The sequence below is a fragment of the Lithobates pipiens genome, unplaced genomic scaffold (genome assembly GCF_037356315.1).
Source record: "Lithobates pipiens isolate NorthernLeopardFrog02 unplaced genomic scaffold, aLitPip1_a1.2 Scaffold_27, whole genome shotgun sequence".
NCBI classification, from domain to species: domain Eukaryota; kingdom Metazoa; phylum Chordata; class Amphibia; order Anura; family Ranidae; genus Lithobates; species Lithobates pipiens.
The window spans coordinates 8,774,669-8,846,757 of NW_027507788.1; the positions used below are offsets into that span (position 1 = coordinate 8,774,669).

Here is a 72,089-nt window from a genome sequence, read left to right on the forward strand (position 1 = left end):
TTAAAATTATATATTTTTTTTAAATAAATGGTTTCCATTATTATCTGTAAGCACCGCAACAATCCCCCTTCTTCCTCTTCACTCAATATAATTAACTATTTGGGATGAGGTGCCAATTACTTGGGTGTTCTACCTCTAGCCGGACATACTTAACATAAGCATGCAAATAAGTTCATGCAAAAGTCCATATAATAAAGAAGTCAGAAGATGAAAACCCCCGCACCAACATCAGTGTGATAAACAGATAAACGCGACACCACTGTGATTTAGGCAAATCTAAAAAGTCTACAGTGGTTTCTGTCTACGCTACGGAAATGCACTGTGGATTTCTGCAGTTGAGATGGAAACCTCTGTAGACTTTTTATCGTCTCGGCTTGTGGGTACCTTTTTTGCATCTTCAGTTTCATAGAAGGAAGCTTCCATGTATGCTTTTCCTGCATGAAGGATATTTCTCCAAGCCATATTTGGATACGGTGTCATTGAGCAAGACTCATGGTGCACTGTGCTCTGAGTACATACTTGGACTGGAACCTGTAATCCTCCAGTGATCATTAGTGATGGCCGAACGGTTCGCCCGGCGGTCGTTTCGCGGCGAATTTCGGCTGTTCGCGGTCCGCCCGTTCGGCAGACTATTGGCGCAGTTCGCCCGGCGGACTTCAGTGTTTACTGTGTAAAAGAACTTTGACCTATGATGACACTTCCATCATGGGGTACAGGACAGCCAATTGAGACATTACAGCACATGGACACTTGGACATTCCCCCTAACTTATAAACACACCCGATCCGGCGGCCATTTTACATTCTTTCTTCTGTCACTATAGGGAGAGGTTGCTGTGTGGAGCAGGGAGAGATTACAGTGACCCAAATCGCTAGCTATTTGGTACACAAAAGTTATTTTCAGGACTGGTATAGGTGTTAGGTGTATATAGGTTTGCTGTGCTACTGATTGTTGCAGCAGCCTGAGTGTCTTTTGTCAGTTTAGAGAAAGGGACAGGACGGTGTGTGCTGTAGGGACAGGCAGTTTAGTCATTAGCTGTTACTATCAGGTCCACAAAAGTGCTATTCCAGTTATTGTTCCAGTAGCCTGTGTTTTGTGAGTTTATATAGGGACAGGCAGGAAGCAGTGTGTGAGGCAGTGAGGGTCAGTTTAATCAGTAGCTGTTACTATATTAGGTCCACAAAGGTTCTTTTCAGGACTGGTATCAGTGGTATGGTAATAGGCTTGTACACGTATAATATTCTTTCTTCCAAATATAGAAAGAATATTATACTTGACTGCTGCCCTTCTGCTGCAGTCTGCTAATCAGTCACAACCTACTTGTTCCACAAAGGTCCTTATAAGGACTGGAAAGGTCTAGGGTGCTACAGTAAATAGGGTTGAGTGAGGTACAGTCTGCTACTCTATAAGGACTGGTATAGGTCCACAATACATAGGGTTGAGGTGCACTACTGCTGACCGCTGCCCTATACTGCAGCAGTCCTTCATCGGTATAGGGACTGACGTACAGTCTGCTAATCAGTCACACACAACCTACTTGTTCCACAAAGGTCCTTATAAGGACTGGTAACCTGGTGTAGGGTGCTATAGTACATAGGGTTGAGTGAGGTACAGTCTGCTATTCTATAAGGACTGGTATAGGTCCACAATACATAGGGTTGAGGTGCACTACTGCTGACCGCTGCCCTATACTGCAGCAGTATTTCATCAGTATAGGGACTGAGAGTTTTGTCACAGGGTCATTTAAAAAATGACAGGCAGAGGAAGAGGCAGGCCCTTCCGCAGGGGTGGTAGTGGTAGGGCAGGAGCAACAGGCTTGAGCCAAAGTGGGAAGTTGCAGAAGGTGCGTTCAATTACTTTAAAGGACGCACCAGACTTGGTTGAGTGGCTCACTCAGCCTTACTCTTCTGCACCCTCCTTATCCTCTCGATCTGCACCCTCTTCTTCACTCTCTGCTATGTGCACCCCCAAAGACACTACCACCAACAACACCACCACCACCAACACCACCACATACCTTCCGCTTGAGTCACAGGAATTATTTTCCGATCCATATCAAGACATTTCTGATGCGCAGCCACTCTTGGTATTGGATCAGGAAGAGGAGGTAGCAACAAACGCTACTCAGCAGTCTGACGACAGTACCCAGATCAGCCCAAGGAGGAGGTTGGTCCCCAGTGTTGCTGCCTACTCCGAGATCTCTACTTATAGCGGTGGGGAAGGTGACGTTGATGATGACGTGTCTAGTGATGTCACCTGGGTGCCCACAAGAGAGGAAGAGGAGGGGAGTTCAGAGGGAGATATGGACCAGCAGATAGGGAGGAGAAGCAGGAATAACTTACATTGCACAGGAGGGACAAAGCAGACTGCAAATGTATCAGGAGCGAGTCATCGACCATGTACGGTCACATCTCGCGCTCCCAGGACACCAGCACATGGCTCCGCAGTGTGGTCTTTTTTTAACATGTCCGCTGCTGACAATTGCGTTGCCATCTGCAATCTTTGCAGTCAACGCATTAGTCGCGGTAAGCCCAACACTCACCTAGGGACGACCGCCTTAAGAAGGCACATGAGCAGCCATCACCGAGCCCAGTGGGAGCAACGGAACACACAAAGCCACACTCCAGGCTCTCACCGTCCAGCCTCGTCTTCTCCTTCTCCTCTCTCCTCACAATTGTCCTCCACTCCACCTTCCATCACGCCAAGCTCACGTTTTTCTGCAAAAAGGCAGGCTTCCGTGGGCCTAATGTTCGAGCGTAAAAAAATTATGACGCCGGATAACCCTCTTGCCCAACGGTTGACAGCTGGCTTGTCAGAACTCATAGCCTGCCAACTACTGTCATATAAACTGGTGGACTCTGAGGCCTTTCGCAAATTTGTGGCCATTGGAACACCACAATGGAAGGTCCCAGGAAGGAAGTATTTCTCAGAGAAGGGCATCCCAGAGCTATATGGCCATGTTCAGCGGCAAGTGAATGTATCTCTGGCACACAATGTTGGTGCCAAGATACATCTGACCACAGACACGTGGTCTAGCAAACACGGGCAGGGAAGGTATATCACTTTTACTGCCCACTGGGTGAACCTTCTGACGGCCGTCAAGCATGTAACCCGTGGCACCCGTGTGGATTTGGTTTTACCGCCACGGATTTCATGCAGGCCTGGCCCTTCTTCTCCTCCTCCTCCTCCTACTCCATCCTCCTCCCTCTCCTCCTCGGCTGACTCCTCCTTTTCCGCTGCTAGCGTCTCTTCCGCTGCGCCGCCCAAGCTCCCCAGAACCTATTCGACATGCCAGGTGAGACGTTGCCATGCTGTGCTGTGTCTGTTGTGCCTGGAAGCCAAGAGCCACACTGGCCCGGCACTCCTTTCAGCTTTGCGTTCACAGGCAGATCAGTGGCTAACACCGCTCAATTTGACAGTTGGTAAAGTGGTGTGTGACAACGGTGCCAATCTTCTTAGCGCATTGAAACAGGGCAAAATCACGCACGTGCCATGCATGGCACACGTCTTAAACTTGGTCGTGCAGCGATTCATTGTCAAATACCCTGGGGTCCAGGACATCTTGCGGCAGGCAAGGAAAATCTCGGCCCATTTCAGAAGATCTTACACGGCCATGGCTCGCCTTGCTGACATTCAGCGGCGACACAATCTGCCAGTCAGACGTCTTATTTGCGATTGCCCGACGCAATGGAACTCAACCTTCTATATGCTTGATAGGCTGCTCCAGCAGAAACGTGCAGTTAACGTCTACCTGTATGAACTCTGCGGCAGAACAGGTTCTGGGGAGCTGGGGTTTTTTTCACCGCGCCAGTGGCTGCTCATGCGTGACGCATGCAGACTTCTGCGGCCATTTGAGGAGATCACCAAACTGGTCAGTCGCAGCCATGGTGCCATCAGTGACATGGTACCTTATGCCTTCTTTATGGAGCGTGCATTGCGTTGTGTCATTGATCAAGCTGTGGAGGAGCAGGAGCGGGAAGATGAGGAAGTCGCAATGCTGGATGAATTCCCAGGGGGGGCTACTCTATCTGAGACAACAGGAGTCTGAAGAGGAGTCAGAGGAGGATGGTGCCGGGGCAGATGAGGAGGAGCAAGAAGAGCATGCTTTAAACCTTTCTGGGATCCCTGTTGTGCGTGGATGGGGAGAGGAGAATGAAGAGGACAACATTATCCTGGATGATGAGCAGGAGCCAGGCCACCACACCGCTTCCACTTTAGTGCAAATGGGGGCCTTCATGCTCCAGTGTTTTACGGAGAGAAGGCGTTGCGGGTACCAATCCAACAGCGCCTGCAAGAAGAGGCCGGTTTGAAGATGTGTTGGTGACTTCGGATATGAGGTCATTCTTTCAGCCGACCCATTGACAGGTGTCATCCGGTACCCGCATCAGGGAACGCCTAGACCGTCAGGTGTCCGACTACATCGGGTTAACGGCCGATGTGGACGCTCTGAGAAGTGATGAACCCCTGGACTACTGGGTGGGCAGGCTTGACCTCTGGCCAGAACTTGCCCAATTTGCAATCGAACTGTTGGCTTGCCCCTCGTCCAGTGTCCTGTCCGAAAGGACGTTCAGCACAGCAGGGGGGATCGTGACCGATAAGCGTACTCGCCTAGCTCACGACAGTGTTAACTACCTCACATTTCTAAAAATGAATGAGGCATGGATCTCGGAGGAATTCAACACATGTGACCAGTAGACCATGTATCTGTCGATAAACAATTTTTTTAATCGAGCACACAGACCTTCTTTCTTCATTTGGCTCTCTTCCTTATCCAAAAAAAGCACACCGTACTATATGCCCGTACCCTCCTCTTTGAAGAGGTTGAGCGGTGTCATATTTCTACTGGGGCTACTTTTTATGAGGGGCTCCCACCATCCCTGTGCTGTGCTGACTTCCTCCTGGGGCTGCTTATTATGAGGGGCTCCCACCATCCCTGTGCTGTGCTGACTTCCTCCTGGGGCTGGTTATTATGAGGGGCTCCCACCATCCCTGTGCTATGCTGACTTCCTCCTGGGGCTGTACCTCTGCTGTGCATATTATGAGAGGCTCCCACCATCCCTGTGCTATGCTCATCATGAGGGGCTCCCACCATCCCTGTGCTGTGCTGACTTCCTCCTGGGGATGCTTATTATGAGGGGCTCCCACCATCCCTGTGCTGTGCATATTATGAGGGGCTCCCACCATCCCTATGCTATGCTCATTATGAGGGGCTCCCACCATCCCTGTGCTATGCTCATTATGAGGGGCTCCCACCATCCCTGCGCTATGCTCATTATGAGGGGCTCCCACCATCCCTGTGCTATGCTGACTTCCTCCTGGGGCTGCTTACGGTGCAGGTGTCAGTGCTTTATGTCACGCTGCTGATGTCAGTACTCTCTATCACGGTGCTGCTATCAGTGCTGTATATCACGGTGCTGGTGTTAGTGCTTTATGTCACGCTGCTGATGTCAGTGCTCTCTATCATGGTGCTGTTGTCAGATGACTCTATCACGGTGCAGGTGTCATTGCTGTATGTCACGCTGCTGGTGATCATCTCCTGCACCCTCTTCTTTGCCTACCCTGACCTTCCCTCTCCTCCATTGCCTTCATGCGCTCCACAGTCCTGAATTGTCACAACAATTTCCCATATAAAAAAAGAATGCTTGTAGTTGTCGATCCCAGATTCACCTCATACATGTGTTACGTCATTGGCCATGTGGTGGGACTATGTTTGTACAGCTATTAATTATTTTGTGGCTACAAATTTGACCTGTAGGTTGGCAAAGTTTGCCTCCCATTGAAGTCAATGGGGCCCGCCGCAAACGTTCCGCGTTCCGTCGGAAGTTCGTCCATCACTAATAAGCAGGTTTGTCTCGGTATACTTACCTTTCCCATATAAGCAGGAAGTGAAGGAAAAACTCTGCAATGGCACCAGGTAAAATCAGGGATATTCTCTAACTTTAACACTAGGTTATTATATTTTCTCTGGTGTTTGAAAAGAGAAATACAATTTGGAAACAAATCTGTTTTGTTCTTTTAACATGCGTATGTGTATATATATATATACACACACACACACACACACACACACACACACACACACACACACACACACACACACACACACACACACACACACACACACACACACACACACACACACACACACACACACACACACACACACACACATTATATTGCCAAAAGTTTTGGGACGCCAGCCTTTACACACACATGAACTTTAATGGCATCCCAGTCTTAGTCTATAGGGTTCAATATTGGGTTGGCCCCGCCCTTTGCAGCTATAACAGCTTCAACCCTTCTGGAAAGGCCATCCACAAGGTTTAGGAGGGTACCTATGGGAATGTCTGACCATTCTTCCAGAAGCGCATTTGTGAGGTCAGGCACTGATGTTGGACGAGAAGGCCTGGCTTGCAGTCTCTGCTCTAATTTATCCTAAAGGTGTTCTATTGGGTTGAGGTCAGGACTCTGTGCAGGCCAGTCAAGTTCCTTCCCCTCAAACTTGGTCATCCATGTCTTTATGGACCTTGCTTTGACTGGGATACAAATCCCAAAAGCTTTGATATTTCGATCATAACATGTAAATATTTTCTTTTTTCGGCCTCATAATACTCGTTTAGACTGAATCTTCTTATCTATCTATCTTATTTATCTATTTTATCTATCTTATCTATCTATTTATCTTATCTTATCTTATCTATCTATCTATCTATCTATCTATCTATCTATCTATCTATCTATCTAATCTATCTATCTATTGTATATATCTTATTGTAACTATCTTATCGTATCTATCTTATCTATCTATCGTATTCTATTCTATTCTACTCTTGTGTTACTATCTATCTATCCATCTATCTATCTATCTATCTATCTATCTATCTATCTATCTATCTATCTATCTATCTATCTATCTATCTTATCTTATCTTATCTATCTATCTAATCTATCTATCTATCTAGCTAATCTATCTATCTATTGTATATATCTTATTGTAACTAACTTATTGTATCTATCTTATCTATCTATCTATCTATCTATCTATCTATCTATCTATCTATCTATCGTATTCTATTCTATTCTATTCTATTCTACTCTTGTGTTACTAATGATTTGTTCAGTTTAAGTTGTAGAGAGCATCATCATTTTATAGTTTATAGTATACAGTTTATATATATATGAGGTAGGTGTATTTTTTTTGGTGTCTAACCCACCTTCTCTGGGAGGTGACATCTACTCCCAGCCCGGACTTTCTTCAGAGACACTGGAAACCAGTTCTACGATACTAAGGAGATCCATAATAAGGAAAACTTTTTTGAGCTTAGATGGACGCCCCTAATGGACGAGCTGCCACTGGATGCAATTCATTTATATGAAAACAGATTTGGGTTCTAAACACATAGCTTACTGAGTCTAATGCCAGATCCAGCCCTCCTGCAGATCTCAGACAAGTAAAAAGTGATACAAAGTAACACTGAAATGAAAACAACTGGCAGCTATGAAACAAATAATGAGAACATTGGATTCTGTAGGATGAACTGGAATCAGAGGAGAGAATGCGAGAACCTTTTCATGAACTTATGATTTAATAAAAAGATTGCATCATAAAAAGGCAGATAAAGATAAATCGGTCACAGAGTTTGCCAAGGATCTAAAGAAAAAAACACCCAGCCGCCTCCTGTGATGTTCAGTTTCAGTTGCTGTGAGATGCTGCAAAGAGGAAACTCGTCTCTTCAAGACGGAGAGAAGTGTGGGCAGAGAAGACATAATCAGATTCTCTAGAACACAAGAAAACCCAAATCTGCGCGTGGATTATTTTTTACACATAGGCTTATCCAGGAACATGAAAATCACAGTGTACTTTCTGTGCTCCGTTTCTTTATATTTCCTTTAAGGTGGAAATAAAGATCGAAGATTGAATTTACAGATAGCTTTCAGCAGCTTATTAAAATTTCTCTTTTTTCCACTTTTGTTGGGAATTTTTGGCACTCTAAATTTGGTGTTAGAGATTTCTTGTTATTTTTAGTTTTTATTTCACCATTAAAACGGAAACCCCAGACGATTATCGCATTAAAAAAAAGTGAAAATGTCAGGAACTGTATTATCTGTTCATAGCACTGTGGCACCCAGAACGTTAGGTTGTAGTTCTGGTGTCCACCAGTGGGTGTCTCTCAGCAGCCAGCAGTTCCTAACAATTAGTTATAACCTGATGCTGACTGCTGGGAGGGTATTTAGTCCCTCCTCTGCTACTCCATCTTGCCTTGGTGTTCTGCCTGTGTGCCCTTGATCTGTGTGCCTTGTGACCTGTTACTCTGCTCCTGATCCTTTTCCCACCTGCTTGAACCTGCTCCTGTGTGCTCCTGTGGTGAGAGAGAAAGAGGATGTGAAAGAGAAAGGAGGGTGAGAGAGATAGAGGGTGAGAGAGAAAGGGGGTTGAGAGAGAACGTGGAGGTGAAAGAGAGAGGGGTGAGATAGAGCTGGTACAGTGAGTGAGAGAGAGGGGGGTGACAGAGAGGTGGTGGGGGTGAGAGGGGAGGAATGAGAGAAAGAGAGAGGGGGTGAGATAGAAAGAGGAGGTGAAAGAGAGAGAGGGGTGAGAGAGATGGGGGTAGAGAGAGAGAGAGACTCTCACAAACTGTGATCATTCTCTAAAAATGCATACTGTCCAGTATGGGGAGATCTGCCGCACCCCCAGTCTGGCCAGTCCACCCCTGGTGTAACCCCTTTTGGGGAGTATCACCTAGATGCAGTCTGCACCCCTGCACCCCCATAGTGATGACACAGTGGGAATCTACTGACCTGCATTTCCATCAATCATTAACTGCAGGAAAACCTCAAACATCTACTCGAACCTAAACTGGACTGTGGCTCCCAGACCGTTAGGTTGTAGTTCTGGTGTCCACCAGTGGGTGTCTCTCAGCAGCCAGCCGTTCCTAACAATTAGTTATAACCTGATGCTGACTGCTGGGAGGGTATTTAGTCCCTCCTCTGCTACTCCATCTTGCCTTGGTGTTCTGCCTGTGTGCCCTTGATCTGTGTGCCTTGTGACCTGTTACTCTGCTCCTGATCCTTTTCCCACCTGCTTGAACCTGCTCCTGTGTGCTCCTGTGGTGAGAGAGAAAGAGGATGTGAAAGAGAAAGGGGGGTGAGAGAGATAGAGGGTGAGAGAGAAAGGGGGTTGAGAGAGAAAATGGAGGTGAAAGAGAGAGGGTTGAGATAGAGCTGGTACAGTGGGTGAGAGAGAGGGGGGTGACAGAGAGGTGGTGGGGGTGAGAGAAAAAGGTGAGAGAGAGGGGGCAGAGAGAGAGAGAGACTCACAAACTGTGATCATTCTCTAAAAATGCATACTGTCCAGTATGGGGAGATCTGCACCACCCCCAGCCTGGCCAGTCCACCCCTGGTGTAACCCCTCTGGGGAGTATCACCTGGATGCAGTCTGCACCCCCATAGTGACGACACTGTGGGAATCTACTGACCTGCATTTCCATCAATCATTAGCTGCAGGAAAACCTCAAACATCTACTCGAACCTAAACTGGACTGTGGCTCCCAGACCATGAGGTTGTAGTTCTGGTGTCCACCAGTGGGTGTCTTTTAGCAGCCGGCAGTTCCTAACAATTAGTTATAACCTGATGCTGACTGCTGGGAGGGTATTTAGTCCCTGTTCTGCTACTCCATCTTGCCTTGGTGTTCAGCCTGTGTGTCATTAATCCGTGTGCCTTGTGACCTGTTACTCTGCCCCTGATCCTTTGCCCACCTGCTGGAATCTGCTCCTGTGTACCCTCTCCCTGTCCTCCCTGTACATTTGCTATAGGACGGTCAGGGAGTGGTTAAAGATAGTTCCATATCCATCTGATAAACCAATTAAATGTTTTTATGCTTCTGTTTCACACCCAGTAACACTTGGCTATAAAGTTTAGGATATTGATTTATTGTACAGGACACAACATGGGTAGAGGCAAAATTACTTAGCTTAAAAAAGTTTTGCATAAAATGACATCCATGAATGCATTAAAACAAGACAAGAGAGCAGCTTGCTATTTTCTACACTTTATACAATGGAGGTGCAGATCAAAGACAGCCTCGGTTCTGTTATCCACACTGCATCACTGAAGTGAATAGGAATCCAGTGTTATCACTAAGGTTGGTGTCATCTGGAGGGGGTGAGAGTGAGCTGTTGGGGGGGAAGGGGTGAGAGAGGGCATGAGAGAGAGAGGGGGTGACAGAAAGGTGGTGGGGGGGAGGAAGAATGAGAGAGAGAAAGAGACAGAAAGGGGGTGAGAGAGAAAGGGGGTTGAGAGAGAAAGAGCAGGTGAAAGAGAGAGGGGCGTGAGACAGAGCTGGTACGGGGGGTGACAGAGAGGTGGTGGGGGTGAGAGAGGAGGAATAAGAGAGAGGGGGTGAGAGAGAAAGAAGGGGTGAAAGAGAGAGGTGTGAGAAAGAGCTGGCACAGGGGGTGACAGAGGGGGCAACAGAGAGGGGGTGATAGAGAAATGGTGGGGGGGAGTGAGAGAGGTGGAATGAGAGAGAGAGAGGTGGGTGAGAGAGAAAGAGGAGGTGAAAGAGAGAGGGGGTGAGAGGGAAAGAGGAGGTGAAAGAGAAAGAGCAGATGAACGAAAGAGGGGGTGAGGCAGAGCTGGTACAGGGGGTGAGAGAGAGAGTGAAAGAGAGGGAGTGACAGAGAGGTGGTGGGGGGGTGAGAGAGGAGAAATGAGAGAGAGAGATAGAAATGGGGTGAGACAGAGAAAGGGGTGATAGAGAAAAGGTGGGGGAGTGAGAGAGGTGGCATGAGAGAGAGAGAGAGAGGGGATGAGAGAGAAAGAGGAGGTGAAAGAGAGGGGGTGAGAAAGAGCAGATGAAAGAAAGAGGGGGTGAGGCAGAGCTGGTACAGGGGGTGAGAGAGAGGGGGTGACAGAGAGGTGGTGGTGGGGATGAGAGAGGAGGAATGAGAGAGAGAGAGAGAGAGAGAAAGGGGGTGAGAGAGAAAGAGGAGGCGAAAGAGAGAGGGATGAAAGAGAAAGGTGACAGAGAGGGGGGTGGAGAGAGAGACTCTCACAAACTGTGATCATTCTCTCTAAATGCATACTCTCCAGTATGGGGAGATCTGCAGCATCCCCAGTCTGGTCAGTCCACCCCCGGTGTCACCCCTCTGGCGGGTATCACCTGAGTGCAGTCTACACCCCTGCACCCCCATAGTGACGACACTGTGGGAATCTACTGACCTGCATTTCCATTGATCATTAACTGCAGGAAAACCTCAAACATGTACACAAACCTAAACTATATAATACAAGCAGGATACCTCTATACAACAGATGACCCCCATCCTGCGTTGCAGGATAAATGATTCGTGTGCGTTTTTTTTTTCAATGATTTTGAAGTTATACTGTACTTACCAGCCTTTCAAAACCTTCTTACCGAAAAGTAACCCTTGAAAACCCTGCTAAAACCCATTCATTGGGGATCGGTGGGAAAAATGTCCTATACATTGGTAGTAAGAAGAATGCCCCTCTATACAGGGTTGTTCAGAATGTCTGGATATTTGGATTTGCCAAGTGGTGTTGTCCTTGCAACTATGCAGGCACCGGGACAAAGGGCGGGCAGGAGGGGGCAACTGCCCCTGGCGCAATGGTCTATTGCAGGGGTAGGGAGCTCCCTGATCCTAACCCTAAGGGAAAGGGGGGCGCAGTTTGGCATCTTTGCCCTGGGCGCTGGATCTCCTTTTCCCAGAACTGGGCACCATCAATTCGGTAGTCAATAAGCCACAACTCAAGGAACCACCAGCTACCTATGGAGGAACATTAGGGTTCAATAGGACCCTGGTTGCGGACGGCTGTTTTATGGCAAATGTTGCAACATTAACTTTAATATGTGCTTACTGAAAATAAACTTTCCCCTTAAGACATTCCCAACACTGAGTGACCAGCACCCAACAGTTGGAGTAACTCCATTCTACACGACGAGTTCACGATAAAAATTTAGGCAATCCTTCTTTTCCTAATACTGCCAGGATCCGGGACTCTTGGCCTTTTGGGAAATGGAGAATATCAAACCTGATTAGATCTTCATTATAGAATTCTAAGCCCTTGTACACACGGTCGGAGATTCCGACGGAATGTTTCCTATCGGACCGTTTTGTCGGATATTCCGACCGTGTGTGGTCTCCATCGGAACTGTTTCCGTCGGAATATCCGACGGACCCAATTTTCCAACTTGCCGGTAAAATTTTCCGACAAAATGCTCCTATCGGACATACTCCGATCATGTGTAGCCTACTCCGACGGACAAAGTGCCACGCATGCTCAGATCAAATTCCTAGACCAAAGCTATTGGCTACTAGCCTGAACGTAGTCCAGTCGTAACGAAATAACGTCATCACGTTATGCACAATCGGATTTTACAACAACTTAGTCCGACCGTGTGTATGCAACATCACTTCCGGACCTCTTCCGGAATTAATCCTTCGGAATTACTCCGATGGATTTGGTTGTCGGAATCTCCGACTGTGTGTACAAGGGCTTAGACCAGAAAATGGACATTTAAAGTGATTCTGAAGGCTTGCAGTTTTTTTTTTTCTTTCTAAATAGCAAACATGTTATACTTGCCTGCTCTGTGTAATGGCTTTGCACCATTAAGTGCCAATCCTCTTCCTTTGGGGTCCCCTGCCCTGGGTCCTGGCTCCTCCCCCCTGCCGAGTGCCCCCAATAACAACCCACTTGCTATGGGGGCACTCGAGCAGGCTTGCTCCCCGAGTTGTGCTCCTGTGAATAGACATTGTCCATTCACACACAGAGGGCGGCTCGTCACTCTTCTCATTGGCTCACTAGCTGTGATTGACAGCAACAGGAGCCAATGCCTCCCGCTGCTGTGTGAGACAATGAGGAAAGAGACCCGGGAGAGCCGCTGCTCTCATGTACATTGTTGGACTGAGATGGAGCTCAGGTAAATATTAGGGGTGCTGGGGGGTGGCACCCAGAAGGTTTTATACCTTAACGAATAGCATGCAGTGGTGGCTTGTCCATAAGGGGCGCACGGGTGCTGCCCCCTATATCCATTCTTCTGGCCCCCTGATCTACATACAGCGTGCCGGACGCATGGATTCCAATAGGGGGGGGGGTGCTTTTTTTTCAAGGATGTGCTTAGAGCCAGAGGCTTTAATAAGCTTCAAAAAGGGAGGGCTCTGGGTGCAAAGCACTGCGCTCTGCGCCCACCCAGTTGTGTGACAATAGCGAATCAATATTCGCTATTGTAACACTGATTCTCCTCCCGGCCAAACAGGAAGCGGGTCGTGAGACATGTCACCAGATTGGCCGAAAGGAGATACAATCAGGTTAGCCGCCAGGAGAAGGAGATGCAGCCAGAGAGAATAGCCTGGAGAGAACCTGATGCCACCCACCACCCAGGGCGCTGCCCACAAGATGGCGACTCTGACCTACTGACTGACCAGGCCTTGGGGGGGGTGCCGTACATGACCCCTGTGACCCGGCCGGGCCAACCGACTGACCAGGGTGTGTGGTAGATGCCCTCCATGACCCAACCTGGCTGACCGGGGGGGGGGGGGTTGAATAGTTTGCCAACCCCACAAAAAAAAAACACCAGCCACCACTGATAGAATGTATTAAGTTAGAAAATAAAACTTCTGCTTTTAGAACCACTTTAAAGATGACTTGAGGTGAAACTGAAAAACAAATCTTGTAATTCTGCAAGTACAGAAAAAAAACCTCCAATGATCCTGCTAGAAAATCCATTGTCCTTGTAACTTCGGTACACTGAACTTATATCTCAATGTTGCCCATTTTCCAAGCTATCTTCATGCGAACTACAGGACACCTCTGTACTATGTAGAGCTGCACGATTCTGGCTAAAATGAGAATCACAATTTTTTTTTTGCTTAGAAGATAGATCACGATTCTCTCCCGATTCTCGCGGCGTAACATCATCTTTCACATTAAAACAAAAAAAATTGTGCTAACTTTACTGTTTCATTTTTTTTATTATTATTTATTGAAGTGTATTTTTTTCCCAAAAAAAATTGCATTTGAAAGACCGATGGGCAAATACAGCGTGACATAAAATATTGCAGCAATTGCCATTTTATTCCCTAGGGTCTCTGCTAAAATGATATATATAATGTTTGGGGGTTCCAAGCGGGGGCGGTCTGACAACTCATGGGGCCCCCGGGCAATAGGAGATTATGGCCCCCCTGGGCAATAGGAGAATATGGGGCCCCCAGGCACTAGATTATGGGGCCACACCGTATACACACACATACAGTATACACACAGAGACACACAATATACACACGCAGTATACACACACAGAATACACATACACACAAACTGAAAAGGTACTGGAGAGGCAGGGCAGCTATAATCTTGGGATCTTTAAAAGAACACAGATTTTTACATACTGTCCCTGGTTTTATTGAGGCTGGCAACCCTGATGGGGCCCCTTAGTGGTATGGGGCCCTCTGGCAGTGCCCGAGTGCCGGAATGGTCAGTCCGCCCCTGGTTCCAAGTAATTTTCTAGCAAAAAATATTGATTTTCTGCTGAGAGTAGGCGATTCTTTCACAAAAACAAGTGGAGAGATTATCTGCTCACTCAGCTGTCAAAAGAAAGCATCTGCCAAGTTTAGAACTTGAAACGTTGTAACTAATGCTTACTTCTTAGGGCCGGTTCACACTGCGAGCCGCGGCGAGGCGTCTCCGACTTCCTCGCCGCGACTTGCAGGGGGGGTCAGCGGCGACTTGCAGAGGACTTCTGCATAGAAGTCAATGCAAGTCGCCCCCGAAGTCGCCCCGAAGTAGTACAGGAACCTTTTTTCTGAGTCGGAGCGACTCGAGTCGCTCCTCTCAGAACGGTTCCATTGTACTCAATGGGGACGACTTGCGGGAGCGAGGCGAGGCGAGCCGTGTCGCCTCGCCTCGCGCCGCAGTGTGAACCGGCCCTTAGATCAAAGGGATAGAACTTGTTATGTAAACAAATAATCTGGGCAGTCTGCCAAGCTTTCAACCACTGTGTAAATGCGGGAAGTTTAACCACTTAATTCAACTTAAGTGGTTAAACTTCCCGCATTTACACGTGGTTGAAAGCTTGGCAGACTGCCCAGATTATTTGTTTACACAAGAAGTTCTATCCATTTGATCTAAGAAGTAAGCATTAGTTACAACATTTCAAGTTCTAAACTTGGCAGATTGGGGATGCTTTCTTTTGACAGCTGAGTGAGCAGATAATCTCTCCACTTGTTTATGTGAAAGAATCGCCTACTCTCAGCAAAAGAGATAGGGGGGGGGGGGGGTGAATCGAGATCTCGATTTTTTTTTAACAGTTAATTGTGCAGCTCTAGTACTATGCAATGGAAATGAAGAGAGGGGGAGGCGTGCATAGTCTAAATCCAAAGAGAAGCCCGGAGTGACAATGTTGCTCCTCCATAGATCTTCTACTAGGAGTGAGCGTTGTCACTCTCGATCAGGGAGTGTGCTACTGGCTGGATCTCCAGGTCAATATAAAGGGAAAAAAAAAACATGAAAAAAAGAAAGCCACCATGTCTAAGTAGCAGTAATCTGCACAATATGATCTTTTTGCTTTTGCATTTAGATACATTTTAAGTTAAGTTACAGTTTTAAATTAAATTATAACCTTGTAAGCAATAAATGGACACAAAACATACCCCCCCCCCCCGTAATCATCTTTTTCTTTTTGACTTTTTTGCGTAGAACACGTAAAGGTAGACATGGATTGGTTACAAAGTCTTCAGACACAAAGCATGTTGGGTACCAGAAATAGGCAATATTACATAGCCGTCTGTAACGACCTTCTGAACTTTCTTAGATACTTCATCTCTTTTTTTTCAGGGGCAGATCACGTCCATCGAGATTAAAAGGTGCTTTCAAAGTCTTTCAAAGGAAATTGCAGATAGGAGGCGACTGACGAGGTCTTGGTGACTGAAGAACGATGACAGTTGTGGTTATTTGTGATTTTTTATTGTGTTTATGTCATTATAGACATCCATCTGCTGTCCACGCAAGTGCTGGGAGATGAAACAAAAAAAAATATTATACAGTAGATACACAACAGAAAAATTAGTTTTGTTTTGGATTCGTTTTTTTAACCACTTCAGTTCCGGAACATTCACCCCCCCCCCCCGCCCCCCTTCATGACCAGGCCATTTTTTGCACTATGGCCAGTGGCAGCTGTCCATTAGGGGTACCCCCTCTCTCCATGCCAACCCCCTTCTATACAACAGATAGATTCATGCATAGCATTAATCCATCCACGCCCGCCGCTGCCACCCCCTATTCACGTGTCTGGCCCCTTTCAGGGTAGCAGGTGCATGAATTACGGCGGCGTGGGGTGTTTTGTTTTTTTAAGCGCCTGATTAGAGCCAGATGCTCTAATAGGCTTCAAAATAGGATGGGCTCGGGTCGCAGAGAATGCGCTCCAATCCCACCCAGGTCGCCGTTGACACACTGATCCTCAATCCGGCCATTTAGAAGCGGGTGTGAGACCCGTTTTACAATTGGCCGAAAAAATAAGACTCCCGATTGCCCGACGAGGTGGAGGGAGGAAACGGAAGCCGCCGCCGCCACCGTGACGACCAGTAGAACGGGTGACTGCCCAGGTAAGGGGAGAGGGGACGTTCCCCCCCCTCCCCGCCCCCCTCCGGTGCTTCTACCGACTCACCTCTGTGATCAGTGAGTCGGAGAATGGATCCGCCGGCCCCGGATGTCCACCATAGAGATTTCCGGTGGGCCAGATGGTCACCGGAGTCTCTATAATCGTCGGAGGCCGGGCGCGGTGTTATGACGTCACGCCCGGCCTCTGCATTAAAAAAAAAAAACAGCGCCGCCTCGGCTAGGAAGCCGTGATGATTTTCTAAATATTATTTTAGGCTTTTCAGCCTAGAGGTGAGATGTGGGGTCTTATTGACCTCATATCTCACTGTAAATATGTCTGATAATGCCATATTCCTATTACAAGGCATGTTTACATTCTTTGTAATAGGAATAAATCAAAAAAAAAAAAATGTAAGTGTCAAATTAGAAATTTTTAAGTAAAATTAACAATAAAAAAAATAAATAATTTAAAGCGCCCCTGTCCCCGTGAGCTGGCACGCAGAAGTGAACGCATACGTAAGTCCCGCCTTTATATGAAAATGTTGTTGAAACCACACATGTGAGGTGTCGCCGTGAACGTTAGAGCGAGAGCAATAATTCTAGCACTAGACCTCCTCTGTAACTCAAAACATGTAACCAGTAAAAAAAAATATGCCTATGGGGATATCTCCTATCCCCATAGGCGAATTTGGGGATATTGCCTGTGGGGATAGGTGATATCCCCATAGGCACATTTTTAGGTACCGAAGTTTGGCGCCATTCCACGAGCGTGTGCAGTTTTGAAGCGTGACATCTTAGGTGTCTACTTACTTGGCGCAACTTCATCTTTCACATTATGCAAAAAAATTGGGCCAACTTCCCTGTTTTGTATTTTTTGTAAATGCCATGCGAGATAAAAAGTTGCAATGACCGCCATTGTATTCTCTAGGGTCTCTGCTAAAAAAATATGTAATTTTCTAGCAAAAAAAAATTATGATTTTTACATGTAGGAGAGAAATGTCAGAATTGGCCTGGTGGGCAAGTGGATATTCACACTGTATACCATGAATCTTCCAAGAAATGGAGTACTTACTTCGTAGGTGTGGTCGGTGGGCTCTGTTGCGCTTTTCTCCTGCAGTTTAGCTGAAGAAGAAAGAAGGTATATGAGGAAAAACACATATTCACTCACATCAATTTTTTATTTTTAAGACTGGATTTATATTTCTGAAAAATAAAACTAATGCCGCGTAAACATGGTCGGAATTTTCGGCCAGCAAAAGACCGATGAGAGCTTTCCGTCGGAAAATGTGACCGTGCGTAGGCTCCATCGGAATTTTGCTGGCAGAATTTCCGCCAGCAAAAGATTGAGAGCAGGTTCTCAATTTTTCAGACGGAAAAAAGTTCTATCGGAAAATTCCGATCGTCTGTATGCAAAAACTCACGCATGCTCAGATTCAACTACGAGACGGAAGCTATTGGATACTGGGTATTGAACTTCCTTTTTCTAGTCCCGTCGTGCGCGTTGTATGTCGCCGTGTTCTTGATGGCCGGAATTTTGTGTGACCGTGTGTCGGCAAGACAGCTTGAGAAAAATACCATCTGAGCTTTTTCCAACCAAAATTCCGATCGTGTGTTACGCGGCATAACACTTCTAAACTAAAGCAGCTTTCTCTCTAATCTTTCCCACAATCCCCTGCTATGGTAGACATGCTGTGCTGTCCCTTGACTACCCTACAGAATAAAGGCACCGAACTAATATGGCAGTTGCCTTTGCCTTCTTCCCCATTATCACCTGTTATTGGGAACACTGGAATGTCTGTGGTTTATTCCAGCCACGTGATACAAATCGGTTGAACTCAATGGACTTGTGTCTTTTTTCAACCAGGCTAACAATGTAACTATGTAAATGCCCCCCAGGCCGTCAGGGTAAATTCTATGACTTACCATCATACCTCTTCTTCTGTACCTTGCTGGATACCCAGAAGGCCATGCCAGCGATCAGCACAGTGATGATGACATCACAGGTGACAATGCCGACCACGGCCCGAGAATCAAGATGCAGGCAATTTCCGCAATCTACAGAGACAGCACAGGAATATACAACAGATGAGTTACTATGGGTGAGGTGCTGAAGGCAAGAATAGGGAAGGATAGAGAAGGAGAGAGGGGAAGGGAAGGGCAGGGTAGAGGAGAATGGAATGGAAGAAAAGGGTAGAGAAAGAGAGAGTAGAAGGGAAGGATAGAGAAAGAGGGGGGGAGAAGGAAAGGGAAGGGAAGGAGGAAAGGAAAAGGGAAGGAAAGAATAGAGAAGGAGAGAGGGAAAGGGAAGGGCAGAGGAGAGGAGAAGGGAAGAAAATGATAGAGAAGAAGAGAGGGGAAGGGGAGAGAAGGATAAAGAAGGAGAGAGGGGAAGGGAAGAAAAGGGAAGGAAAAGACAGAGGAGGAGAGAGGGGAAGAGAAGAATAGAGAAGGGGGGGGGGACATAAGGGAAGGAGAAAGGGAAAAGGGAAGGGAAGAATAGCGAAAGAGAGAGGGAAAGGGAAGGGCAGGGTAGAGGAGAATGGAATGGAAGAAAAGGGTAGTGAAGGAGAGAGGGGAAGGGAAGGATAGAGAAAGAGGGGGAGAGAAGGAAAGGGAAGGGAAGGAGGAAGGGAAAAGGGAAGGAAAGAATAGAGAAGGAGAGAGGGAAATGGAAGGGCAAGGGAGAGGAGAAGGGAAGAAAATGATAGAGAAGAAGAGAGGGGAAGGGGAGAGAAGGATAAAGAAGGAGAGAGGGGAAGGGAAGAAAAGGGAAGGAAAAGACAGCGGAGGAGAGAGGGGAAGGGAGGAATAGAGAAAGGGGGGAAAGGAAGGGAAGGAGAAAGGGAAAAGGGAAGGGAAGGATAGAGAAGACTGAAAGGGCAGCAGAGAGGAGAAGGGAAGGGAAGGGAAGAAAAGGATAGAGAAGGAGAGAGGGGAAAGGAAGAGAAGAATAAAGAAGGAGAGAGGAGAAGGAAAGGGCATGAGAGATAAGAAGGGAAGAAAATGACAGGGAAGGAGAGAGGGGAAGGGAAGAGAAGGATAAAGAAGGAGAGAGGGGGAAGGAAGAAAATGGAAGGAAAAGACAGAGAAGGAGAGAGGAAAGGAAGAAAAGAATAGAGAATGAGAGAGGGGAAGGGAAGAAAATGAAAGGAAAAGACAGGGAAGGAGAGAGGGCAAGGGACGAATAGAGGGGGGGGGGGGGCGGGGGAGGAGCAAGGGAAAGGGAAGAATAGAGAAGGAGAGAGAAGAAGAGAAGGGCAGGAGAGAGGAGAAGGGAAGAGAAGAAAATGATAGAGAAGGAGAGAGGGGAAGGGAAGGGCAGGAGAGAGGAGAAGGGAAGGGCAGGATAAAGAAGCAATTTATACCACAATGATGTAGGTATAGACGTGGTCCTCAGCAAGTTATATGTGATTAAATAAAGTTTACCAACAACTAAAATGTAATAAACTGACAAAAAATATGTATGTTATTTAACCGAATAGCCTTTAATAAAATGAAATCAAAGTGTATTAACAAAATTATACCATGTGTGATCAAATAACATTTTCTGTAACCATGAAATAAGTATACAGGATACGGGTAACTGTGTATAGTCTCCTCGTTTTCCAACCTTTCAACAATGAAATCTCTTCAACCCACAAATGAAAATGTATCAATGTTAAAAATTTTCTTTTGACAAACCAGTCATGTTGCAACAATATATCCATTTTATTTTTCTTCAACACTTCCACGAAACAAAAACACTTCAAACTGTGCTTTTCCCACATCTCAATGAACAAACTCATCAGAGGTAATGGACCTTACTAAAATGTTCAGGCTGAATGTGCTTTCCGTGATCTAGTTTTCGCATTCACTTGTTATCCATCCTTTCCATTCCACTGCTGCCTCAAGCAATGCAAAAATAAATAGAGCTCTGCATGGCGTAGTTCTGTTAAAAAACATTACATTTTATTAAAATAAAATAGAGAATGCACTCATATCAGCTGGTGCAATCACCCGCACCAGTCTGTATAAGAATGTGCAGATCACGCTGGACACACACCTGCAGAATTTTGTTCAATCTTTAAATTCGAAATTCTGAAAAATTGCATTTCATTTTGCCATCGCACTAATTTTATTTGAAGGCCCTTCAATTTTTTTCTAGCCCTTCTACTTGAATGGAATCCCAGAAGATGTCCCTGGAGACAAAACACATCGGGAAGGACTCCACTGCTGCCATTTTTTATACAAGCGCTTAACCTTTTAAATATAAATTTTCCTACTTCATTACATTTTTTATATATTTAAACGGAATTATGCTATGTGGCCCTTCTTCGTTCTCCCCCTCATATATATCGCTTCCATGGACATTTGAGTGTTGTCCCCGATGAGCAGGCTTGTAATGGCCATCGGGACTATTGGGAGTTTCCCGGTGGGCCGATGGCTCAGTGGGCCGGTTTCAGTGACAGTCAGTGGCATCGCTAGGGGGGATTTTTGGGGCTATAGCCCCTAATCTGTGGCCCATAGCCCCAAGTCAGTCTGGGAGTCCCCAACCACAGGGTCCTGTCCCACTACCTGCCCTCTTTCTAGTGACCCTGATGTAAGGAGGGGCTTTCTGGGGACCCTAATGTAAGAGGGAGGCTCTCTGGGGAACCTGATGTAAGGGAGAGGCTCTCTGTGGACCCGGATGTAAGGGGGGGCTCTGTGGGGACCCGGATGTAAGGGGGAGGCTCTCTAGGGACCCTGATCTAAGGAGGGGCCCTCTGGATACCCTGATGTAAGGCGGAGGATCTCTGGAGACTCTGATGTAAGAGGGGCTCTCTGGGGACCCTGATTTAAGGGGTAGGCTATATAGGGACCCTGATGTAAGGAGGGGCTCTCTGGAGACCCTGATGTAAGGCGGAGGATCTCTGGGGACCCTGATGTAAGGGAAAGGCTATATGGGGACCCTGTTGTAAGGGGAGGCTTTCTGGGGACCCAGATGTAAGGAGGGGCTCTCTGGGGACCCTGATGCAAGGGGGGCTCTCTAGGGGCAAGTTTATATACTGTCTTTTGCGTGTTTGCAAAATTAAAGTGGGCCGGTCTGGATGAAGTCCAGGGCCAATTTTTTTTCCCAGTCCAGCCCTGTCGATGAGATACATTTATATGAACATTCACCAGTTTAAAGATACCCTGGTGTTCCCGTTTCAACCACCTGGGGATTCCATTATTCATTCCATCGGCGGTTTATACTGCATAAGCCTGTTTGACTCACTTGAACATATGTTCCTATGGGTTCAAACAATCCGGTAAGCCACCCAGCTTTCGGTGGTGGTATCTCTCATTTCAACCATTCACCCTGTTCACCGTTTGGGATACTTGCATGAAGTTTGTGAACAACATTTTCCACTTGGAACTTTTTTATTATCACTTTTGTTTACCATTTTGTTCACTTGGACTTTAGGTTTTATACCATTTGTCACCTTTTTTGCATATATTTTATAGGATGCTGGGACCGTGACATCGTAAGGGGGCGGGGTCATCATGTGACATCAACCGGTTACCCCACCCCTTGTCCCAATATAAGTCGCCGTGCACCGCGTCCCTGGCATTGAGGCCGGAGAGAGCGTTGAGTCAACATCTCCAGAAGAAGAAGGAGAAGAAGAAGAAGAACGGAAGGTGATGGCGGCGGCGACGGCGGTGACAGAAGAACGGGCCACCGCTAGTAAAAGAGCTGGAAGAAGAAGCAGTGGCCCGGCAAGAAGAACCGAAGAGGGGGACAAGACCCCCGAAGTCGGAAGAAGAGGGCGGCGACGAAGAAGAAAGCCAGGCTCCTCCACTAGTAAAAGAGCTAGCAGAAGATAGTGGAGGAGTCCGGCGAGAAGACCCCCGAAGACAGAAGAGCCCCGGAGCTGTGCAATAAACTGTTTTAACCCTGTAATGTGTTTTTTTTTTCTTTTTTTCACAGGCGAAAAAATGTACGCCGTACATTGTACCCCATACTCATTCACATAGGGTGGGGGGCCGGTATCCGGGGGGCCCCCTTATTAAAGGGGGCTCCTGGATTTCGATAAGTCCCCTGCCCGCAGACCCCAACAACCAATGGCCAGGGTTGAAGAGGCCCTTGTCCTCATCAACATGCGGGCAAGGTGCTTTGGGGTGGGGGGGCGCGCGGCCCCCCCCTTCCCCAAGGCATTCCCCATGTTGAGGGCACGCGGCCTGGTACGGCTCAGGGGGGGCGCTCGCTTGTCCCCACCCCCTTTCCTGGCCGGCCGGGTAGCGTGCTCAGATAAGGGTCTGGTATGGATCTGGGGGGACCCCCACGCTGTTTTTTTGGCATAGGGGGTTCCCCTTAGAATCCATACCAGACCTAAGGGCCTGGTATGCTCTCTGATGGGGAACCCACACCAAATTTTTTTCATAAATTTGGCGTGGAGTTCTCCCTTGAGAGCTGATAATTCTGTCAGAGTCGCCTCCGTATAGACGGAGATCCGACTTGGAGGCGACCTCCATTGAAATCAATGGGTACCAGTCACCTACAAGTCGGATTGAAGTAGTACAGGAACCTCTTCTGAAGTCTGAGCGACTTCAGTAGCGTGCATTAAGATGGCTCTCATTCACTTACATTGATTTTTAAATGTTGTCCGACCTGAGGCGACCAGGGGCGACCTGAAGTCGGATCTGAGTCGTCCCTGTGTGAACCGGCTCTAAGGCAGTGGTCATCAACCCTGTCCTCAGGGCCCACTAACAGGCCAGGTTTGCAAGATAACTGAAATACATCACAGGTGATATCATTTGCTACTCAGTGATTGCCGTAGTCTGCATCTCCCCCAAGGTAATACATAAAACCTGGCCTGTTAGTGGGGTTTATGACCACTGCTATAAGGGCTTTCCTGCCTTTTCTCGTTTTTTGCCAGGGGCACTTCAAGCCATCCCTTAGGTCTTCATTTTAGTTTTTCACCCTTACCCCCCCCCCCCCCCCCCCGCCCAGTTCCTTAACCGTTTGCGGACCAGCCGCCACAGGTTTACTGTGTCAGGTTGGCTCTGCTGTGCGAAATCACGTTATTGTACACGAGGCTTGGCTAGAGGACGTGCGTGCGCCGCAAGCTCCGTGAGTCCAACCGCGGGTCCCGCGGACTAGATGTCTGCGGGGATACCTCACGGAGAGGAAGAATGGGGAGATGCTAATGTAAACAAGCATTTCCCCGTTCTGCCTAGTGACACCGTCACTGATCACCGCTCCTTGTAATCGGGATCGCTGATCAGTGTCGTGTCGCACACAGCCCCCCCCCCCCCCTCACAGTTAGAATCACTCTCTAGGACACATTTAACCCCTACAGCGCCACCTAGTGTTAACCCCTTCACTGCCAGTCACATTTACACAGTAATCAATGCATTTTTAATCGCACTGATCGCTGTATAAATGTGAATGGTCCCAAAGAAGCGGCAAAAGTGTCCGATGTGTCCGCCATAATGTCGCAGTCATGATAAAAATCGCTGATCGCCGCCATTACTAGTAAATAAATGCTAAAAATGCCATAAAACCACCCCCTATTTTGAAGACGCTATAACTTTTGCGCAAACCAATCAATAAACGCTTATTGTGATTTTTTTTCACCTAAAATATGTAGAAGAATACGTATCGGCCTAAACTTAGGTAAAAAAAAATGTTTATATATTTATCGGGGATATTTATTATAGCAAAAAGTTAAAAATATTGCGTTTTTTTTTCAAAACTTTACGCTATTTTTTGTTTATAGCACACCGCAGAGGTGATCAAATACCACCAAAAGAAAGCTCTATTTGTGGGGGAAAAAAGGACGTCAATTTTGTTTGGGAGCCACGTCGCACGACCGCGCAGTTGTCAGTTAAAGCGACGCGGTGCCGAATCGCAAAAAGTGATCTGGACTTTGGCCAGCCAAATGGTCCGGGGCTGAAGTGGTTAAAGACCACAAATGGTCAAATCCCAGGTTTCTCTTGTGCCTAGCGTTTGTGCGATATTTATCATTTTGCCAGATGGAAAGCACATCCATGGTTAGAAAGTATTGATTGCTCAGATAGAAAAATGCGAGAAACTTTCCACCCTTCTCCTTCTGATCAAAAACAATCATTGATTTGACTCCACTAACTTTACAGTGGTTCTAAAGCCTAAACATGTTTTTCCTTAATGCATTCCTTTCATTAAGGTAAGCAATGTTTAGGCATCAGAACCCACCCCCCTACCCCTCCCCCCCACCCCTTTTACTTACCTGAGCCCTCATTCGATCAAGTGGCGTGCACATCCGCATCTCCTCTCTCCCTTGCTTTGCTGGGCCCCCCGGGAGCCATTGGCTCCCAGTGCTTTCGATCAAAGCCAGTGAAGGGGTAGTCCCGCCCTCTGTGTCAATGGACGCAGCAGTGGGGCTCAGGCGCGAGCACGCACGGGTGCCCCCATAGGAATCGGCACTGGACAGGGAGGCGGGGCCAGGAGAGCCGTCAAGGGACCTGACAAAAGGAGGTTCGTGGAATGGAATTGCGCAGAGCAGGTACTTAGAGAGATGTTTGTTATTTTCTTTTTTTTAAAATGTACTTTACAATCGCTTTAAGAAATAATAATAAAAAAAAAAAGTTCTGAAAATGGCTTAACCAAGTGGTGTTTGGTCTGGAACGATGCCAGCACCATAAAATGAAACGTCAATCAGCCACAGCTTAACCACTTCAGCCCCGGACCATTTTGCTGGGCAAAGACCAGACCACTTTTTGCAATTGCGTCGCTTTAACTGACAATTGCGCAGTCATGCGACGTGGCTCCCAAACAAAATTGACGTCATTTTTTTCCCCACAAATAGAGCTTTCTTTTGGTGGTATTTGATCACCCCTGCAGTTTTTATTTTTTTGCACTATAAACAAAAATAGAGCGACAATTTTGAAAAAAATTGATTATTTTTTACTTTTTGTTATAATAAATATCCCCCAAAAATATATAAAAAAAATAAAAAATTTCCCTCAGTTTAGGCCGATACGTATTCTTCTATATATTTCTGCTAAAAAAAGCTCACAAAAAGCGATTATTGATTCGTTTGCGCAAAAGTTATAGCGTTTCCAAAATAGGGGATAGTTTTATGGCATTTTTTATTAATATTTTTTTTTACTAGTAATGGCGGCGATCAGCGATTTTTATTGGGGACTGCGACATTGTGGGGGACACATCGGACATTTTTGACACATTTTTGGGACGATTGCCATTTATACAGCAATCAGTGCTATATAAATGCAGTGATTCCTGTGTAAATGACACTGGCAGTGAAGATGTTAACCAGTGGGTGGCAGCGTAGGGGTTAAGTGTTCCTAGGGGCGTGTTGCTAACTGTTGGGGGGCTGGTCTTTCTTTTAGTGAACACTGATCTCTGCTCCAATCACATGGAGCAGAGATCAGCGTCACTTGTTGCTAGGCAGAATGGGGAGATGCTGTTTACAAAAGAATTTCCCAGTTCAGCCGCCCCGCGAGACGATCGCGGGTATGCCCACGGCGATCGAGTCCGCTGAACCCGCGACCGGACTCGCAGGGGTCCCGACCAGCGCGGGAGAGCGCCGCTGGCGGCGCATTCGCTATGGCAGGGCGGCATTTAAGATTGGACGTACCTGTACGCCAATACGCCTGCCCCTGCCATTGTGCCGACGTACATTGGCGTGCGCCGGTCGGGAAGTGGTTAAGGAACCCCTAACAACCTCTGAAGGAACCTTAAAGTTTCATGGAACCGTGGCTGAGAACAGCTAGATTAGAGACTATACAGAGTTATATTTTTATTTCATGGTTGTAATTTCAATCAAAATCATTTTAAAAATTTATTTTTGTAATTTTGCCAATCGTATTTGGTGAGGTGATTAGTAAGTGTGCTTTTTACTGAATTAGATTTTTTATTCTATTTATTTTTATTCTTTTTTATTATTATTCTTTTTTTTTATTATTCTTTTTCTATATTTTTTTATTAGATTTTTTCATAATTTTTTTCTTTTTATTGCATATAGGTTTTACAGATCGGCATTCATGTTACTATCACTGTGGCAAAACATAATAAATAGTGAGGGTTTATGATTATACACAATAAAAGGGACCTTACCATTCTGTCCAACGGCAAAACCTGTAAAAAAAAGAAAACATAAAAGTAAAAATTTGGAAAAATGTATATTTATACAGATGTTTTTTTTTTTTTTTTTTTCTGATGTAATCTTTGATTTGACATATTATAGGGTCAATCCACCAAAAAAGTGATGTTTTAGTTATAATTGGAGCCTGGTGTGCCTCGTGGACTCTTGTATGTCTTGGATATTCCAACAGTGAGATCTTCATGCTGTAATCTCCAACTCTGTTCAATGTCCACCTCTGAGTTTTGGGTGTTCCTGCCAACCTTTGTGTGTCCAAGCTCCTCCTATTACATCCTCCATTATGTAAAACATAATTAAAAAGCTAGCAGGGATGGTGGGGGTCCATCGTAACAAGTCCAGCAGGAGTGCAGACGCAGGAACTCAGCACAGGAATGGTGGGAAACCTACATAGTGGGCTTGGTAAGGGTATAGACCCAAGAATTCAGCACAAGGATGGTGGGAATCCCTCATAATGGACACAGAAGGTCTTTAGATCCAGCAACTTAGTACAGTGATGGTGGGAGCCCCTCATAATGGGCACAACAGGTGTACAGACCAGGGAACTCAGCACAGGGATGGTGCGAACCCCTCATAATTGGCACATCAGGTGTACAGACCCAGGAATTCAGCACAGGGATGGTGGCAACCCCTCATAATGGGCACAGGAGGTGTACAGACCTGGGAACTCAGCACAGGGATGGTGGCCACCCCTCATAATGGGCACAGCGGGTGTACAGACCCAGGAATTCAGCACAGGGATGGTGGCAACCCCTCATAATGGGCACAGGAGGTGTACAGACCTGGGAACTCAGCACAGGGATGGTGAGAACCCCTCATAATGGGCACAGCGGGTGTACAGACCCGGGAACTCAGCACAGGGATGGTGGCAACCCCTCTTAATGGGCACAGCGGGTGTACAGCCCCGGTAACTCAGCACAGGGATAGTGGGAACCCCTCATAATGGACACAGCCAGGGCCAGATTAGGAACATCATGGGCCTGGTGCTGAGGATTTTGGTGGGGCCTTTTATAAACAATAAATAAATAAAAATGCAAACTGTTTTTTGTTATAACAAATTAAATTAGAGAGAGAGAGAGAGAGAGAGAGAGAGAGAGAGAGAGAGAGAGAGAGAGAAAGGGGATGAAAGAGGTGTGAGGGGTAAGGGAGGGAGGATGAGAGAGAAAGGGGGGATGGGAGAGAGAGGATGCACATGAGCATGTGTGGGAATGACATCAACGCAGCCTGGCCAAGGCAAGTGACGGAAGGCACAGAACCCAGAAGGAAGTCCGGTTGAAGATGGAAGTGCCCGGGCCCCGCCGGACTGATCACAGCACAGCACTGGAGGGCTCAGTCTGACAAGTAAGGGGACCCTAATGTGCTAATATGCTGGGCATACTTGTACATTATGGCATAACCTACCCCAGGGCCTCTAAAAAGTAGTAATGTTAGAAAAGTTTACTACTGCTTTACTATCACAGGAGCCTATCATGGGGCCCCCTACTGACCCTGTGGCCCTTGGGCAGTGCCTAAGTACATAGTTGTCAACATTTCAAATATATTTTCAGGGACGCTTTTTTTTACAACTGTTATATTTAAAGTAGCTGACATCCCCTGTGTTGCTCTATACATCACAATAGTAATTATAAAATGAAATAAGTACTAATAATGGGGCAGAACAAATATGAGGACTGTGAGATTTCCTTTAGTTGAACTGACATAAGTGCCCATTCTAGAGCTGGTAACATAGAGGATATTCAGTATAATTTTAAAGAGGACTGTGAAGGGTATGACGGTGGGCACTATGTATAGGAGAGGAGTGTGGAGGGTACGACAGTGGGCACTATGTACCGGAGAGAGGTGTATGATAGCGGGAACTATGTACAAGAGAGGAGTGTGTAGGATATGACAGCGGGCACTATGTACAGGAGAGGAGTGTGGAGAGGTTGACAGTGGGCACTATGTATAGGAGAGAAGTGTGGAGAGTATGACAGTGGGCACTATGTATAGGAGAGAAGTGTGGAGAGTAGGACAGTGGGCACTATGTATAGGAGAGAAGTGTGGAGAGTATGACAGTGGGCACTATGTATAGGAGAGAAGTGTGGAGAGTGTGACAGTGGGCACTATGTATAGGAGAAAATTGTGTGGAGAGTATGACAGTGGGCACTATGTATAGGAGAGAAGTGTGGAGAGTATGACAGTGGGCACTATGTATAGGAGAGAAGTGTGGAGAGTATGACAGTGGGCACTATGTATAGGAGAAAATTGTGTGGAGAGTATGACAGTGGGCACTATGTATAGGAAAGAAGTGTGGAGAGTATGACAGTGGGCACTATGTATAGGAGAGAAGTGTGGAGAGTGTGACAGTGGGCACTATGTATAGGAGAAAATTGTGTGGAGAGTATGACAGTGGGCACTATGTATAGGAGAGAAGTGTGGAGAGTATGACAGTGGGCACTATGTATAGGATAGAAGTGTGGAGAGTAGGACAGTGGGCACTATGTATAGGAGAGAAGTGTGGAGAGTATGACAATGGGCACTATGTATAGGAGAAAATTGTGTGGAGAGTATGACAGTGGGCACTATGTATAGGAGAGAAGTGTGGAGAGTATGGCAGTGGGCACTATGTATAGGAGAGAAGTGTGGAGAGTATGACAGTGGGCACTATGTATAGTAGAGAAGTGTGGAGAGTATGACAGCGGGCACTATGTATAGGAGAGAAGTGTGGAGAGTATGACAGTGGGCACTATGTATAGAAGAGAAGTGTGGAGAGTATGGCAGTGGGCACTATGTATAGGAGAGGAGGATGAAGTAATCTGGGAAGGAAAAATGTAAAGGTTTGTGGAAGGATGTTTAGGGACTGCGTAGTGGTTAAGCGGGCCATACATGGATTGAAATTACACCAATTAAGCAGAGACCAGCCATAGTCAATCTATGTATGGGCTAGCTGGTTTTACAGAAGTTAACCTATTAACCGACTTGAGTACAACCAGCCTGTCAGGTTTTCCCCAAAACAATCAGTGCTGCCAGCTATAGTTAGCAACACTAATCATTGTATTGACTGGCAGAACACAATAACACTGCGGGAGTGATCGCCCCATTCACAGGTCAGCGGGTGAGAGGGTGTGTGGGGACAGGCTGGGGAGAGATACTAGTCAGTCCCTGGGTAGGCACTGGTTAGTATCAGAGCCAGATACACACAGGTTACATACGCCACCATCATTAGAACGAGAGCAATAATTCTAGCACTAGACCTCCTCTGTAACTCTAAACATGTAACCTGTAAAAAAAATGTAAAGCATCGCTTAGTACACAACAAAAAATCGTGCTAACTTTAGTGGTTTTTTTTAATGAATTTAACAGTTTCTTTCCAGAAAAAAGTTTGAAAAATTTCTGCGCAAATATCGTGTAGCATAAAAAGTTGCAAAGACCACCATTTTATTCCATAGGGTCTCTGCTAAAACAATATATAATGCATGAGGGCTCTGAGTAATTTTCTAGCATAAAAAAATCTCAGAATGGGCCTGGGTGGCAAGGGGTTAATTATCATAAGTAATATACAAATAATTATTATAAGCACTGTGAGGTCATCCTCTCCGTCTGCTGCAGAGTGTTCCAGCTTGTATTTATACTGCCGCTCTGTATGTAGCTTCTGACAGGCTGTGCAAGGAGCCCCGTATCTCTGGAACCATAGATCATAGCAGACCTATATTTTAACCAGAGCTGGAGTGCGTCTTTAGCTACCAACCCCCCAAATGTGGGGTCTCTGCGACTAATGATCACCGAGCTACAATCCTCAAAGTCTATATTTTATTTTTTTTTGTTTCTGCAAATGGGCCTATCTTGAGAAAGGGGCCTGGAGCTGCAGCTCCAATAGGCCCTATGTTAATCCGGCCCTGGGCACAGCGGGTGTACAGCCCCGGTAACTCAGCACAGGGATAGTGGGAACCCCTCATAATGGGCACAACGGGTGTACAGACCCGGGAACTCAGCACAGGGATGGTGGCAACCCCTCATAATGGGCACAGCGGGTGTACAGACCCGGGAACTCAGCACAGGGATGGTGGCAACCCCTCATAATGGGCACAGCGGGTGTACAGACCCGGGAACTCAGCACAGGGATGGTGGCAACCCCTCATAATGGGCACAGCAGGTGTACAGACCTGGAAATTCAGCACAGGGATGATGGGAACCTCTCATAATGGGAAAAGCAGATGTACAGAGCCAGAAATGTCACCAAAATATAGTCTCTAAAAATATAAGAAATGTGCGGGGCATAAGCTATTATCTTTCATGAGTGCTTTGAGTGTCCCCTGCATTAACATCCACCACTGTGCAGGGAGGCTTGAGTAAGGTAAGAGGCCAGACAGGAAACTTACCAACATAGAGCTCAGTTTCACGTGTTTAATGTCCGGAACTTTGTGGTCATCTAAGCTAGAAACTGTTCTTGAGAGTGTTCGCGGTCTACGTGTGACCCTGGTGAAGCGCAGCTTCTGTGAGCGCACATATAAAGCTACGATTGTAGCATTAAGAAGAGAATTTTTTCCGCTTATTGCTCTGGAGCAACAGTAACATTGTAACTTTAACATGATCCACCCCAGACCATGAGTTGCTCATCACTGACTCAGAAATCAATCTTTAAGACTCTTTATAATGCCGCGTACACACGATCGGAAATCCTGCCAGCAAAAGTCCGATGAGAGATTTTGGTCGGAAAATGTGACCGTGTGTACGCTCCATTGGACTTTTGCTGGCTGAATTCCAGCCAGCAAAAGATTGAGAGCAGGTTCTCAATTTTTCGGTCGGAAAAAGTTCCGATGGGAAATTCCGATCGTCTGTAGCAATTCCAACGCACAAAATTCCTACGCATGCCCGCAAACAATTCGACGCATGCTCGGAAGCATTGAACTTCATTTTCTCGGCATGTCATGGTGTTGTACATCACCGTGTTCTTGGCGGTCGAAAGTTCAGCGAACTTTTGTGTGACCCGTGTGTATTTAAGCCAAGGCTGAGCAGAATTACGTCTTAAAAACCCTACAAGATTTTTCCGATGGAATATCAAGTCATGTGTAGGGGGCATTAGCCTAATAAACTGATCACATTTCTGAGGGACTTCTCAGCTCCCGTTTCCCAAGCTGTTCATGTTGAATGGAAACAATGCACCAAGGAATCACAGCTTAGGTTGCATTTCAGTGAATGCCTCAAATTACTTCTAATTCCACCCAAAAGAGGAACTTCTGCTTATTCGTCTCCTACCCCCTTCTGGTGCCACATTTGCCACCTTTCGGGGGGGGGGGGTGGGGGAACCTGCTTTTGACAGGTCCCCTCCCCCACTTCAGGAGATGGTCCCGCAGCGAAGCTCGGCTCCCCTGGTCCTCCGTCGCCAGGCCAATTAGAAAGCGCAGTGCGCTTCACGCATGGGCAGTATGGAACCGGCTGTGAAGCTGAAAGGCTTCACCGTCGGGTTCCCCTACCAGCAATGGCGGCAGCTACACCCGATAGCCGATTCGAAGATCGGCTGGGGTGCCGACATCGTGGGCTCCCTAAACAGGTAATTGTCCATATAATAAAAGTCAGCAGCTGCAGTATTTGTAGCTGCTGACTTAAAAAATTTTGTGGGGTGGGTGGACCTCCGCTTTAAGCCCCATACTTACAGTTGGTAAAACATTGTAGTCTGGTGATTTCATAAATGGTTAAGAGCTATAATAAGCCTCCAGGCTCTTAATGAATGTTGTAATTGCTCTAGCAGAGCAGTTTAAGCAATCCACATCTGAGTGTGGCTCTACTTAACCTAAAATTGCCTTTTTTATACAACCCAGCTCTAAAAATCTATTCAAATTCTATAAATCTTGATAGGATAAAATTACAGTCATAACTCCCTTAAATATATAAGAAAGGTGTGATGTCTATCAAATCGTGATTTAGTATCGTGCAATAGTGTGTTGGTTGTCAGACTCTAAAACATGGTATTTTAGAAATATTTATACAACGGAAAGAGTCGACTAAACCTTGTTCTGGTCTTGGGCTGTTGCCTCTCTGATAGTCCCAAACAAGGACATACAATAGGTGAATATTTGTAAAGCTTTGGGGTGATTCTCCAGGAATTCCCCAGTATAAAAGTTCATGACACTTCAGAAACTTTAGTCCAAGTTTTTATTGATATAGAGCAGCCATTCTCAACCAGGGTTCCTTCGGAGGTTCATAGGGGGTTCCTTGAGCTGTGGCTGATGAACCACATATTTGATGGTGCCTACAGAGTTCAAGGTTCAGCACCACTTAGCGAAGCCAGCAGCATGACGCCAAATATCTTTTTAAGCCCTTGTACACACGGTCGGACATTTCGACAACCAAATCCGTCGGATTTTGTCCGACGGATTTTGTCCGACGGATTTTGTCCGACGGATTTTGTCCGAAACTGTTGCATACACACAGTCGGACAAAGTTGTCGGAAAATCCGATCGTTCAGAACGTGATGACATTATTTCGTTATGACGGGACTACTTTCAGGCTAGTAGCCAATAGCTTTGATGTAGGAATTTGACCTGAGCATGCGTGGCACTTTGTCCGATCGGAATTCTCTACACATGATCGGAGTATGTCCGATTGGAGAATTTGGTCTGAAAATTTTACCAACAAGTTGTAAAACTTGGTCCGTCGGATATTCCGACGGAAACAGTCCGATGGAGACCACACACAGTCGGAATATCCAACAAAACGGTCCGATCGAACACATTCCTTCGGAATCTCCGACCGTGTGTACAAGGGCTTACTGTCTTTAAGGATGGCATTCTAAACCCCACTTCAAGGAGAACATTCTTCCTATTGACCACTAATATAAAGGGCATCGTTCCTATTGAGCCCTGATGAATCGGTTTTAGTGACGGTTTCCTCGAGACATGAAAAATATTTTTGGGGTTCCTCTAGGGTTTAAAGGTTGAGAAAGCCTGATATAGACTATCAAGAAAATGCCTCCCCCTTCTTCAGGGCTAAAGCTATGGATACGATTGGACTAGCAGCGAGGATCAATTTAAATATCTGAAATTAGATGTGATGTGAGCCAGCTCAGTTCAAACCTAATTTTTTTAGGTATCTCAATAAAACCCTCACCTTTTGTCAGGACCTGGGTCTGAACTTGCAACCTTTGCCGTGCCTGGTAATATCTCTTCTTATTGAGCCACCTGAGATTTTGGACGGCTCCCTGCTTGATTCCTTAGACAGCCTTGTGTCTTGTTTCTCTTGTACCTTGAACCCTTTGCTCCTCACATGAACTTCCTATTTAATCCATACCTTTGCACTTCCTGGTAGCCAGATTATTGTGCTCACTCCATCCAATATCTTGCTCGTGTCCTGCTGCCCTCCCTATCTCTACTACCACTCCTTACCAACCTGTGGCTTGTTCCTCAACTACGCTTCTGCTTGATCCCTATTTGCAACCACTCATTACCGACCTTTGGTTTGTTTACTGATTACACTTCTGCTTGTTACCAACCTTCTATATGAATGAATGAATGAATTACTTGTATAGCGCACAATGCGAACTGAATCGCCTCTAGGCGCTACTTGGCCCCGGTGTGATCATTTCCTGGCTGGCCGATCCTGAGGACCAGTGGCGTAACTAGAACCTTCAGGGCCCCGATGCAAGAAACCATGAAGGGCCCCCCTGAACCCAAGCCAGGGCCCTTCCCTCCGAGTCCGGCGGTGGAACTCCAGGGCGTGGTCACAGGTATGACCTTTGTGAGCCCTGTAGTTCCACCCCTGGCATCAGTAGTTTTTTTTATTATTATTTTATTTTTTATTTTTAGGTGCCCCATCTGGCTGGGGAGAACAGACATCGGACTGAGCGGCAATGCATGTAGCAGGAGAGGGGTACTCTGAGGAGCCGGCTGAGGACACAGGTCATGCGGGGAATGCACAACTAAAGAGCAGCCAGTGCGATAGTTGAGCATGGAGCTCTGCTTGTCACCCTCCACCTCCAGCCACCCGTGTGCATGGTGCACTGGTACCCCTAGCTGCCTATGCTGCTGCCGGCCATATGTAGAGGGGGCTGCATGGGCCCCCTGCAGCACAGGGCCCAGTTGCGGTCACGACTGCTGCACCCCCTATAGTTGCGCCCCTGCTGAGGACCATGACCTGTTGCTACCACACAGCAAAACCCATCTCCACCATCAGGAGCTCTGGTGAACATTGGTTAGTGCTCAGATCCCACACCTTGGGTGAGCCCATGTTATCTGCCAGTGTGACCAGCTTGTATACTTATTCTGCTGGTCGCTGGGAGCTTCTCTACTGCTATAGCTACTGTTCTCCGAGCCTGAACCCTGACCATGACACCTTTAGTTAAAAAGTAGCCAGGGCTTCAGCCCTGATGAAGCAGGAAGCATTTTCCCTGAAACGCATTGTTTTTTGTTTGTTTTTTTATACGCTATATCAATAAAAGCTTGGACTAAGATTCCTTGAGAGTCATGAACTTTTCTTCCAGGTGCTCCTCAACATTCACTCCAAACCTTTACAAACAGCGATGTTCTACTGACGGGGATGAGGTGCCTGGAGAAATCCCCAGCTCCCCACTTGTCATGGGAGGAACTTTTTTTTGTAGAACCAATAAAAATCTTTTTCCAATATATGTTATGCACAAAGGCTCAGTCCGTGAGCAGGATTCAAAAGGAGAACACACTCGCAATGACTCAATACAGTAACCTACAACAAAGGAAGTATCGACGGATATGGTAAAAAAAAAAAAAAGAGGATTCTGGTAGTTTTGCCCCCTTGCAAAAAGCAGAATCATTCTTAGGGAACTTGTCTTCCCGACGTCATGTTTATTTTATGCATTGCAAAACCATCGGAAGCTTCCGCTTTTAGCAAAAAGCTAAAATTTCCTGAAAAAAAAAAAACACAATTCAATGTAATATTTTTTCTTGAAATGCAGTCTTTTTATAATACTGAGATGCCAGCTCAGTTCTCCGTTGTGTTCACAAATGTTTGACACAGGTCGGCCCCTGCTGCAGCCTCTCACCTTGTGACCCGCTACAAAGTTACAATGTTACAGTGGGGGGGGGGGACTGGGAAAATGCTTCTTCCTGCCTGCAGCAGACCAGTGACATCATCAAAGTATGTATATTTGCAGCGTTCTACGCTGGTAACTGTTAATATTTCCCCGTGAGTTTCAAATATTTGTAATAAAGCAGTCAGGCACATGGTAATACACAGGAAACATTAATGCGAAAACAAAATGTGAATGGCACGGAGCAGAGGGCTCAATCTACAAAGTTTTACACAAGGATAAGGATTTTTATTTTTTTATCTTGTGACTGTAATTTCAAAATGAATCAACACATTGTATCATTGTATTTATATTTTATATGCAGAACAGTGGACATTGACCTGCATATGACACCAGTGAAAGAAACAAGTAAAACATTTTTTTTTTTAAATAAAATGTACTACTATTAACCCTTAGTTACCCCAATCAACCCTAATTTACTAATTCCTCTTATTTTTCTCTTAGGTTTTTTTTTTTTTTTTTTTTCTTGCTTTTTGATTTATTTTATTGTTGCAGAAAAAAAAATGAAATAAGCAATTTTTTTTTAATTTCAAAAAATGTACCTTGCTTTGCACCAGAAACTACATTTAGTGTAATTTTAATTCGTTTTTTTTTTCTTACAGTAAAACTAATTTATTACAATACTAACTCTGGCCAAGAGATATATATATAAAAAAAAGAAGATTTGTAATTTTCTTTGTAGATTGCATAGAAAATAAAATACTTTTTTTTTTGCAAGACAATTGCAAAAAGAAAGCCTACTATATTATATAGGGCTTAATTCACAAAGTTTTACACAAGGATAAGGATTTTTATTTTCTATCTTGTGACTGTAATTTCAAAATGAGTCAACACATTGTATCATTGTATTTACTATATTTTATATGCAGATCAGAGGTGTGGACATTGACCTGCATATGACACCAGTGAAAGAAAAAAGTTAAAAAAGTTAAAAAAATTTTTTACTACTAATAACCCTTAGTTACCCCGACCCAACCCTAATTTACAAATTCCTCTTCTTTTTCTCTTAGCTATTTTTTTTTCTTGTTTGTTGTTTTATTTTATTGTTACAGAAAATGAAAATGTGCAAAATAAGCATTTTTTTTGTTCATTTGCAAATAATTTACCTTGCTTTACACCAGAAACGACACTTATGCCCTGTACACACGAGCGTTTTTTCTATCGGAAAAAACTTGGATGGTTTTTCCGATGGAATTCCGCTCAAGCTTGGCTTGCATACACACGGGTCACACAAAAGTCCTCTGAACTTTCGACCGTCAAGAACGCGGTGGCGTACAACTCTACGACGAGCCGAGAAAATTAAAGTGGTTCTGCACCTTTAAAAAAAATATTAAAAGCCAGCAGCTACAAATATTGCAGCTGCTTGACTTTTAATAAATTGACACTTACCTGTCCCAGGGTCCAGCGATGTCGGCGGCAGATGACGAGCGATCGCTCGTCTCTCTGCCGCCCCCGCCGCCATCCTCTGTCAGGGAATCGGGAAGTGAAGCATTGCGGCTTCACTGCCCGGTTCCCTACTGCGCATGCGCGAGTCGCGCTGCGCATCTCTGCTGGTCCCCTCTGTGTCCTGGGAACTGTGTGTTTCCCAGAACACAACAGGGGGGGCGGGGCATCTGCGGGGGTCTTGTCCCAGAAGTGGGTGCAGATACCTGGATTATCCAGGTAACTGCACCCCCCTCCCCCCTGAAAGGTGCCGATTGTGGCACCGGAGGGGGGGGGAGGGATCAGATGAGCGGCACTTCCACTTCAGGGTGGAGGTCCGCTTTAAGTTCAATGCTTCCGTGCAGGCGTCGAATTGTTTCCAAGCATGCGCAGGAATTTTTGCGCATTGGAATAGGTCGCAATTTCCGTTCGGAATTTTTTTCCGACCGAAAAATAGAGAACCTGCTCTCAATCTTTTGCTGGCGGGAATTCCACCAGCAAAAGTCCGATGGAGCGTACACACGGTCGGAATTTCCAACCAAAAGCTCACATCCGACTTTTGCTGGGGGAATTCCAATCGTGTGTACGGGGCATTAGCGTAATTTTAATTTTTTTTTTTTTTTTTTTTTTTTTTACAGTAAAACGACTTCATTTTAAATCTAACTCTGGCCAAAATAGAAAAAAAGAAGGTTTGTAATTTTGTTTGTAGATTGCATAAAAAATAAAATACTTTTTTTTTTTTTTTTTGTAAGACAATTGCAAAAAAGAAAGCCTACCATACATATAGGGCTTAATTCACAACGTTTTACACAAGGATAAGGATCTTTATTTTTTTATCTTGTGACTGTAATTTCAAAATGAGTCAACACATTGTATCATTGTATTTACTATATTTTATATGTAGATCAGAGGTGTGGACACTGACCTGCATATGACACCAGTGAAAGAAACAAGTGAAACAATGTTTTAAAATAAAATGTACTACTAGCAACCCTTAGTTACCCCCAATCAACCCTAATTTACTAATTCCTCTTCTTTTCCCCTTAGCTAATTTTATTTAACTATTTTTATTTATTTTGTTTTTTATGGTCCCAGAAAAAGAAAATACACATAATGCACATAATTTTGCCTTGCTTTGCACCAGAAACATACCGTAGTGTCATTTTATTTTTTTATTTATTTATTTTACAGTAAAACTGCTTTTTTTTATTATTTAAATAACTCTGGTCAAGTTAGAAAAATAATTTTTTTTTTTTTGTGTGTAGATTACAAAGAAAAAAAAATACTTTATTTTGCAAGACAACAGTTTATCCCTTAAAAAAAAACAAAAAAACAAAAAAAAAAAACACACACACACTACTTTGTTATACTAATTTCCGAATAAGCTATTGCTGAAAACAAGGGCCATAGTAACAATTGCTCTGGTCAATCAATAAAGGCAGTGCTGAAGCTAACTGGTTAACATCTATCTATCTATCTATCTATCTATCTATCTATCTATATATATATATATATATATATATATATATATTGGGGGTCAATTTCAATAAAAACATTTTTAATTATTTTAAACTGATATTTTATATCTGCATTTTTACTATACATAAAGATCCCAACCACAAGCAGCATGTATACACCAGATATTTACATATATAAGAATGATATATATATATATATATATATATATATTTATGGCTGGAGCCCTATGGCCGATACGTATCTGAACAAAACAAGCTTATCATGAGACACCTTTTATGAAATGGACCTGAAAGTGTGCCCTGGTCTAATGGACGGTATACCAAAATAAGGGGGCATACCCAGTAATCAGAATGAATATGATTGAAGAGAAATGTTTTTTGATAAATGCCCTAAAAAGGGGATGGGAGGGAGGGTATTGCGCACCGGAAACCGACAACCACCACAGGCGAACGGGCTGGTTAAATACCCCCCGGGCTCCTCCCATAAATTCAGGCCACCATACTGGCCTTCCTACTTATGGCTGGAGCCCTATGGCCGATACGTATCTGAACAAAACAAGCTTATCATGAGACACCTTTTATGAAATGGACCTGAAAGTGTGCCCTGGTCTAATGGACGGTATACCAAAATAAGGGGGCAAAACAGTCAGGTAGGGATAAGAGAGTTTTATTGTTTCCTGGTTAATTTTATTGAGCCAGTTGAGTGAATGCTCGAGACATCTCCACCTGTGGGTTAGGGATGTACCGAGTGAAGCAGGCCGACTTCCACCTGCCCAACCTTTTGATGACGTGGTCCGGGACCCCATGCCGGGATGCGGATGAAGCTGCTCCAATGCGAAAGGAGTGGCCGGAATACTCACTAGGATTGAGGAGCAGGTTGCGGAGGAGAATCCTGATATGCTTAACAAATTGTTGGTTAGTTAGTGGTTTCACCGGGAAGGGCAAAAGTGGGCTAGAGTCCGGGAGCTCGGGCAGCCGAGCGAGAAACTGTGTAAGCATCGTGACCGGGCACCAGGCATTGTTGGTTTTGTAGAGGTGGATGTCTACGCCGGTGCCTGTCTGCTGGGTCTTGGTTACCGGGAGGTGGAGGATGAAATGGTCCTGGTGACGGAGCAGATGACATCTGCGGAGGACTGGGCCGTGTAGGCTGTTGTGAGTAAACTCACCGGGCCGAAGGAAGCCATAGAAGGCTAGGTAAATGGCTGCCTGTATGACCAGACTGGGGAGAACACCAAAGGGGTAGCTGTTGAGTATGGTGGACATGTCCCTGAAGATGGCACTGGTGATGGGGAGCCGCTTGACTTTTACTGGCGGCTGTTGCTTTTGGATGCCGCGTAATATGGCTCGGACAGCGTGGGACGAGAAAACAGAGGGTTTGGTAGGATCCTGGATTGAAAGGAAGTGCTGAACACCAGCTAAGTATAAGCGAATGGTGTTAAAAGACAAGGCCAGTTGGTTGTGGCAGTACGAGATGAAGGCTAGAATGTGTCTAGTATCTGTGGGGGTGCCTACTGAGGAGGTGACCAGAAATGCGTTGAAGGTTCTCCAGGCTACCTGGTAGGCTTTGAGAGTATTGTCCGATAACGAACGGTTGATGAGCTGCGTGGCTCCTAGTAAATGCGGCTCTAGTCCAGGGTCAACTGCGACCAATACGGGATAGGCGCTGATGCGGCATCTGCACTGGGAACCTGTAGAAAGAAGGACCGGAAATTAAAGCGGGAGAGGGCGTCAGCTGCCCGGTTATATTTCCCTGGGATAAACATGCAGATGACGTTAAATTGGTGCTGTAGTGACAGCTGCACCAGCCTGCGTAGGAAGGACATCACGGAGGGGGATTTAGACCTGCCTTTATTGACAATTTCGGCTGTGGCCTGATTGTCGGTGGTGAAGCCTACCGTTTGTCCGGACCAGGTAGGGCCCCAGAGCTGGGCGGCTGCAACCATGGGGTAGAGCTCGAAGAGTGAAGAGGATTGACTAAAGCCCGGGATGCTAAGTATCTGAGAAGGCCAGGGTCCGGCGAACCAATGGTGGCCAAAAATTGCTGCGAACCCTGTAGAGGCCGCGGCGTCTGTGACTACCTGTGGTGAGAGAGGTGAAATGCACGGGATGAAAAGGGAGATGCCATTCCAGTTGGACAGGAACTCGTCCCACATTGCCAGGTCTGCTAAAGCTGCGGTGTCTAGGCAAAGGATATGATCCGGGTCTTGAGCCTGAGACAGGTAGACCAACAGTCGTGAGATAAAGGAACGGCCTTGTGGGATAATGCGCATGGCATAATTGAGCATGCCCAACAGTGACTGCAGCTGTCTCCTAGTACATCCCCTGGTCCGAGTGAACTCGTGAAGTGCCGCCCTGATGCGGGTTAGTTTGTCAAGGGGCAGGCTGGCTTTCATGGAGCCGGCGTCTAAAATAACACCCAGGAAGGTGATTGAATGTGCGGGTCCGTCCACCTTATGTTCAGCGATGGGAACATTGAGGTTCCCGAAAACGGTCCTTAACTTGTCAAGATCTCTGGGAGGTGCGCCTGGCCGTTCTATCAATAAAAAATCATCTAAGTAGTGGATAACTTGCTGACAGCCGACCTTGTGTAAGAGAATCCACTCGAGAGATTGGGCAAATATGTCGAACAGCCACGGGCTGCTTTTGGAGCCGAACGTCAACTTCGTGGCGAAGTAGTATTGATCCTTCCACTTAATCCCGTGCCAGCACCAGAGGGACGGGTGGATAGGTAACAGTTTAAAGGCGTCGGATATGTCCGCTTTCGCCAGCCATGCGCCTGTGCCTACTTTAAGGATGGCCTGGATTGCCATGTCCACTGAGGAATATTTTAAGGAGAATTCTTCAGAAGGGATCAATGAGTTTAAGCTAGGGATGTGAGAAAAATGAGGCGCAGACAGGTCATACACTAAACGACTTTTATTGGAAAACTTGCCCTTGACAAGCCCAATAGGGCTAACTCTCCACATATTGAAGGGGGGCTGAGTGAAGGGGCCTATAACGAAGCCTCGATCCACCTCGTTCTGCAGCAGCAGGTCGATGGCCTGTTCGTCAGAGGCTGCTGAGCGGAGGTTTCTGCACTCGTGGGTTTGGTGAGGTAGGGAGATGAGGCCGGTGTGAAAACCTGCGGTGAAGCCGCCTATGAGGAAGGTGGTTAGTGAAGGAGTGGGGTGCGTGTTGAGGTAGAAGCCCAGGCAAAGTATGTCTATACGGCTCAGTCATGAACCTTTGTGCGCTTTGACCTCGCACAAATTCCTGGGGTGCGCCCTGTGGCATATAACGCAGATATGCAGTAGACGGCACTGGCTGTAATTACAAGAACCGTAGTTGAAGTTATTGCAGATGGCCGCGCCCCCAATGGTTTGGACCGTGCGTCCAAACTTGTCCACCTGGTTTTTTGGTGCCGAGCCTGATGGGCCTGGGGCTGCGGCAGAGGTGGAGGGAAATTCTATCGGGCGAGTAGCCGGTATGTTGGCGCACCAGGGAGCGGTATGGGTGGAGGACTGGCAGACGGCACACAGGGGTGAACGAAGGCCGGCAAAATGCCGGCAGAATAGTTCCGTGTCCATCAGGCTCCAGTCTGTGAGAGACTGGAACTGTGCCAGTTTGGCGGCTGCTTTCGCTGAGAAGGAACGATGGTAGTCGTAGAATGCAAAGCCACCATATTTGTACCCCAGGTCCACCACCGTGTGGAGATACAAATCTAATTCAACCCTCCTGGCAGGAGAGGCTGAGCAAACGACATCTCTGAGCATGCCGAAGGCTAGGGTAAACTCGGGGATGGATAGCTTCCGGTTTAGCCTGGGGTCCTTAGCTTTGAGAACTACGGATACATCCCCCCAGGTGTAAGCCTTGTTCTCTGCCAGGTCATGCACCGAAATGAGCAAGGAGGCAAGGTTAACATCCTTGCCGTCCAAGATGTCCTTCCTAATGCTGGCCGGCACAAGATGTGCTGGACAGACCACGGGACATGTGCCTTCGGTACCTGTTGGTAGAAGAGACGGGACTGCATCCGGAACAGTGGTGGCTGTAGCTGGAGGTGTTTCTAAGAGGGTCACCCTGGTTTGAACATCCGTGACCGAGCTGGCCAGAGACGACACCATGGTATGCAGTTGACCTATGGCCGAAGAGATGGACTGCAGCGTAGCCTGAGGCGGGGTACTAGGCCCGGCGGTAGCTGGGGGGGCAGAGAGGAGCCTGAACAGCTCTGCCTTCCTAGCTGTGGCTGGGAAGGGAATGCCCCTGCGTCTGAGCTCCGCTGACAGCCTAGGGATAGTCCAGCCCCTGAAAGACTGAATGCTGTCGCCCACTGAAGGCGGGCGGGGTGACAGGGGGGCAGTAAGGTCTTCACTGCTGGTCTGGGACATGGTTCCTGATGGATCGAGCCCCGGGAGTGATGTCCTATCTCTTTTGGGGAAGATAGATGGACGACCGGAACCTATAGAGGATGACAAAGTCAAGACTGTTTCTCTATTTTCCAAGTGAGCCCACCTGTTGCTTGGGTACTAAGGCGGAAGCGAACGCGAATACACATATATACTGACGTTCCTTCGCCTACATACATATGTGTACCGGTCCGTCTTGCTGACGCCTTTTCCACTCCTAGCCCTTCTTTTTTTTTTTTTTTTTTTTTTTACCTGGGAGACGACGTCCAAGCTGGTGCAGGGTGGACCTACTAAGCTTTGACTGACCTGGAGAGAGAAACAACAGATGACATTTGTTTGAAGGAGCCTAACAAGGAAAACTGGCATGTGACGTAAGTAGTTGGCTAACACAACTGAAGTGCACCGGTGAGTAGATATTTCTGCGCCATGATTCCTAAACCATCACGCCGTTATTCCCTCATTGTTTCTGTTATCCTTTTGAGATTCCGTTTTTTTTTTTTTTTTTTTTTTTTTTTTTTTTGGCCCAGCGCCAGACAACCTGTGGAAAAAATAAATGAAATGTGGCTGTTCCCTCTGGGGCACGCCGAACCGTATCGATGCATCATAGATGCTACTGGATTCGGATCGGAGCGCTATAAGTGACCATGAAATGAAGCACGATTTGCCGTGACAGAGGCACAAACTGGTCGTGTCGTTAGTACAACTGACAGCAGAACGGACTCTGGAGCACGTACTGAAATGAGGGCAACAACCTGGGGGCGAACCGGAACGAATCGGTGCATCCGATCGTGCGACTGGATTCGAACCGGAGCGCGGAATGTGACAGTGAAATGAATGAAGGACTACTGTCATGACAGAGGCCTGGAATGGCCGGCCCCAAACTGAGGCTGGAACCAACCCGGATTTCTGGAGCATGCACTGAAATGAGGCCGAAAAAGCTACAAAATGTGGGACCGTCCGGGCGAATCGATGCAAACGAAATGCGACCGGATTCGACCCGGGCGAACTAGATGAGGATGAAATGTTTTCCCATGGTAGAGCTGCGACTCGGAGAGGGCGCGACTCGCAACCGTCAACGAACGGGCTCTAGCGCATGTACTGAAATGAGGCCAACGACAACTGGGACACGTCGACCAAACCTGTGCGTTTTTTTTTTTTTTTTTTTAAACGACTGGTATTGGTTCGAACGTAGTGGTGACGTGAAATGAATCCCATGACAGGGCCCGGGTTGAAATGGTAACGCACGGGCTCTGGAGCATGTACCGAAATGAGGCCAAGCTATTTGGGACATGTTTAATCGAACCTGTGCGTTTTTTATTTTTTATTTTTTGGCAAACGACTGGTATCGATTCGAACGTAGTAGGTGACGTGAAATGAACCCATGACAGAGACCCGGACGGTTGGTACGAGCGGACTCTGGAGCATGTACCGAAATGAGGCCGAATACCTAGGGGCACCCCGGGACGAATCGGCGCATTTAGGTGATGCAACTGGATTCGAATCGGAGCGTAGTAAGTGACAGGTGAAATGAAGAAATGGCCTACGTGAGTCAGTTTGTGGCAGAGGCATGGGTCGTTGTGCCGCAAGATACGACTGACAACGATATGACTGCGGAACATGACGAACAAGATTATGCAACCGGTAGCTAACAAAGTATCACAGACAACCTACCGAACGACGCCCGTGAAATGAAGGGCGTGTGCGGGCAAGTGCGACATGAGTGATAACAACCCGGTATCAACCCGAACGATGTGACATTTTTTAGGGTTTACGACACTCAAATAAAGTAGAAATGAATAGAAATGAAGGTCAATCGAGACCCCTACCTGCGGCAGTCGAGCCGGCGAGATTTGTACAAAACCGGACGGAACACGAAAACTACGAGACTTCCAAGAAGGGAGACGTTTGTCTGAATGGTAATCAAATGGTGATCAACACGAGCTGTCGGCCTAGTGATGTGGTATTGCGCACCGGAAACCGACAACCACCACAGGCGAACGGGCTGGTTAAATACCCCCCGGGCTCCTCCCATAAATTCAGGCCACCATACTGGCCTTCCTACATATATATATATATATATATATATATATATAATATCTCACGGAGCTCTGTTCAATCCATCATTGCAAAATGGAGTATTGCACAACTGCAAACCTACCAAGACATGGCCGTCCACCTAAACTGACCGGGCCGGGCAAGGAGTGCATTCATCAGAGAAGAGCCAAGAGGTCCATGATAACTCTGGAGGAGCTGCAGAGATCCACAGCTCAGGGGGGAAAATCTGTCCACAGGACAACTATTAGTCGTCTCTCCACAAATCTGCCCTTTATGGAAGAGTGACAAGAAGAAAGACATTGGTGGAAGAAAGTTATAAGAAGTCCTGTTTGTAATTTGTGAGAAGCCATGTGGGGGAGGGGGCAGCAAACATGTGGAAGAAGGTGATCTGGTCAGAGGAGACCAAAAATTGAACTTTTTGGAATAAAAGAAAAACGCTATGTGTGGGAGAAAAGTTACACTGCCCATTCCCCTGAACACACCATCCCCACCGTGAAACATGGTGGTGGCAGCTTCATGTGGGGATGCTTTTCCTCAACAGGGAAGCTGGACAGAGTTGATAGGAAGATGGATGGAGCCAAATACAGGACAATCTTAGAAGAAAACCCGTTAGAGTCTGTAAAAGACTTGAGACCGGGGGGGAGGTTCACCTTCCAGCAGGACAACGACCCGAAACATCCAGCCAGAGCTACAATGGAATGGTTTAGATCAAAGCATATTCATGTGTTAGAATGGCCCAGTCACAGCCCAGACCTAAATCTCATTGAGAATCTGTGGCAAGACTTGAAAATTGCTGTTCACAGACGCTCTCCATCCAATCTGACAGAGCTTGTGATATTTTACAAAGAAGAATGGGCAGAAATGTTCTCTCTAGATGTGCAAAGCTGGTAGAGACATCCCCAAAAAGACTTGTAGAGAAAGGGGGTTCTACAAACTATTCACTCCGGGGGGCGCCATACAAATGCCCCCCCCCCCACACTTTTCACATATTTATTTGTATCATTTATCATTTTCCTTCCACATCTATTATCAGCCACTTTGTGTTGGTCCATCACATAAAATCCCAATAAAATGCATTTACATTTTTGGTTGTAACATGACAAAATGTGGAAAATTTCAAGGGATAGGAATACTTTTTGAATGCACTGTATGTTATAGACAAATTGTAAAATAATAATAATAATAATAATAATAATAATAATAATATTTACTAGTATTAGTATTGTTATTGTTAGTATTATGATAATAATAATTATTATTATTATTATTATTATTATTATTATTATTATTATTATTATTATTATTATTATTGTTGTTGTTGTTGTTGTTGTAGTAATAATGATAATAATATATAAGAAAAGGAAAAATTGAAATAATATTATTATTATTATTATTATTATTATTATTATTATTATTATTAATATTAATAATAATAATAATAATATTTACTATTATTAGTATTGTTGTTGTTAGTATTATGTTAGTAGTAATAATAATAATAATAATAATAATTATTATTATAATTGTTGTAGTAATAATGATAATAATATATAAGGAGAAGAAGAAAAATAGAAATGTTATTAATAATAATAATAATAATAATATTAATATTTACTATTATTAGTATTGTTATTGTTAGTATTATGTTAGTAATAATAATAATTATTATTGTTATTATTATTGTAGTAATAATGATAATAATATATAAGCAGAAGAAAAATAGAAATAATAATAATAATAATATTTACTATTATTATTATTGTTATTGGTAGAATTATGTTAGTAATAATAATAATAATTATTATTATTATTATTATTATTATTATTATTATTATTATTGAAGTAATAATGATAATAATATATAAGAAGAAGAAGAAAAATAGAAATAATATTACAAATAATAATAATATTTACTATTATTAGTATTGTTATTGTTAGTATTATGTTAGTAATAATAATAATAATAATAATTATTATTATTATTATTATTATTATTATTATTATTGTTGTAGTAATAATGATAATAATATATAAGAAGAAGAAGACAAATAGAAATAATATTATTAATAAAAATAAAAATAATAATACAATTATTATTATTACTGTTATTATTATTATTATTTATAATAAAATAATAATATTGATATAAGGGCTCAATTCCCACCAAGACAAGCCCTGACCTTTGTGTAGGCAGACCATTCATTTCAATGGCTCCTGCCCTTTTTTTTTAATTGCTCTGCACCGAGGCGCATGGAGCTGCAGCACCATGCATTTTGGCATGCGCAAAAACTCAGCACACTTGCCAATGCGTGTGGGTGGCGTTAACAAATAATGGCACCCCTGAGCGTCTGCAAAAGTGCAGTGCATTTTCTTTGTGGGACGGGAACGGGTGCAAATTCCACGCTCACATATGTGATCCTAGCCTGAGTCACTGTATAAAAGCCCCCCTGGTGGAGGAGGGATTATGGTGTGGAGGGTTGTTTTTTAGAGGTTGGGCTTGGCCCCCTTGGTTCCAGTGAAGGGCACTCCTAAGGCATCGCCATACCGAGACATTTTGGACAATTTCATGCTCCCTAATTTGGGGATGAATTAGGGACTGGGGTACTATTATAAGTTCATGTGTTTGTACAGGCAGGCGTCACAATACTTTTGGCAATATAGTGTATGCAATACTTGAGAGGACTGTCAGAGACTCCAGACCTAATAGAGGAGGTGAGGGTCAGAGAGTGAGGACAGGACACATTGTCGGATTGAGGGAGAAGCTGCAGAAGACAATACGGAGCTGGGAATATTGAGCATGAGGCTAGTAGAGATCAATACTATTACCCCAATCAATGTTCCCAATAGGCGTCCGAGGGCGGCACATCAAGTGCCAAAGGTTTGCAGGTTGGGCATGAAGGACGTAGAGTCAACTTACCCAACATTGCCAGAAGCAGTATGGTGCTGGATATGCCGGTGATGGGTATACTGCGAGGCATTTCTTCCAGGATGAAGGTCAACCTTCTACGGGCAGTTAATAGACTTTTGTTGGGTCTTCTCTTCCAGGAAAATCTCTCTCCCTTTAGGATCTCATGGCTGGAAAATCTCCCCTTTCACAAGGGCAATAGACACGTAGCCACCCAGACCAGCTCTGTCTTTCGATTCTCGTCCTCGTCTGAAGAGGAAGTCGATGTAGTTTGTGTAGTTTGTACACAGCGTAGTGGTCACAGGACCCTCTGCCCAGCTCAGAAAGAGGAAAGACTTGCGAAACCACATTGTGAAGTTTGCTCAACCCGGCCTGTGAACAGCTCTGCAGATTGATTCTCTGTGTTTGCTGCCCCCATGTTCGCTTAATCTACTTCTGTTTTCCCCCATTCTTCCATCAACATGCTAATTTTTATTACATGCCTAATTTTAGACTTAGTGATGCCATCACTGGGTCTCTGTGCTTCTCTACGCAATGCAGGCAGAACATGGCTGGTGGGAGGGACCGGCAGGGGGCTGTACATAGCTTCCTGAAAGATGCCTGCCCAAGTACTCCTCTCAAGAGCCCTCAGCCTCTGAGGCAAGCAGTGGGTGGTCTCTTGAGAGGAGTAAATATCGAATTCGCTCTGCCTCAATACTCCTCTCTAGAGCCCTTAGCCCTGATGCAAACAGTGGGGGTGGTCTCTTGGGAGGAGTTAAGCAAATATCAAATTCACCCGCCTCAGTACTCCTTTCAAGTGCCGTCAGCCCTGATGCAAGCAGTGGGCATTCTCTTAGGGGGAGTTATGCAAATATCAAAATGTACCCAATCTGGGCGGGGGGAACCGGGCACCCATGCAGCGGCGGCGGGGACCAGGCACCTATGCAGTGGTGGTGGGGACTGGGCATCCATGCGGTGGGGACCAGGCATCCATGCAGCGGCAGCAGGGAACCGGCACCAATGTGGTGGTGGTGGGGACCGGGCATCCATGCAGCGGCGGCAGGGACTGGGCATCCATGCAGCGGCGGTAGTGACCGGGCACCTATGCAGTGGTGGTGGGGACTGGGCATCCATGTGGTGGCGGTGGGGACCAGGCATCCATGCAGCGGCAGCAGGGAATCCGCACCAATGTGGCGGTGGTGGGGACCGGGCATCCATGCAGCGGCGGCGGGGACTGGGCATCCATGCAGCGGCGGTGGGGACCGGGCATCTATGCAGTGGTGGTGGGGACCGGGCATCCATGCGGTGGCGGTGGGGACCAGGCATCCATGCAGCGACAGCAGGGAACCGGCACCAATGTGGCGGTGGTGGGGACCGGGCATCCATGCAGCGGCGGCGGGGACCGGGCATCCATGCAGTGGCAGCAGGGACTGGGTGGCACTTCTCCTCCTCGCTTCCGTTGTGTGTCTCCTCCCCCTCTTCCTAGGCATCCAATAGGATCGCCTGTCCTTTCAGCCAATCGGATGATGGGTATCAATCCGGGAGGAGGATCAGTGATGCTACACACCTGGGCGGGCCTCAGACGCATCCTTAGCATCCCAAGTCCACCCTATTTTGAAGCCTATTAGAGCCTATGGCTCTAATCAGGTGCTCAAAAAAAACCCTGGCTGCTGTAATTCATGCGCCCAGTGATCAGAAAAGGGGCCGGATGCATGAATAGGGGGTGGCCGCGGCGGCCGTGGATAGATTCATGCTATTCATGAACCTGTCTATTATCATATTGGGGGTGGCAAGGAGAGAGGGGGCGGTGCACGGGCACCCCTAATGGACGAGCCGCACCTGTTCCTAATTCTCCTCCCGGCCAGTCAGGAAGCTGGTCCTGAGACCCGTCACTGGAATGGCTGAGAGGAGAAGCGGTCCCGAGGAGAAGGAGGGAGAAAATGCAGGGGAAGCCACCGTGAAGGACCAGGAGGAGGAGACATCGCCTGAAGGAAGCGCTGCCCGCTACCTAGATGGGGCAAGTGTGGAGCTGATAATCGACCGACCGGGGAGAGGGTGGCTTAAGGTGGTTTGTTTTCTGCCCCACCAAAAAATATACCATAAACAGTCACCACTGTTGCCAACCAATCACATAACATTTCAATTCCCATAAGATATAAAAAATGTAAAAAAATGTCCCTATGGCTTTAACGATCATACACATGTGGATGGGTTAAGGTTGCATTTACAGTTGGTGATTTGGAATCACCAGCAAAATTGCCGCGATTCTGCGCCGAGTCCAAATCGCTGCAAAATTCCCATTTGGTCGCCCATTACTCTTTGATGGCATCCCGAACACAGTGCGATTCTGCTCCGCATTTAGAAATTGCGCTAAAGTTGTCGTCCCCAAAAAAAAAGGAGCAGGAGCCTCTTTTGGGGGACAAGCGCATGTAGGGCACCCCACTCAAGTAAATGTGCTGCCCTAGGTGGGACACGCATTTCCACGTGCAAAGTGCGCATTAATAATCGAGGGCTTATAATATTAAGGAGCTGCGTGTGTGGTCACCCCTCCCTCGCTGCATGCCATCGCTAAGCGCGTCAGATTAGGAACGGTTAAAAATCCCACTCCCACAAACCAGCAGAAGTTCCCCTTTCTCTGTCTCCGATGTAAATGGATTCTACTCGTATATTAACACCCAAGGACATCCTTCTGGCCACTGAGGTTTTCCAAAGTATTTTGAAAATATGGAAGTCAAACTTTTTTATTGCTGACCTCCCAGTCTGCATGAACACATTTCCGTCTTTATATATATATATATATATATATATATATATATATATATATATATATATAATATAATAATAATAATAATATATATATATATATGCAGGGGCGTAACTATAGGGGGTGCAGCAGTCGCGACCGCAACCGGGCCCTGTGATGCAGGGGGCCCATGCAGCTCCCTCTACATATGGCTGCTTTTTAGTTGTGCATTCCCCGCATGACCTGTGTCCTCAGCCGGCTCCTCAGAGTACCCCTCTCCTGCTCCATGCATTGCCGCTCAGTCCGATGTCTGTTCTCCCCAGCCAGAGTCCTGCCCACCCCGAGTCCGGCCCACACTGCACTGCATACTTCTCCCAGGTAAACAAATTTAAGCACACAGATGCAGTGCAGCCCTATGAGAGCCGGCTCCCCGGAGGACACTGCAGGCTTGTCTGCCAGCCCCCCCTCCTCCCCCATCATACACAGATGATGAAAGGTCTTTATGGGAGATATGCTGATTGCCCGTCCAGCACACTGGATGGAGCCCAGGCCAACATGGATGAGTGCGCGGCCTACAGCTTGGTCATGGTAAGTGAGAGGACCCCCCCCCATCCCGCACACACCATTACATACCCCCTCCATCTCCCCCTGGGGACAGGGACCCCTTCTCACGTGGGGACAGGGACCCCCACCTCCCCTGGGGACAGGGACCCCTTCTCACCTGGGGGCAGTAACTTCATCTGCCCTGGAGAAAAGGACCTCATCTCTTCTGGGGACGGGGACCCCATCCTGCCTAGGGACAGCCCCCCAATGGGGCACCTAAAAATAAAAAATAAAAAAAAACTACTGATACCAGTGGTGGAAATACAGGGCTCACAAAGGTCATGCCTGTGACCACGCCCTGGAGTTCCACCGCCGGACTCGGAGGGAAGGGCCCTGGCTGGGGTTCAGGGGGGCCCTTCATGGTTCCTTGCATCGGGGCCCTGAAAGTTCTAGTTACGCCACTGTATATATATATATATATATATATATATATATATATATATATATATATGTACGTATATATTATTATTATTATTATTATTATAATACAGGTTTTATATAGCGCCAACAGTTTGCGCAGTGCTTTACAACATGAGGGAAGACGGTACAGTTACATTACAATTTGGTACAAGAGGAATCAGAGGGCCCTGCTCGTTAGAGCTTACAATCTAAAAAGGAAGGGTCAATTGATACAAAAGGTAATAACTGTGGGGGGGGGTGGGAGGGGTGAGCTGATGAAGGAAGTAAGAACAGTGTTACTTAGATGCAGGATAGGCTTCTTTGTAGAGAAGGGTTTTCAGGGATCGCCTAAAGATGGATAGATTAGGGGACAGTTGGATAGATTGGGGTAGGGAGTTCCAGAGGATGTGTCAGGGGTATAACAGACTTCAGCGTCGGTGCTTCCCTGCGTGCCTGCTGGGTAGATCGGCGCAACGGCGCAGGCGGGTGCGCAATGCGGCGGGCTTGCGCATACGGGTGCGCGAATTAGCGGGTCCGCGCGCACACAGTAGTAGGGGTTGGCGCACGCATATGCGCGACATGGTACAACGGCGCGTGCGCATGCGCACGGCTATGCGCACCACCTGATCACTCTGACAGGCCTATAAAAGGCAACCATTCACTCTCTGTCTTTGCTGGTTTGTCTCTTTAGCTCCAGTGTTCCTGTGTTCCTGTGCCATGTTTCCTGAGCCTTCCCGTTGTTAACCGGATCAGACCTGACTACTCTGAATAAATGAATGAAATACTTGTATAGCGCACAATGCGAACTGAATCGCCTCTCCTGCAATTGACCTCTGGCCTGCTTCCTGGATTTCCCTATTCCTGTGTTCCTGTGCCATGTTTCCTGAGCCTTCCCGTTGTGACCCGGATCGGACCTGACTACTCTCTCGGACCTCTCCTGTGTTTGACCCCCGGCCTGCCTCTTGGTCTCTACCTATTCCCTGTGTTGTGACACCTGGATCTACGAACTGACCTTTTGTGTATGACCTGGCTTGCTCTCGGACTCTGATCTAATCTCCCTGGTGTTTGACCCTCTGGCCTCCTGCTGTTCTTCACGCCAGGTTTTAGAACCCCTACCAGGCGTTCTCTCCAAACAAGTCCTAAGACCACCTGCACGGGCATCTCTTCCTTCAGAAGACCTTCTGCTTACAAGTCACCTGCTGGCAACCCGTGCCCCTTTGTGCCCTGTACCCACTGTTCCACCCTCTGGGTTACTGTGCACCCAGTTGCATGGAAAGCCGCTCTCAGCACTTCGGCCCCTGGTGAGTACCTGACAGGATGGGAGAAGCTCTGGAGAAATCCTGGAGGTGAGCATGGGGGAGGAGGTGACAAGGGAGCTAGAGAGCAGGAGGTCTTGAGATGACCGAAGAGAGCGGCTTGGTTGGTATTTTGGGACTAGGTCAGTGATGTAACTAGGGGCAGAGTTATGGACGGCTTTGTAAATTATTGTTAGTACTTTGAATTTTATTCGTTGGGTGAGTGGAAGCCAGTGGAGGGATTGGACAGGGGCGTAACTATAGGGGGTGCAGCAGTCGCGACCGCAACCGGGCCCTGTGATGCAGGGAGCCCATGCAGCCCCCTCTACATATGGCCAACAGCAGCATAGGCAGCTAGCACACACTATTACATACCCCCTCCATATCCCCCTGGGGACAGGGACCCCTTCTCATCTGGGGACAGGGACTCCCGCCTCCCCTGGGGACAGGGACCCCTTCTCACCTGGGGGCAGTAACTTCATCTGCCCTGGAGAAAAGGACCTCATCTCTTCTGGGGACAGGGACCCAATCCTGCCTAGGGACAGTCCCCCAATGGGGCACCTAAAAATGTAAAAAAATAAATAAATAAAAACTACTGATACCAGTGGTGGAACTACAGGGCTCACAAAGGTCATACCTGTGACCACGCCCTGGAGTTCCACCGCCGCACTCGGAGGGAAGGGCCCTGGCTGGGGTTCAGGGGGGCCCTTCATGGTTTCTTGCATCGGGGCCCTGAAGGTTCTAGTTACGCCACTGGGATTGGAGGGGGGTGGAGGACACTGAATGGCTGGTAAGGTGGATGAGTCTGGCAGCAGCATTCATTATGGACTGAAAGGGGGATAGTCTATGTAAGGGTATCCAATGAGGAGGGAGTTGCAGTAGTCGAGGCGAGAGATGACCAGGGAGTGAATTAGAAGCTTGGTGGTGTCATCAGTTAAAAAGAGGCGTATTCTGGATGTGTTGCGGAGGCTAAGGCGCCATTATTTGGACAGGGCTTGTATGTGGGCCTGAAAGGACAGTTCAGAGTCTAAGGTTACCCCTAGCACCCTGGCATATGGGGACGGACTGATAGATGTGCCATTGACTTTGACAGAGAAGTCAGGGGAAGGGGCACGTGGGGGAGGAAATATTGAGAGCTCGGTTTTAGATAAAGTTTGAGGAAGTGTTTTGACATCCAGGCTGATATGTCTGTCAGTAGATCAGTGATGTGTGAGGAGACTGGTGGGGTGAGCTGAGGGGCAGAGAGATAGATTTGGGTGTCATCAGCATATAAAATGGTATTGAAAGCCGTGGGAGGCTATCAGCTGACCCAGGGAGGATGTGAGATCGAGATCAAGATCGAGAATAGTAGAGGTCCAAGGACAGAACCTTGGGGGACCCCAATGGAAAGGGGAGTCAGAGAAGAGGAAGTGGAGTTGTAAGTGACACTGAAGGTGCGATGAGATAGGTACGATTCAAACCAATGGAGAGTGCAGCCATGGAGACCAAGCAAATTGAGTTCTTTGAGGAGGAGGGGGTGGTCAACTGTATCCAAGGCATCAGAAAGGTCCAAGAGTAAGCCCTTGTACACACGGTCGGACATTCTGACAACCAAATCCGTCTTATTTTTTCCGATGGATTTTGTCCGACAAATTTTGTCCGAAACTGTTGCATACACGCGGTCGGACTAAGTTGTCGGAAAATTTGATCGTTCAGAACGTGATGACGTTATTTCGTTATGATGGGACTACGTTCAGGCTAGTAGCCAATAGCTTTGGTGTAGGAATTTGATCTGAGCATGCGTGGCACTTTGTCCGATCGGAAATTCTCTACACATGATCGGACAAAGTCCGATCGGATCATGTTGTCGGAAAATTTTATAGCCAAGCTGGAAAACTTGGTCCGTCGGATATTCCCGATGGAAACAGTCAGATGGAGCCCACACACGGTCGGATTATCCGACAATGCGGTCCGATCGGACATTTTCCGTGTGTACAAGGGTTAAGAGTATGGAATAATGACCATTGGTTTTGGCTGTTAGTAAGTCGTTAGTGAGTTTTAGGAGGGCAGTTTCTGTGGAGTGCTGTGGGTGAAATCCAGACTGAAGGGGATCAAGAAGGTCATTCTCAATGAGGTGGTCGCCCAGTCGGTTTTAGACTAAACGTTCAAGGAGTTTGGAGGCAAAAGGGAGTAAAGAGATGGGTCTTAAGGTGTTAAGATTGGTGGGGTCTGAGGCCTTTTTTGGTCTCGGAGTCACTCGCCTATTTTTTTGAGGGTGGGGGAAGATGCCAGTAGAGAGTGAGAGGTTGAAGATATGAGTTAAGGAGTGTAGGATTGAGTCAGATGGTGAACGTAGTAATTGAGAAGGAACAGGGTCCAGGGGGGCAGGAGGTTAGGTGGGCATTAGAAAAAAAGTTTAGTGACTTCCTCTATAGTAGCTGGGTTAAAAGAGGGAAGTATTGATTGTGCAGGAGGACAGGGAGTGTAAGGTGAGGGAGATGTCTGTAGAGCGGAGATCTCGAGACGAATCGTCTCAATCTTAATTTTGAAGTGATAAGCAATCTCCTGGGCAGTGAGTAAGTTAGTGGGTGGGGGTAATGGAGGACGAAGTAGAGTGGTAAAGGTAGGAAAGAGTTGACTGAGCGAGAGGGTGTTAATGCGAGTGATAAAGTAGGTCTTTTTGGGGCAGTGTGCAGGCAGGAATGGTATTTTTGGAGGGCAGATTTATATTGGCTGAAATCTTGCTGTGACTTAGTTTTACGCCACAGACGCTCAAGAATGCGGCTATGTTTTTTGAGGCTTCTGGTATTGTCTGTCTGCCAGGGTAGTAGCTGTCGGGGGCCTGATTCTGTGCGGAGTGAGGGGGGCGAAGGTATCCAGGGTGGGTGACAGTGAACTGTTGTAGACAGAAGTAGCCAAGTCGGGGCAGGACAAGGATGAGATTTTGTCGTAGAGACAATCTGTCGCATAAAAAAGAAGAGAAGGGTTAAGATGGCGAAGGTTTCAACGGGTAATAGTTTGGTAGTTGGAAGGCAAGGAGGAGACAGGCAAGGAGTGAAACTAATAAGGTGGTGATCAGATAGAGCAAAAGGAATATTGGAGAGCAGGGGCGGACTGACCATTGGGCCACTCGGGCACTGCCCGGGGGCCCCATGCCACTAGGGGGCCCCATCAGGGTTGCCAGCTTAAGTAAACCAGGCACAGTATGTAAAAATGTGTGGGTTTTTTTTACATCTGTCTCTGAAATGTCCCTTACCGACATCCTTTTGGTCTAAAAATCCCGCGATTATAGCTGCCCAATCTCTCCAGTACCTTCTCAGCCAATAGAAACATGTCTGTGTATACTGTGTGATTGTATACTGTGTGTATGTGTTTGTTTCTACTGTGTGGCCCCATAATCTCTGATTGCCTGGGGGCCCCATAATCTCCTATTGCCCGGGGGTCCCATGAGTTGTCAGTCCGCCCCTGTTGGAGAGGGTGTGTGGAGTGCATAGGTAGGAGAAGATGAGGTCAAGGCAGTTGCCAACAGAGTGAGTAGAAGCACTTGTCCATTGTTTTAGGTCAAAAGAGGAGGTTAGGCTCAGCAGCTTAGAAGTAGCGGGAGTGTTAAGATTAACAGGGATGTTGAAGTCACCAAGAATGATTGTTGGAATTTCAGAGAAGAGAAAGTAGGGTAGCCAGGCAGCAGGGGCGGACTGACAACTCATGGGGCCCCCGGGCAATAGGAGATTATGGGGCCCCCGGGCAATCAGAGATTATGGGGCCACACAGTATACACAAACACACACACACAGTATACAATCACACAGTATACACAGACATGTTTCTATTGGCTGAGAAGGTACTGTAGAGGTGGGGTAGCTATAATCTCAGTATTTTTAGACCAAAAGGATGTCGGTAAGGGACATTTCAGAGACAGATGTAAAAAAAAAAACACACATTTTTACATACTGTCCCTGATTTTACTGAGGCTGGCAACCCTGATGGGCCCCCTAGTGGCATGGGGCCCTCGGGCAGTGCCGAGCCTGCCAGGCAGTGAAGTCGTCAAGGAAGTTTGATACCGGTCCAGGGGGCCGATAGATCACAGCAATTCTCAATGAATGGGTGGTGTAGTGGTTAGCATTCTCACCTAGCAGTAAGAAGGGTTGCTGGTTCGAATGCCAACCACGACACTACCTGCCTGGAGTTTGCATGTTCTCCCTGTGCCTGGGTGGGTTTCCTCCGGGTACTCCAGTTTCCTTTCACAATCCAAAGACATGCAGGTAGGTTAAGTGGCTTCTGTCCAAAATGGGCCCCTAGTATATAAATGGGGACCTTGGATTGTGGGCTCCTTGAGGGTAGGGACTGATGTGAGTGTGCAATGTACAGGGAGAGGGACAATTGTAGACACTCACTCAGGTTGAACTGGATGGACTGGTGTCTTTATCCAACCTCACTAACTATGAATGAAACTGGAGAAAATTGATGAATACAGTGAGCTTCAAATGAAGAGAAGGGGGTGGATAAGGACCTGAAAAGTGCTTTGAGAGGATAGGAGGATTCCAACACCACCTCCTTTCCGTCCACTAGGCCTGAGAGAGTGAGTCCACAGTAGGCCACCATAGGAGAGGGAAGCAGGAGAAGGAAGGTCAGATTCTTGAATCCAGGTCTCAGTAATCGCAAGTAGGTTCAGGGAGTTAGTGATAAATAGGTCATGGACGGTGGTGAGTTCGTTACAAACAGAGCGGGCATTCCAAAGGGCACAGGAGAAGGGGAGGCTGGCTCTAGGCTTTCTGAACCTTTTCAACACAGAGGAACCCTTGAAATAATTCTCCGGTCTCAGGGAACCCCCTGCTAAAAATTTGAAATCTACAACTCATGATACATTAGTGTGATGGTCAGTGGGAAGAATGGTCCTTACACGTGTGGTCATTGGGAAGAATTACCTCCTTACAGATAGTTAAAAAGATCAATGGTGTCGGTGGGAACTTATCTGAGAGGCAGAAATTGCCCAATGCTGAAGGAACCCCTACAACCTCTGGAGGAACCCTGGTTGAGAATCACTGCTCTAGTACATTGAAACCAGTTCAGAGGGGCACACAGAGACAGATTTTCTAGCTAGTAAAGGTAATGGAGTGTGGCCTCTAGTACAGTCTTTCTCAACCTTTTCAACACAGAGGAACCCTTGAAATAGTTCTCCGGTCTCGGGGGAACCCCCTGCTAAAAATAGAACTCTACAACTCATGATACATTAGTGTGAGGGTCAGTGGGAAGAATGGTCCTTACACTTGTGGTCATTGGGAAGAATTACCTCCTTACAGATAGCTAAAAAGATCAATGGTGTCGGTGGGAACTTATCTGAGAGGCAGAAATTGCCCAATGCTGAAGGAACCCCTACAACCTCTGGAGGAACCCTAGGGTTCCACAGAACCATGGTTCAGATTCACTGCTCTAGGCTGAAGAGGAATAGAGATGAGATTGTGTGGATTGTGCTGCTATCAGAGGACGGGTTGTGCTGGGTATGTTGGCCGAAGGTAAAAGATGGCGGTCCAGGATTTGGGGAAATATCTCCAGAAGTTAGAAGAAGCAGAAGGGTGAGAGAGGTGATATGGGAGTGTGACGTATGTGGAGGGACACGTCCCAGTGGCCTGCAGGCTTTATTGGTATTTGGGTTCAGAATTAGCAGGAGCCGATGAGTGCAGTAATAAGGTGAAGAAAGGAGTGAGGGTGATATATACAAGCTGTGGGGTGGAGAAGGCGCGTGGAGGAGTGAGAATTTAAGGAGAGAGGATGCCACTGTGAGAAGGAAAAGTAGGGAGTGCCTGATACAGAGTGATACAGAGTGGTGAGATTGAGAGGAAGCCTGAATGAGAGAAGAAAAAGTTTGGAGAATCAGGTCACCTGTAGTCTGTTTACTGTTCTGCAGAAGTCTGTTGTGTATTTTCGCTTTGTGCAATCGCTGAAGTGCTGAGCGGAAGTGCAATACTTTATTTAATTTTTTTCATTTTTTTATTTTAATTTTTTTGGTGCCCCGTGTGAGGAAGTGCAATACTTAATACAATATGAATACTTTATCCAAGATGATAGTTGCCAATGCAATCCCAGCCTGTGCATCCCCTTGGTAAGGCCTGAATTTATAGTGCATTTGGGTGGGGGTATTGCCAATTAATCAGTCAGGATTGCATAGGATGAACACATGACTAACTTCTCACACCAAGGCTCACTACAATATATATATTCTCTATATTACCAAAAGTATTGGGATGCCTGCCTTTACACGCCTATGTACTTTAATGGCATCTCAGTCTAAAGCCTCGTACACATGATCGGATTTTCCGCAGACAAAACCTCTGACTTTTGTCCGAAAGGCGTGTGCTTGAATTTTGTCTTGCATACAAACGGCAAGGAATTGTCGGGCAATCAAACACGAATGTAGTGACGTACTACGAGTTTTTTCAGCTCTTTAGCGCCAAGCTTTGGGCTCCTTCTGCTATTTTCGTGTTAGTAGAAGTTTGGCGAGTGTTGATTCACGCTTTTCATCTTAGCACATTTCAGTTTGCGCTTTCCATTTCGTTTCGTCCGTTCGTCAACCAGACACGTTCGTCAACCAGAAGCAGTTGCGGAATTGGAGGAGGCCTCTGAGCTATTGCTTTGACCCAAGTCCAGTCCAGGAACAGGAAGAGGAGGAGTTCTTGGACCAAAAATTGGTTGCTTTATTAATGGTGACCAATTATGTCATATGCCTTTGCTGCGGGAGCTCCAGGAGAATAATCCGGATGATTCCGAAATTATCTCTGGATGACGGACCCCTGCTTTCACCAACTCTTGACATTGCTGACCCCCTATATTAAGAAGCAGGGCACATGCATGGGGCTTTTATTTTTATTTTTTTAGGAGTGTGTCTATCTATTAAAGAGGAGGGGCGGTTTTAAAAAAATTTTTTTAAAAGTCAGCAGCTGCAAACACTGTAGCTGCTGACTTTTAATAAGCACACTTACCTGTCCAGGGCACCCGCGATGTCGGCCGTCCGAGGCTGACCCATCCCTCGGCTCTCGGGTCCCGGCGCCGCCATTTTGGCTAAGGGAAACTGGCAGTGGAGCCTTGCGGCTTCACTGCCCGTTTCCTACTGCGCATGTGCGAGTCGCGCAGCGCTTTGTGAATGGGGCGCGCTGTGTTCTGGGACACACAGTTCCCAGAACACAGCGCGACCTATTACCCAGAAGACGCCGCACGGAGGAGAGAAGAAAGAAGATCTCCGTGGAGGCAGATTAGGATGATGTGCCTAGCAACAGGCATTTCTGGTAAGTTAAAAAAAAAATCTTTTTTTTTTTTCAGATTTTTTTCTAAATTTTAATGTATTTTTTTTTTTCAGGGTGGCCCTCCACTTTAAGAAGCAGGACACATGCATGGGGCTTTTATTTTATTTTTGGGTTGAATAATAATGATTTGATTTGTTTTCTATATTTTTGGATGCATAGAATGCACTTTTTGGTTAGGGCCGGTTCACACTGCGGGCGATGCGAGGCGACACGACTCGCCTCGCCGCAGTGTGACAAGACGCCCCCGTTCTGTACAATGTAACCGTTCTGAGAGGAGCGACTCGAGTCGCTCCGACTCAGAAAAAAGGTTCCTGTACTACTTCTCGGCGACCTCGGGGCGACTTGCATTGACTTCTATACAGAAGTCATCTGCAAGTTGCCGCTGAGGTCGCGGCAGGTCGCGGCGAGGCAAGTCGGTGTCGCCTCGCCTCGCCTGCAGTGTGAACCGGCCCTTAAGTTCTATTGACAGATAGCATGTCTAAGTTTATTTTTATTTTTTTAAATGCACAATAAAAAAAAGTGTGTAGAATAATACTTGGCTGTGTGTTTTACTTCAAATGGCAGTTTGGGAGTCGGCAGTTACATTTAAAAAAAATACAATGTAAAATTAACAAGGGACAACAACTTAGTTGTATCTTTGATCTTAAAAAAGTCCGGGATAATGGTGTTGTGGTAAATAAAAAAAGCATAATAATATTATTCTTGATATCACAAAAAAAAAAAAAAGCCTTTGAAAATTAATTTGCAATAACTGCATCAGTATCACCAAAGCAGCTTCATTATTACCCCATTAAAGAATAATTGCCACGTCGCGAATGTTAATTCTCCATTGCAAATGCTAGTTTACAAGACCGACCGCTTCTGGCTCGCCCTTGCTTCCGAGCATGCGTGTTTGTACTTTGAACTTTTGTCTGATGGACTTGTGTACACACGCTCAGAAAATCCGACAACAGACATTTGTCCGTGGAAAATTTTAAAGCCTGCCATCCAACATTTGTCTGCGGAAAATCCAGCAAACAATTGTCCGATGGAGCGTACAAACGGTCGGATTTTCCGCCAACAGCCTGTCATCACGGAAAGTCAGATCGTGTGTACGAGGCTTTAGTCCATAGGGTTCAATATTGAGTTGGCCACCCTTTGCAGCTATAACAGCTTCAACTCTTCTGGGACGGCCGTCCACCATGTTTAGGAGTGTGTCTATCAGTGGCGGCCGCTCAATTAGGGCCGCCCCCCCCCAATCCATGTGTCCGGTCCCTAATCTAAATGCAAGGTTCCAGACACATGGATTTCAATGGGTTTTTTTTTTTAAGCACATGATTAGAGCCTGGGGCTCTAATTGGCTTAAATAAAGGGTGGGATCGGGGCACACAGCACTGCGCCCTAAGCCCACCCAGTTGTATGATAATAGCAAAATATTATTCGTTATTGTCTTCCTCCTTCTCCTCCCGGCCAATCAGGAAGTGGGTCCTGAGACCCAATTAGGCAACAGGAGAAGCAACTGCATTGGCTGGTACTGGGGGGGGGATGTACCTGGAGATCTGGGAGACTCAGAGGAGGCCGTCCTCATCGGAGGGAGCGATCTCGCTCTGCATCCCCACGAACACTGGAGGCCGATTGCATGAGTACCACCCATGAGGGGGCAGGTGCTGGGGGCAGGGTCGGGTGATTTGTACGTCCCCTACCCTTCCTGACTGGTGTCTATGGGAATGTTTGACCATTCTTCCAGAAGTGAATTTGTGAGGTCAAGCACTGATGATGAACAAAAAGGCCTGGCTCGCAGTCTAATTCATCCCAAAGGTGTTCTATCGGGTTGAGGTCAAGACAGTCAAGTTTCTCCGCCAAAACTCGCTTATCTGTGTCTTTATGGACCTTTCTTTGTGCATTGGACCAAATCATTTGGTGAAGGGGGGGTTATGGTGTGGGGGTTGTTTTTCAGGGGTTGGGTTTGGTGGGGGGATTATGGTGTGGGGGTTGTTTTTCAGGGGTTGGGTTTGGCGGGGGGATTATGGTGTGGGGGTTGTTTTTCAGGGGTTGGGTTTGGCGGGGGGATTATGGTGTGGGTTTTTTTTTTCAGGGGTTGGGTTTGGCAGGGGATTATGGTGTGGGGGTTGTTTTTCAGGGGTTGGATTTGGCGGGGGATTATGGTGTGGGGGTTGTTTTTCAGGGATTGGGTTTGGCGGGGGGATTATGGTGTGGGGGTTGTTTTTCAGGGATTGGGTTTGGCCCCTTAGTTCCAGTGAAAGGAACACTTAAGGCGTCAGACATTTTAGATAATTTCATGCTCCCAACTTTGTGGGAACAGTTTGGGGATGGACCCTTCCTGTTCCAACATGACTCCCCACCAGTGCACAAAGCAAGGTCCATAAAGACACGGATGAGCGAGGTTGGGGTGGAGGAACTTGGTTGGCTGAGTGGGTGGGGCAGAATTCATCAAGGGTGTGGCTGGACCAGAGCTGACTGCAGCCACACAGTATGCAAGCACCGGGTCGGTTCCAGCGGCGTCTTATGCCCGATACTTTGATACTCCAAGATTAGTGAACCAGGCGCCTGCTCCCATCTTCTCCCATTGTTTACCAGCGGGGAGACACTTGAGCCTCGGCTGTGAGCTTTTCCAGAATTATTGTACCTGGAAAGGTTGAGCCGACACATTACCTAACATAAAACATGTCTGAAGACAGGTCCACTTTAAAAATAACGTAGATAAAAAAAATGATCACAGCGTCCTCTGAACCCCAATAGAATACATGTCTTGTGATGTCTGTAGACTGGATTGCATCCCTCCTCTCTGTTCTTATTTAAATATAGAAGCTTGTCCTTGTGATGTGTGACTCAAGACCCGCTGTCCCTCTTCCCTTACACAATAAGGAAAGAAAAGAACATCTGCAATTACAAATTTTGCAACTTCAACTATTATTGCAGAAACTCTTCTTTGCGATACAACTTGCTCTCCCCGGTTTTGCAATTTTTATATATATTTTTTTATACATTTGTATTTTTGCAAGGCGTTCTACTGCCGTTGGCATTGACAAAGGAGACCGTTCACTTGGCAAATATGGCGAAGCTGTGTTCACTTCAATCAGCCAATCAGGTGCAAGCTAAAATCCCGTCTTTTTTTTTTCCCCACTTTCCCTGAGTATTAAAACAGCAATAACAAGTGTTGCTAAATGAACAGCCTCCATTCCTTAGGACCCATTCACACTTGGCGATTTGGAATCAAGGGCGGAATCACCTTTGGGTGCCGTTCATTTTAAATGGGACTCCAAACGCAGTGCGATTTTGCCACGATTGTCACGTGACAGTTGTGTTGCAAAAAAGGCGCCTTCAAAAATAGCATAAAGCTTGTTGTCCCAAAAAGGGACGAGAGCTTCTTTTGGACAACAAATGCTCGTAGGGCAGCCCGTTGAAGAGAATGGACTTCTCTATGCGCGACACGTGGAATAGCATGAAAATCTCCCACAGAGAATCCCAAAGTGTGAATTGGACCTAGTGGAGCCAAAAAAACATGACATCTACATAACACATACTTTATGTACCGTATAACTCAACAGTTTTTGTTTTTATGAGTACTTCCTTTAACATAGTATCATTATCTGGTATAATGCCCCCTGGCAGGTGATGTGGGCTCACCAAAGGCACAGGGTCTATTGGGTCCCATTCACACTGAGCAATTAGCTCCGTCTCCAGTGCAGGGACATCTTTTACCAGGACGGGGATGCACAATTGCCGCATGCACCCCAGTGACAGCTTCCCATTATAGTCTATTGGGTAAGGCGGCTGCACAGACACGCTTGGTTTACTTCTCTGCAAACTGCAACCAGGTCAGGATCCTCCTACCAAGGGAATAGCAGGAACAGAGTGGCTATGATGTGGGGACTGTACAATAGGGGACAGGCAGGACAACAATCAGGGGTCAAGGCAGGTAGAAAGTTGGAGGGTTGTCAGGTCCAGGCAAGGGTCAAAAGCAGGTGGCAAGTAAGGGAGTAGTCAGGTCAAGGCAAGGGTCTTGGAAGGTGGCAAAGGAGAGAGTTGTCAGGTTGAGGCAAGGGTCAGAAGCAGGTGGCACAAAAGAGAGTAGTCAGGTTGAGGCAAGGGTCTTGGAAGGTGGCAAAGGAGAGAGTAGTCAGGTCCAGGCAAGGGTCAAAAGCAGGTGGCAAGTAAGAAAGTAGTCAGGTCCAGTCAAGGGTCTTGGAAGGTGGCAAAGGAAAGAGTAGTCAGGTCCAGGCAAGGGTCAAAAGCAAGTGGCAAAAAAGAGTGTAATTAGGTTGAGGCAAGGGTCTTGGAAGGTTGCAAAGAAGAGAGTAGTCAGGTCCAGGCAAGGGTCAAAAGCAGGTGGCACAAAAGAGAGTAGTCAGGTCAAGGCAAGGGTCTTGAAAGGTGGCAAAGGAGAGAGTAGTCAGGTCCAGGCAAGGGTCAAAAGCAAGTGGCAAGTAAGAAAGTAGTCAGGTCCAGTTAAGGGTCTTGGAAGGTTGCAAAGAAGAGAGTAGTCAGGTCCAGGCAAGGGTCAAAAGCAGGTGGCAAGAAAGAGTGTAATCAGGTCGAGGCAAGGGTCTTGGAAGGTTGTAAAGAAGAGAGTAGTCAGGTCCAGGCAAGGCTCAAAAGCAGGTGGCAAGTAAGAAAGTAGTCAGGTCCTGTCAAGGGTCTTGGAAGGTGGCAAAGGAAAGAGTAGTCAGGTCCAGGCAAGGGTCAAAAGCAAGTGGCAAGAAAGAGCATAATCAGGTTGAGGCAAGGGTCTTGGAAGGTTGCAAAGAAGAGAGTAGTCAGGTCCAGGCAAGGCTCAAAAGCAGGTGGCAAGTAAGAGAGTAGTCAGGTCCAGGCAAGGGTCTTGGAAGGTTGCAAAGGAGAGAGTAGTCAGGTCCAGACAAAGGTCAAAAGCAGGTGGCAAGTAAAAGAGTAGTCAAGTCCAGGCAAAGGTCTTGGAAGGTGAAAAAGGAGACAGTCGTCAGGTCCTTTGTGTCATTGATTCCTCATTGTCCAATGAGAGGGGTGAGGGTGGGTCTTTTAACAAGCTTTAAAAGGGTTAATTCCACAGTCATGTGACTGCACATCGTCCCCCTGCCCATCCCTTTCCTCAAGTTCAGACATCGTGGGGGAAATACATTCCCAGTCTATGTACAGTATTATGTTTCAAGCAGAGGACCAGGGGGCGTGGCAGCAAAGCCGACTAAGACTACAGGCTTCCCACTGCACCCTGTTGTTCCAACCAGCAAGATGCGGGACACATGGATGGCATGACCAGAATGCTACAGGAAGGGAATGGAACTGGCAGGATCTCAAGGTATTCTCAAGTAAACAAGATACTAGGTAGCTAAAAGAACATTTACCAGTTACTTTATTTAAAAAGGAATGCATTCGTTAATCATCAATGTTAAGGTTTATGTACACTTTACTTGACACTGCAGATCTGGAACCTGGCTATGATACCTGGAAGGGGTATCCACTACAAAAAGACTGGCTGAAAATTTTACAAAATGTAGGTTAGACAGTTCTTATAGATGTATTTCAATAGCCGTTTTCCCTGAGTTCTGCTTTAATATATTGAAAACTAACAATAGGATTCCTGCGTATAGGACAAGAGTAACTTTATACATGTATGATACATAAAATACAAAGAAGAAACACAGCAAGACTGTGAAGCTTGTTGGTGCTGGGAGCAGCCCGCTGCTAACTGAATAAAATGTGTAGCAAATAAAAAAAGGGTCAGAATCCAATGAGTGAGAGAGGAGGTCGTTCTCATCTTATCGGCATGTTCATGTAGACTTTCCTGTCATCTGGAAGACGCAAAGAGGGACAGTTTGTCATCATAGGGCAGCTGACAAATGACAAAGAATCTTTGTAAAAACCTTACAAAAACAATATAGATTTTAATTCATCCCTTTGTTTCTGCTAGATAGCATGTCTCTTCTTTTATTACTAAAGATTATATGCATAGAATTATTTTATTAGCAGTCTTTCCCTATTTGACATTTCAATTTGGGAGAGACTGAAAGGAAACAACTTCATTTTACCAAAAGCTAGTTTAGCCCGATTTCACCAAATATTTCCTGTGTACCTTCGCAGTTCCCTTCCTTCCTTCCTTCCTTCCTTCCTTCCTTCCTTCCTTCCTTCCTTCCTTCCTTCCTTCCTTCCCTCCCCCTTCTCGCCTTCCTTTCCTCCTCCCTTTTCACCTTCTTTCCCTTAATCGTCTCATATTTTTCCTTCCTTCCTTCCTTCTCAATAATTCCCCTTTTATTTCTTCTTTCATCCTTCCGTCAACCTTCCTTCATCCTTCCTTCCTTTCCTCCTTCTCCTTTCTCCCATCCTTCCTTTTTTCCTTCCCTTCTTCCTTCCCTCCCCTCCTTCTTCTTCCTTCCCCTCCCTCCCTTCCTCTGCTCACTCTTCTCATATCTTCCTTCCCACCCACCCTTTCCTTCCTCTTCTCATATTTTCCATCCCTCCCTTCTCCTTCCTTCCTTCCTTCCTCCCTCCCTCCCTTCCCCTTCCTTCCTTCCTCCCCCTTTTCACCTTCCTTCCCATCCTCTTCTCATATTTTCTATCCCTCCCACCTTCCTTCCTTCCCATCTTCTCATTCATTTCCCCCTTATTCCTTCCTTCATCCTTCCTACATCCTTCGTCAATCCTTCTTCACCATCCCTTCTTTCATCCTTCCTCTTCTTTCCTTCCTCCCTTTTTACCCTTCCTTCCTTCCTTCCTTTCCTCTTTCTACTTTCTCCCATCCTTCCTTTGTTCCTTCCCTTCTTCCTTCCCTCCCCTCTTTCTTCTTCCTTCACTCCCTCCCTCTTCTCACTCTTCTCATACCTCTCTTCCCTCTACCATTCCCTTCCTTTTCTCATATTTTCCATCCTTCCTTCTTTCCTTCCTTCCTTCCTTCCTTCCTTCTTTCCTTCCTTCCTCTTTTATTCCTTCCTTCCCCTCTTCTCATTAATTTTCCTTTTATTCCTTCCTTCATCCTTCTTTCATCCTTCCTCCCTTCCTTCCTTTCCTCCTTCTCCTTTTTCCCATCCTTCCTTTTTTTTCCCTTCTCTTCTTCCTCCCCGCCCCTTCCTTCTTCTTCCTTCTCCTTCCTCCCTCTTCTCATATCTTTCTTCCCGCCCACCCTTCCCTTCCTCTTCTCATATTTTCCATCCTCCCCACCTTCCTTCCTTCGTCCCATCCTTCCCTCCTTCTTTCCTTCCTTCCTCCCTCCCTTCCTCCTTTCCTTTTCTTCTTCCTCCCCTTTTCACCTTCCTTCACTTCTTCTTCTCATATGTTCTATCCCTCCCACCTTCCTTCCATCCTTCCTTCCTTTCTTCCCCTCTTCTCATTCATTTCCCTTTTATTTCCTCCTTCATCCTTCTTTCATCCTTCCTTCATCCTTCCTCCCTTTTTTTTCTTCCTTCCTTTCCCCCTACTCCTTTCTCCCAGCCTTCCTTTTTTCCTTCCCTTTTTCTTCTTCCTTCCCCTTCCTCCCTCCTCTTACTCTTCTCATCTTTCTTCCTTCCTTCCCTTCCTCTTCTCATATTTTCCTTCCTTGCTTCCTTCCTCCCTCCCTCCTTTCCTTTTCTTCTTCCTCCCACTTTTCACCTTCCTTTCTCCCCTCCCGCCCCTCCAGTTACAATAGGTCTTACCATCGTTATGCTTTTTCTGGAAGCTCTGTTTCGTGCAGTAGTAAACCACCAGGATGATGACCACCGTTAAGAAAACATCTCCAATCACCACACTAATCAGAGTGGTGGTATCAATATGGTAACAGTCCCCACAGGAAGGTCCTGCAAAACAAGAGGTGACGGGGTAACATTTATACTGGAAAGTTTTTTCCTATTTGAAGGAAAAATATCCTTTATCTCTGGTATACAAAAACTCCTTAGATGGTAGGCCTACGTGTGGAGATTGGGCCATCCAACACCAAAAAAGTAATAGTCAAAATGACCGATGCAGAAGTGGCAATCTCAGAGGTAGATCCAACTATGGCGCAGTGGGTCAAAAATGATAAAATGTATCCAACATTCTCACTGTATGTAGGCCCCTTCATAGGACAATTCATCCAAACACATAATATAAAATAACTACAATATTTTACTGTTTATTTTGAGCCCTGTTATATATTTTCAGAGATTACACATTTTATTTTTATTTTTTATATTAATATATTATTTTTATTTTTTTGCATCAAGGTTTCCATGAAGGACTTATTTCTGTTTTTATACGTATTAATACAGTTATTTTAACTATTTTACATGTTTGCTCTTCCATATTTTTTTGTATTATATCTAATATAGAGGTTTTAAGATTGGCCACTAGAGGGAGCTCTAGTATACAAAATTCTGGGATTAACCACTAGGGGGAGCTCTAATATAATTACACAGGTGCAGCTCGTAAAATTTGAATATCATCAAAAAGTTTACTTGTTTCAGTAATTCAGTTTAAAGCGGGGTTCCACCGCCCACTTTTTTTTTTTTGTCTTAAGTGCAATAATTAAGTTTTCTAATTATGTAACTTACTTTTATTTTTTCGATAAGTGTCTTGCTGCCGTTTTTTCGGTCTTAGAAAGCCTTTATAAAAACGTCTCCTGACGTTTTCCATTTTGCCTGTGGGCATGTGAAGCCCACAGGCATTGTCTTCCGGGACACTGTGCTGCTAATGTCCCAGCATGCACCGCCCGTATAATCTCCGATCTCGCGCATGCGCAGATTAAACCGCTCGAGCGCTGACAACAACTCAGGTTGCCATCACAACGGGCGGTGTCTTAGGAAGTCCTGCCCCGTTGTGATGGCAACTGAGATGCGCACGCGCGAGAACTCGAGCCTGGGCGCCGCACAGACTCCTGGGAAATTGAAAAAACTATCCCAGGAGTCTGTGCGGCCGACAGGAAGAGCTGACCTGCCGCCCATATCCGCAGCAGCACCGCCCCTTTCCGGAATCTCCAGGAGCAGGAGATTTAAAATAAGAAAAAAAGAGAACAAGACAGCAGCAAGGTAAGGGGGATATCCAGCGATTAGAGAACCAGATAATCACATAGGCATAGGAGTAGGAATTCGGGTGGAGCTCCGCTTTAAAAAGTGAAACTCGGATACGGTATCTGACAAAAGTGAGTACACCCCCTCACAATTTTGTAAATATTTTATTCTACCTTTTCATGTGACAACACTGAAGAAATGACACTTGTCTACAATGTAAAGTAGTGAGTGTACAGCTTGTATAACAGTGTAAATTTGCGGTCCCCTCAAAATAACTCAACACAAAGCCATTATTGTCTAAACCGCTGGCAAAAAAAGTGGGGGGGTGTACTCACTTTTGTGAGATACCGTATACGAGTTTTACTTTTTGATGATATTCTAATTTACGAGATGCACCTGTATATTTATATTAGAGCTCCCTCTAGTGGTTAATCCAAAATGTTGTATACTAGGGCTCCCTCTAGTGGCTAATCTTAAAATCTCTATATTAAATATAATACAAAAAAAATATGGAAGAGAAAAGAGATAATAAAATATGTAAAAAAAAAATGTGAGCGGTGTACTTACTTTTGTGAGACACTGTATATTATATAGATGTGTTTCACACAGAGCGATATCTTTCAAGCATTTCTTTCTTTTAATGATTATGGCTTACAGCGATTGAAAACTCAAAATTCTGTATCTCAGAAAATTATAATATTACATAAGACTAATAAAAAAAAAGGATCTTTAATCCAGAAATGTTGTCTTAGTGAGAAGCCTGTCCATGTACAGTATAGTGTGCACTCAATACTTGGTCGGGGCTCCTTTTGCATAAATTGTGGCATCAATGCGGCGTGGCACGGAGGAGATCAGCCGGTAGCACTGCTGAGGTCTTATGGAAGCCCAGGTTGCTCTGATAGCGGCCTTCAGCTCATCTGCATTGTTGGGTCTGGTGTCTCTCATCTTCCTCTTGACAACACCCCACAGATTCTCTATGGGATTTAGGTCAGGTGAGTTTGCTGACCAGTCAAGCGCAGTGATCCCATGATCATGTGACCAAGTATTGGTAGTTTTGGCAGTGTGGGCAAGTCCTGCTGGAAAATGAAATCAGCATCTCCATGAAGCTGGTCAGCAGAGGGAAGCATGAAGAGCTCTGGAATCTCCTGGTTGAAGGCTGAGCTGACTTTGGACTTGATCAATCGATTGACTTCTGTTGAACGAATATGCTGGAAAACCTTTGTTGATCAGCAACTGCAGCCGATCAGCCAGTGTATCCTGACAGAAGCGAGCTCGTTCTTTGAATACATTTTTTTTTCAGACAGCTGACAAGCTTTATAAATTCTGAAACCTTTTGACTGGATGTAGAGAAGAGAAGACTGCAGATAAACAGGTACAACTTATGTAGGAGGATTTGTTTCCTTTCCATGTATCACCTGAGGCCAGTCACTTGGTAACTGGAAGGGCTGGAAAGGCTTACAACCACTTTAGCCCTATTGTTCACCCTAACACTAACTCTAACCCTATTGTTAACCCCAATGCCAAAGCTAACCCTAATTATAACCATACTGTTAACCCTAATACTTACCCTAGCACTAACTCTAACCCTATTGTTAACTCTAATGCTAACCCTAACTGTAATGCTATTGTTAACCCTGATGCTAAGGCTAACCCTAATTCTACCCTTATTTTTGAACTCTAACACTATCTTTAACCCTAGTTTTAATCCTTATGTTAACCCTAACCCTAATGCTAACTCTAATCCTATTGTTAACCCTGATCTTAACCCTAAATCTAACCTCATTGTTAACCCTAATGTTAACCCTAACCCTAACTCTAACCCTGATGCTAACCCTAGCACTAGCTCTAACCCTGATGCTAACGTTAACATTAGGGTTAACAATACGGTTAGAATTAGGGTTAATGTTAGCATCAGGGTTAACCATAGGCTTAGATCTAGAGTTATCATTAGGATTATCAATACGGTTAGAATTAGGGTTAACTCTAACCCTAATTATAACCCTAATGCAGACTCTAATCCTTTTGTTAGCCCTAAAGCTAACCCTAATGCTAACCCTGTTGCTAACTGTAACCCTAATTCTAATCATATTGTTAACCCTAATGATAACTCTAGATCGAATCCTATAGTCAACGCTGATGCTAACAACAGCACTAACCTTATTGTTAACCCTGATGCTAATCCTAACCCTATTGTTAACCCTGATACTAATGTTAACCCTAATTCTAACCACATTGTTAACCCTAATGTTAACTGTAACCCTAACTATAACCCTATAGTTAACCCCAATGCTAACTCTAACCCTAACCCTAATGTTAAACCCAACCCTATTGTTGACCCTTATACTTACTCTAACCCTATTGGTTAACCTGTAACTAACCCTAACCATAACTCTAATCTTATTGTTAACCCTAATGCTAACCCTAATGGCACGTACACACGATCAAATTGTCCGGCGTACTTAGTCCGCCGAAACGCATTTCACTGGACAATCCGATCGTGTGTGGGCTTCAGTGGACTTTCTCAGTGTAAAGTCTGGCGGACTTAGAAAGTATTTTTGCAGTCCAATCTTTCCGCCGGACTTGGGTTTCAGCGGCCAATACGTTCGTCAGTATGCTAGTCCTAAGAATGACGCATGCTCAGAAGCAAGTATGAAAAGGAAGCTATTGGCTACTGGCTATTGAACTTCCTTTTTCTAATCCCGTCGTACGTGCTGTACGTCATCGCGCTAGCAATCGCCGGACTTTCTGTGTGTCCATGTGCGGCCAAGTCCATTCGGTAGAAAGTCCGCCGGACTATCCGCCGGATTGTTTGCTGGACTAAGTACGCCCGACAATTCGATCGTGACTGTAACTCTATTGTTAACCC

The 72,089-nt window shown here is 46.1% G+C and overlaps 1 protein-coding gene and 1 long non-coding RNA gene across 3 annotated transcripts in view; both read right to left on the minus strand.

The window, feature by feature from the left end:
* Positions 1–15,546: 15,546 nt before the first annotated feature.
* Positions 15,547–48,271, minus strand: TYROBP (transmembrane immune signaling adaptor TYROBP). The gene is made up of 5 exons (XM_077456379.1): positions 48,007–48,271; positions 26,673–26,693; positions 18,539–18,670; positions 17,688–17,737; positions 15,547–16,029 (listed from the first exon to the last, which is right to left on the minus strand). The coding sequence occupies exons 1-5, from the start codon at positions 48,065–48,067 to the stop codon at positions 15,967–15,969; spliced, it is 327 nt and encodes a 108-aa protein (XP_077312505.1). The 5' UTR covers positions 48,068–48,271; the 3' UTR covers positions 15,547–15,966.
* Positions 48,272–65,596: 17,325 nt separating this feature from the next.
* LOC143933474 (uncharacterized) overlaps positions 65,597–72,089 on the minus strand; it is a 26,899-nt gene continuing 20,406 nt past the window's right edge. The window contains exons 3-4 of one of the 2 annotated variants that reach the window (XR_013263101.1): positions 67,895–68,035; positions 65,597–66,099 (exon numbers count right to left, since the gene is read on the minus strand). This is a non-coding gene — a long non-coding RNA (uncharacterized LOC143933474). The remainder of the gene's footprint in view (positions 66,100–67,894; positions 68,036–72,089) is intronic. The other variant, XR_013263100.1, reaches the window with a different exon arrangement.

Coding starts and splice junctions, on each gene's coding strand:
- TYROBP (XM_077456379.1), bottom strand. CDS start 48,067: ATGCCTCGCAGTATACCCATCACCGGCATATCCAGCACCATACTGCTT. Junction 26,694..48,006: donor ACTGCTTCTGGCAATGTTGG/GTAAGTTGACTC, acceptor TTTTTTTTACAG/GTTTTGCCGTTGGACAGAAT. Junction 16,030..17,687: donor CCACCGACCACACCTACGAA/GTAAGTACTCCA, acceptor TTCATCTCCCAG/CACTTGCGTGGACAGCAGAT.